Source organism: Ixodes scapularis, unplaced genomic scaffold (assembly GCF_016920785.2).
Source record: "Ixodes scapularis isolate PalLabHiFi unplaced genomic scaffold, ASM1692078v2 PGA_scaffold7__128_contigs__length_106722199, whole genome shotgun sequence".
NCBI classification, from domain to species: domain Eukaryota; kingdom Metazoa; phylum Arthropoda; class Arachnida; order Ixodida; family Ixodidae; genus Ixodes; species Ixodes scapularis.
In genome coordinates this window covers 37,582,722-37,635,882 of record NW_024609882.1, presented here as the reverse complement: position 1 = coordinate 37,635,882, position 53,161 = coordinate 37,582,722, and the positions used below count along the sequence as shown (strand labels likewise).

Below are 53,161 nucleotides of genomic sequence, written 5' to 3'. Positions count from 1 at the left end.
ACGCACCGCGTATGTAAAGACAGCGATAAGGCGCTGCTTCGGATCAGTCGCCCAGCCGACGAAAGTTTCGTGGTGCTTCTCTTTTTCAAGATTGTAGGCACAAGTTCGCCCTAATAAACATTCGTTTTCTGTTTCACATACATTGACCATTCTCCACCAGAGACTATATGCATATATTTTTTTTTTTCTTTTAATTAGTTTAAGTTTTTGAGAAGCTAGACTTGGATAAACAGGAATGGTGGCTTATCGGACTGGCTTTGAGCCCTGTACCCCGGGCACCTTTACATTGTGCTTTCTCGCATAATATGACTGGTTTCAGATTAACATTTCTTTGGAAATGATGGACCCCCAGATATTCTCCGAATTTCATTAGAAATTGACATAATTTCGGTTTCTAAATCTTGCTAATTTAAAAAAAGTAAAAAAGCATATTATGACTGGTTTTGCAGCGTAAAAAGAGAGGGCAGCACAGGGATGCGCGCGCAGCAGTGGAAGGTAGGGGCCTTCCTGCGTCATTATGCCAAAGGGCAACGCTCTGTAATTATCGGGAGCTGCGCTATACGAGCTTTTGTGACCCCGTGCACAGGCACAGTGGCAATTTCACAGCAGACTGCAAACCAGAGCGAGAGCAAGCATCAAATCTGCGTCAAACCCGGGAAACATAAAACATAGACCTTAGAAATGATTCAGCGGGCATGTGTCAAAAAGCAGTGAATTTTGCGAAGGGTTTAAAGTGACCCTTGCGCTTCAGGAACGGCAAGTCGTCGCTGAAAGACCAAAGAGCGATAGGGCGACCTTATCTGACTTCTCCTTGACTTCAGTAACGTTCTGCCATTCTTGAGGCGCGAGTGGCAATCAAAACACCTTGTAGTACACCTCAATGCGTTTTGACATAAGCATTCTAAATCATTTAATAAGAGTTGTCTGTTATAGATTTGCCGAGTTTGACGTAAAATTGATGTTCGCTGCCGCTTTGGTTTGCAGACTACAGAGAGATCGCCATTATGCTCGAGCATGTGGTCAAACAAACTCGTGTAGCGCAGCTCCAAATGTTCATAGAGCGACGCCCTTTGGCATAATGACGCAGGAAGGTCCCTGCTTCGACTGCTGCGCGGACATCGCTGTGTTGCCCTCTCTTTCTATGTTTCGAAATCAGTGTCGGAACGTTTTGATCACACTGTGTATATATATATATATATATATTCCTTTCAAAGCAGGATCAACTTTAAAAAACATTTAAAGCTTTTTTCTACTTAAATGGAACTTCCTTTTTTAGAAACTTTTTTGTTCGTGCATTTCCTTGCTAAATTTAGCGGGGAAATTGACATCCCGTGAGGTCATGGTATAATGTGACATCGCGAATTGAAAGCGTGACGTCGTTCCTCTGCTAAATTAAGCGGGGAAAAAGGATAAACAATACGCTCCTTACTTCCAAAAGCGAGTGTTCAATGTATCATAAACTAATCTAAACTGCTCTTAAAACAGTGCATCAGATGCCTTACAAGGCTTTTAGGATATGGGGCAACTTTTTTACACGGATTCTCCATCTGTATAGTCGCCAGGTGAAAAATAAACTGATTTGATTTGATTTTGACTTGAAGTCAACCTTATCTGCAAAACTTCTCTCGCGACAACCTTACCATTTGTGTATTTTGTCGGAAGATCAGTCTGCCTCGCTGACAACCTGTAGTCAGAAAATATCAAGAAACTTGTCTAAAAGCTGTTCTATGGTTTCTGCTTATACTTCCTGTTAAAAAATATTTCATCTTACTGGCGTTTTGTTTCATTTTGTTCTACGTAAATAACATGTGCCTCACAATTTTGATTGCAGAAATGACACCTAGAAACTTGACATCGTTAAAAAGTACGTAACTTTTTTCTGTAATCTCCTCTGCTTCTACAATTATCTCGACGCGAGTTAAGTAAAACAATAAATAAAATGACATTATTAAAACGTACACTATCCCAGCATCGTCAAGGCTGTACGAATTCCAGATATCGTATTCCACGAATGTATACGCGTTGTATTTATAACTTCGCAAAAAATATAACGATTATATTAGCCTCCAAGTTAGCCCGATTAACTCATTCATTCACCGATTAAAGGTCGCCGATTAATCAGTGAAAAATGCTTCATCGATGCGCAGTCAGAAAAAAAAAAAGAACACTAAATATATCGAGTCATACTCAGAACTCAGTTCTTACATCATAACAGTAGCGAAGCAGGTGAAACAAACGCACAAAACGTGACGAACGAAAGGCGACGCAGTCCTAGACGGTCAGGCACAACGAATGGACAAATACACCCGAGGAAAAATGTGACCACCAGCGATTTGTACACCCACACCCCTGCACACCCCCAGGCTAAGTCCAGTACCTCCCCAGAACTTTTTCGCGCAAAGAACCCAAAACTTTGATTTCCACCCCTTCTCCACCCTCCTCTCCCCCTCTTTCCCGGAGCTAATCCCAGAAATTTGTTAGACCTCACCACTACATTGATAATCAAGGAGGCACATCGAAATGTTGCAGCCGAGCCAATCTCAAAGGAAGCGAAATACTAATTTAAGCTGTACTACATCTTACCCATTTTCTCTAGACGTCTCATGCATGTCTCAATGGCGTCCAACGTGTTGGCTGTCCGGCATTAACCTGCCCGAGCAAAAAGTGCCGAAAAGGGGCCCTTTGGACGTCGGCTCTTCGGCAGTCGGCGTTAGCCGCAGTGCATAATAAATCGCTAAATAACGGAATCACCGAGTGGTTAACGGGTGTCCCGTCGTTTTACAATTTTATGTGCTAGTACTTCAAAAAAAACGTTCAAATACATCTTAAATTAACGATCTATGACAACGCGCTTCCGGTAACGAAATTGGCGAGGAAAATACGCGATCTATCTTCTTTTTTTCTCTGTATATGCATACAAAAACGATGTTTAACGCAAAGTAACCTACACGCACTGAACCGCTAACACCGCAGCCCTGAACTGTCAACCTACGACCGCGCGACAGCGCTTCCAGCGTACAAATCACGCGCGATACATACTGACAAGGGGAGCACAGTGTGAGAGACGTGCTGACACGAACGCAGTGCGCTGATATGCGCGGAACCTGAGCATAATAGCAAGGCAGTTCAGAGATGTGTCGACATGAAGTTGGCCCGAGCAGTAGCGTTCACACTTGCTGCGTATAGCTAAAATGAAGAATTCCGTCGCAGATCACTATAGAACGGACAAGACCGCGTGCGTTCAATACCCATTCCTACAGGTTTCGATTTGGACGGTAGTTGCATCGGCGCGCACACTAATTATCACTATTGCGCCTCGCACTAAGTTTGTAACTGAACTCCACTGGAAACACATCAAACGCCGTTTTAAGATAGTCTAAACTTCCCACTCGGTAAAGTTACATATATCCATTCAAGGTGATTGATCTAATACAGAGCGACCCCGGCAAATTATGGTATACAATTTCGTGCATAAAATATGGGGAAACTACAAGCACACAGGGGCGTCGGCAGTGTTGGAAAGATGGGGGAGGAGGTGGGTGGTGCGGGGTGCTTCTTTTCCAGAATGCAAGAATGTTTAAATTTAAAAAAAAAATGCCTAAAACATCAGAGGAAAAGGGGGAGGGGGGGGGGGGCGTTACGGTACTGAAACTATACCCACATTTAACCTGCATCATTAAAAATTCACACTCCCACAGATTTCAAAATTGGCAGCATATCTTCGCATTACCCCTCTTACCACCAGGCTTCGCAGCTTTCAGAAATCGCGTCCCCATACAGGCGAGCTTTTAAATGATACACCTTACGCGAGGAAAAAAAATAATAATTATGTACCCGTGCTCAGAAGCCTTCAAAGGAGAAAATCAGTGGCCGTCGTTTTCGTGTGAGTGAAGAACTTGATATGGACTGGATCACAGAATAGATATTTGTCGAAGCACAAATGGAGCTCGCATTTAGCACAAGTAGTGCAGGTAAACATTTCAGTCTGCCGTACAAATGACGCCAGGCAAAACGGTTTTGCTGTACTACTTATCTCAGCATAACCAATTAAAAGCGTACCTATCACGTGTACAGACAACCTGTGTGTATGCTCAAATTAATTGCAGTTCTAGCGTTTTTCACGTCGCAATTTACGAGGCTGTTGGACCTCGCGCTTGTAAAACGAACGTCATCATTGCTTCTGCCTTCTCAAAATGAGTCTACTGAAAAGTCAATAGAATGGAAAGCTGGGCTAGATGATGCATTCTGCGAAAATAAAAGTGTGAGAGAACGGGAAAAAAAATATATAAAAAAAACTCCCAAGTTAAGTTTTATCAAAATACCTCTTTGAATTAAAAAAAAAGCAAGCTACAAAAATTTAAAGTTTTTTTTTTTTTTTTTTTAGTTCTTAAACACGGTCGTTTTGCAAAGAAAAGAATTATTCATTCATTCATTCATTCATTCATTTATTTTTCGTGCTCATGAACGGCGAGTAGCATATGTAATGATGCACAGAGTCAAAAGAAACACACATAAGAAATCAACAGCACATGCAACAGCTAATATCTATTATGGGGGAACAGGAAATAGGTAACAGTTAAATATCAGCCAGAGAACACCTAAACGCTTGAACACTTGAGTTGAAAATGTCGATGTCGATGCTGGTTGTACTGAACCTGTTATAAAAATGTTGGATGCGGTTCATGGGACTGGAGAGGTTGATTTTTTGAACTGAGAAAGTGGGATTAACCCTCAAAAGCACTCGCGGTACATATATGCTAATAGCTGATGTAAGGGTCGAACAGTCAATGCAACCATGAACGCATTTATACAAAAAAACTAGATCGCGCTCAAGTCTTCTCGAGCTTAGTGTGGTACAATCACATCGTCGTAAAAGCCTGTTATACTCATAATAAACACTGCGGCCAATATAGCGATCATATACAATACGGAAGAAACGTCTCTGCACGTTTTCGATTTTTGCTTGGTTTGCATTACCAATACAATTCTAAACAACAGAACTAAACTCAAGCTTGCTACGTATTAATGAAAAATACAAAATGAATATGCAAGCTGACGAAGGGAATTCACGTGTTATTCTCGAAATAACACCTAGCGTCCGATAGGCAGCATTTGTGATGTTGGAAACATGTTCATTGAATGACAAAGATGAATCAATATATACTCCTAGATCTCTTGTGCATTCAACCCTACGCAGAGGTAGGTTCTCAAGATAATAACAAAAACTTACAATTTCCAGTTTCTTAGAAAAGGACATAACTACAGTTTTTTTTAGGATTTAGTGTTAACAAATTGCGGCAACACCAATGATGCACAGCATTAACATCCTCCAGTATCATTTCACAGTCGTAGATGGATGAGACCTGCCTAAACAATTTGATGTCGTCAGCATATTGCAAAATATGTGAATGGCGGACACAAGAACCAAGATCATTTATAAAGACATTGAATAAAATTGGTCCTAGTATGGACCCCTGTGGCACACCCGAAAATGACACATAAGGTTTAGAATGATGTCCCATTATACGAACGAAGTTTTTTCTTTCCATCAGATAGTTCAAAAAAAATTTGCAAAGCTGGTTATTGACTCCATATGTCCCCAATTTATGGACAAGAATTGAATGATTAACCAAGTCAAACGCTTTCGATAGATCAAAGTATACGGCGTCTACCTGCCCACGCTGATTGGTAATCGGCGAAACGAAGTTTAAAAATGATACTAGATTGGTCTCCACAGACCTGCCAGAGAAGAAACCGTGTTGTGAAATGCTAATTTTACGTTTAAAAAATTGTGACAAATGTTCAAACATTATGGAAAAAGGAGAACAAGCACGCACTACACGGAATAGCGGCGCGTTTAAAAACAGATCGCTGTTTTTTATTTTATTTTTTTTTTCTGCGGATGTATTTCTGATTAGAAATGGCGACGACACCGCGGTTGCTCTTTTACTAGGGTCACTGGTATTTCGTGTTCCTAGCTCTTCCTATACGTCATGTAGCCGCCATAAATCACGAAAAAAAAATTTACAGCAACTGCGGCACGCATATGCGAGAAAACGACTAAGCTCGCCGAACGCTATTGTCAACCAGCACATAAAACAAAAATCCGAAGCAAAGCAAAAAAAAAGCAAGGCGAAAAATATACTCGATGTCAAACAGAAGAAGCACGCGTGCGAAAAGGCGCAGGATGTCTTCCATCTCGTCGGGTTGCATAGAAGGTCAGAGGTACGAAGAAAACGCGGAGCAAACGGCATTTATCGGACGCGAGTTGAAGCCACCGTTTGGTCCGGTGGCCGCAACAGCTATGGCCACTGACAGGATTAGAACGGCAGGTAAGTCTGTTCGGTTGTCCCGCCGCCTCGAGCGCGAGCTTTCTGTACCTTCGACAACGCCTGGGCGTCTCGCGAGCTTCCAGCGCACGACGAAAAGCACGGCGGAAAGCAAAGCACGTCAAAGCACCACGGAAAGCAACGAGCACGTGCTGGGGGTCGGACACCCGAGGCGGGAGCACTGCCGTTCTTATCCCTTCGATTAATAGAATGGACAGATTCGGAGCTAAGAAAAAAGACGATGGGAATGAGGTACGACAACAGTGTCCGATTAAAATGGTTAATGGGGAATTGTAGTAGACCGTTTCCGCAGCCCGCTAAGCACCCGGATAGCGCTCCGTAATCCGCCACAAGACCTTGAACTATGCAGACAAGGCTGGCGGCGCGCATGCGCAGCAGCGGCGTTTTCTTGACGGGTACCGTAGCGGAGGATAAAAACGGTCCACTACAATCGCCTATTATTTCGCTTAAGAGGAGTCGAATCCCCGAGCGACGCATGTACCCACCCCGCTAAACACAGAGACGACTGGTGGGCATTACATGACGTCTTGGCAAGATGTACGGGAACTCCTGAAGACATCCTGGCAGGACATCATATAGCCCTATGCGTCTTTTGAAAAGTGCCGTCCTTCAATTGAGCTACAAGAGGTCTTGGAAGACGCTTAAAAGACGTCTTCTAGACTTCTAGAAATGGCCCTTGAAAGGGTCAAACTGGGTTGTAAAACGTCTTGTGGCTGTCTCTATCCTCAGCTGACGCACCGCTGCTTCTTGGCTACGGAAGGCCCTCGAAAATTTATATATGACGCTTGACAGAATGCAGACTTATCCATTGGAGAGTCACGCCATTCAATCTCACGGAAAGGGCACGGATAACAATTTGCACACCGCATACGTCATACACTGCAAGCGCACATCTTTTTTCGCTGATAAATCTCTCTCTCTCTCTCTCTCTATATATATATATATATATATATATATATATATATATATATATATATATATATATATATATATATATATATATTCTAAAGAAAAATAACTGAGTGCATGCACATAAGTCTGTACATAGAATCTTTCAAAAAGGCCCACAGTGTAAGGCGGACAATTCAATCTGGTCCGAATTATTAAGAGCAAAAATAAAATTGTATATATTTTTGCGTGGCAGAAGGGCTCTACAGTAAATAAATATTCAAAGATGCTTTATCGTTGGCGGCGGAACGCACAGACACATACAACAAAACAGATCGTGACTTGACGTTGGCATATCGCTTTCCACGGAACCCTTGGGTGTCACAAACCGTCGCAGAATGAACCTAAAATACGCCTCTATACTGAAAAATACAAGTGTTTCAACGATCGTGAACACTCGCCACAACCATGACCACTCCTAAATGTTCATAACGTAACCGAAGTAGAAATAGAAGCAAATGAAACAGGCGACCTCATTGAATCGAGCGCAGACGGATCTCCCGTTAGGCCTAATGCAGCTCCACGATTCCCGACAGCCCGGCCTCAAATTCACCCGTATCGTTTTCGCAAAAATCTCGAAACCGATCTGAAATCACCGACCATACCTCCTCAATTCAGATCACCACAGATTCTCACCACCACATCACCAATACCAAAACCGAAACTCGATTCCGAAACGGTAAAAAGAAGGAAAAAAAAAACTTTCGGGAGCGTTTACGAGACCTCCTCCATCAGAAACTGCGGTTCGCGGAGCGATAGCAGACGACGAGAAGAAGAAAAAACGCGGCCCCCGGTCTCGCACACTCGCGCACGTAACACACGGCCTTAAAACAGCCCTCATAACTCACTCCTAAAGCGAGGAAAATGAGACCTAAGCGAGGCGACGGGCGGCCGCAAGTGGCAAAGGGAGACCCCAGGCCCTAAGCCTAGTCGACCGAGAGACCCACCTGAGTATCTCCTTCTCGCGGTCTTCCTCTTCCTTCTGCCGTGCCATGACTGACTCGATGATCCGGCGTTCCTCTTCGGTCAGATGGCTCAAGTCGGGCTGCGGAGGGGGCCCCGTTGCCACAGGGGGCCCCGGTTTTGGCGCGGTCGTCATCGGCCGACCCGGCAGCACCGACGCGAGGGCCCCCTTCGGGCCTCCGAAGAGCGGGAATGAAAACAGGCTTGTCGCCGTCGGTCGCACGCCGCCGTTGCTTCATTGGGACGCCGCCGAACCGGCTTCTAGAGCCACAGCCGGCCGTGGTCGTCGACACATCGCCCGCTCGCCGCCCGCTTGGCGCTGTCACTTAGGCCTCACGCGCTCCTCACACGCCGCACACGCACATACGAGAGCCAACGAGGGACCGCACCACACCGAACGAGGATTTCTTTTCTTTCTCACTCCCCACCTCCACCGGAGTTGCGAGCCCGAGAAGTCGTGAGGGATCCTCCGTCGTACGCGAAGACGTGGACGCTGAAAGAGGCGTGAAAAGCCGCGCAAAAAACGCACCAGCCCCACAAAACACAGCGGAGAGTAGAGCAGCGAGCGGCTTGGGCTCGCTAGCGTGAAAACCGTACGGGGAGGGTTGGAAAAAAAAAAAAAAAAAAGCGAAGCGGCGGCGGCGCAGGCGGCAGCGAGCGTTCTCGCGTGTGACGTCAACAGCACAGAACGACCAATGGGTGCGCGCCACTTCCGCGACGTCACGGCGCGCGTCACGTCCGGTCGAAATTCGTCACTGGAGCGCAGCTTCAATGGAACCGACGCTGGTGGCGGAGGGAAGGTTGGCTCGGTGGTTTTCTTTTCTTACCGGGTGGGCTACTCGTCCGCAGTAGTGTAGTACGAAATGGAGATGCCATTTTTCGAGTACTGTATCCAGTTTGGGTTTTGGCCAGTCGGCCGCATGTGCGAAGAACCGACTCCCCCCGCGGAAAAGGTTTAGGCCTTTGATGGCTCGTTAGACGCGAGAAGCACCAGGCGATTAGGTTGGAGACTGCCGCTAACACGGTTGAAATCGAGCGTAGCTAAAAATAACGAGCACGTTATGGCAACGACATTCGTTAAAAATGCGGCCTTACTCCGGATGGCGCGAACGCGAACCCAAAGGGCACTTCACCACAACATGCCCCTCGAGGTGGCAAAGCCAACTTCCCAGGAAGTGAGGCGAGCTGGTGCCCACCTTCAGTGGGGCTACAAATTCTTGTAATGTTTTATTTTCTCTCGAATTCGAAAGTGCAGACAAATATTATTTCAGATATGAATATTAGGTATTAATCTCAAGATATCTTAATTAGGTTTGAATTGCACAAAACGCATACTAGTAAACAAAAAAAAGAAAATAGCTTTTTTTTTTTGTATGAAATGATGCAACTAAGCGACAACGCCCGCTCTAACTGTAGAAATACTAGAATACTAGTTTAATAAAAACTACTGCTAATTAAAAAAAAAACGGTGCCACCTCTGAAACCTCGAATAACCGTACACTATCGTGTATCCGTTTTTCGTTTACAACGAGAATCACTAAATGTCCAAAAAGATATTTTGTTTTTAAATAAAACCGACCGAGAAATTTTTTTTTTTTCAATTTTTACATTGCGTTTTAGTTGCCATCAAATTGGTACTTCACCAATTAAATTTCCGTGCGATATTTTAATAACATGCCACCGTGTGTCGAAATTAAACAACAACAAAAACGTTACACAGGATTTTCAAGACATTAGCCAATAAGGGTCTATCGGGCGTAAGCCACCCTGTCCTATGCCTTCAAGAAGTACCGCAACATGCGTATACTTACAAGCTCTTAAGCACTCGAATCTCCTCAAATAACCTACTGGCTCATGATTTTTCATGTTTATACTTCGTTTCACGTTTATAAGCCAAGACGTCCCTCCCCCTCCCAATTTTTATCGTCCCTCCCCCCCTCCCAAATTAAAAAAGCCCATTGCTTTAAAATATTGAAAGCAGGTAGGCGGCTGATTTGGGAGCAATTACATGGTTTTAAATCTCAAGACTGAAAAAAATGTACATAAAAAGAAAACGAACAGCAATCTACAGTCAGTTGACTTGTCAACTTGTATTCGGTCCACAATCAGATTATATGCCGACGACTGTGTGATCTATCGGGAAATAGAGAGTCTGAATGAGCATTCGCTACTGCAGAACGGCCCGACATGTCTCGAAACATGATCTGAAGAGTGGCAGGTGAAAATTAATGTTTCCAAAACAATATTTCTCAACATTATTACCAAACGTGCATCAACATCAGTTCGATTAAACCATATTCAATACGTCTATTGAAAATGTTCCTACGTAGAAATATCTTGGGGCCCACTTCACCTTTAACCTTTTGTGGGAGCCTCACATAAATTACATTTAATGCGAAGGCTAACAAAACTCTCGGTTTCCTGAGGCGGCACCTCTTCCTCGCAACACGGGACACAAAGCTGATCGCATATTCATCTCTCATCCGACCCAAGCTCGAATATGCATCAGTCATCTGGAATCCGCATCAGTCATATCATATCGATAAGCTAGAAGCCATATGAAGCCAAGCTCTTTGCACTTCACAACTACACTCGCACGAGCATTACAGCACTATAACAGCAACTTAAGCTTCCACTTCTCGCAGACCGTCGGAAGATGTCACGGTTGATTGCCCTGCGCCAGCTGTACTATCACTCGCCATCCAAAAAAAGATAAGTATTGCAGAGCCGCCATTTACATCTCGTCACGCACAGGCAACACACGGAAACTTCACGTCGCCACTCCTATGACTAGCATCTACAAATTTTCCCCCTTACAGCTGTCTATTACCGATTGGAATGCACTCCCCGATAACACCGTAACAATAGAAGAGCCCAGCCCGTTCCGAACCGCACTTGTCCCTCTTCACGATGTGACCTAAGCCTTTTTTCATGCGTTTTCTTTGTGAGTTTGGGTATATACTGTAAAACCCTTTATTTTCGCGGCCCCTATTTTTCGCGAATCGGTCACAGATGACATATTCGCGACCACTAAATTTCGCGAATTCCAGACGCCTGCATTGAAAATCTTAAGAACCGAAATTTTCGCGCGCCCTTAAAATTCGCGAATTCTTCAATTCGTGAAATTCGCGAAAATTGAGGGCTCGCGAACATTAAGGGTTTTACAGTATTATTGATATTTGCCCCCCCCCCCCCCCCCCCTTTTATATGAGGGCCCGTGAGGACGATATAAGGGTACAATAAATAAAGTTAAAGTAAATTAAATATTTCATTGTTTTAAGACTTCGTGTAGTCTTGTCGTGCTTTTGTTCTCTATCGCTCTCAAACTTATTTCAATTTGAAGAGTTTAGACGTTGTCGGCTCCCAGCCACTTCACGTTGCTTACGCGAGACCTTTCTCAACGTGAGATGGAAACATCTGTACGCAGGATATACTTCTTTCTTTTTAAAGTAATATTGTTTTTTTTATTTAATATTGTGAAACTGTCTTATCAGAAAGGAGTACGTTTTGCTAGCTGTCAAAAATTGAGTTTCAGAAATAAGAAAAAGAAAAAAAAATTACACAATGCAGTTTTTTTGTTGTTTTTTTGCCGTTAATTCGCTTTTATTATATCATAACCGCTCTCTTAAATTAGTCGAAGGGTCGTACTACAAGAAAAATTGCATTAATACTTTCATATCTCAGATTGGTGAGAATCGAAAAAAAAAATTGTATACTTTTTCTCCCTTCAAAACTTGTAACAAAAAAAAAAAAAACTACTTTTTACAAAGCGTTACGTATCTCTCCCCCCCCCCCCCCCCCCCCCCCCCGGCCCCCTTTTATGTTGAATTAAGATACGTGTCGTGCATTGAAAGAAAGCTTTTATTATTTTATCAAAAAATACCAAAAAAAACATTTTTTTTTGTTTTTTCTTGACAACTAGATATAGCCAGAACGACTCCGTGCAACGTATGCGCTATGCGTTAATGTGACGAGGCCCTAACGAGTCAATACTGAAAACTCCAGCAACCCCGTTTGCCGCGTTTGGCATTCGTAAAATCGGACGGCCCGTTCGCCATTTTGTGCCACTGCGAAGGAGGCTAGAACTACCGGGCAGAACGCACAACTCTCCGCCCATTTCGACCACTATTTCGACCGAGCGAGTATCTAAAGAGATACTTCATTAAAGGGACTCTCCAACCTAAAAATAGCGATAGTTGGTCTTCACGTCTTGTGCAAGTTTACGTACCTTCAATTACGCTCCTAAATTATCAAACCAAAAATAAGCAAGATTTCATCAGGAAATTAATTCGAGAAGCTCAGATTTTGACACAAAGACATTCGTTTCGTCGTTTAACGAAGCGTGTGACGTAGCAAGATACGACAGTCACGAATTGTGACGTCACGCCATTTGGTTCCCCTCCTTACCAACATCCAGCCGTTCTCCCGAGATGTATTTAGGACCAGAGCCTCCTATGCGTAGAGAAAGTCGTCTGCTTTTTGCGCGACAGTTGCGGTGACGTCAGAACAACGCCGAGTTCTGATTGGAAGGATAGTGGGTAGACCTCAATGCTAGATGCCTTCGGGTCTACCCACTATATTTTAGAGCGCAGCTCTTGGCGTTCGTTTCCGGGTTGAGCGGCGTCGCCGTCGGCGTCACCGCACTCATTGCACTATGAGAAGCGGGGAATTTCACCCGCTAAATTTAGCAGGGAAACTTAACCCGCTAAATTTAGCGGAGAAACGTAACCCGCTAAATGAGAGGCGAAGAGGGGGAGAGGCATACCCACCCCTCCTCCTCAAGAGCTGTGCTCTAATTTCGCATTACAGAGATTTGTAAACGTCTTTCATTTTTTTTTTCAATCAGCCAATAAGATCATGGTGTTCTGCCATCATCCCAATCCCTGGGCTAGAAGCAGACGAACCTACGCTCCGCATACACCTTTTCCACAAGGGCGCAGCCATCTTGAATGGGCCGCTGGAAGGTGTTCATGAAAAATGCGTGATTGTCACACATTCTTGTTTTGCCTCACCGTTATTTTCTCGCATATTCCAGGTTGAAATGTTTTGTTTCTTTTTCGTCCCGCATACCAGATACGGAACCCACGTGACTGAGAGCGACAGGAAACAGAAAACGTCTTGTTCCAAGTAACTTTAGCCAAGGTTTAAAAAGTTTGGCGTATTTTAGGAAGACGAAGAAATATGTTTGTTTATTGTCTGGAGTCAGTCAGCCTATAAAAAAAAAACTTAACACGTTGTTTTTGTTTTCTTTTATAGACTTTAAAAAAAGCGAATTATGAAGAAAAAAAAAAACGTGACTTTGCGCTTGTGCGCCTTGTTTTGCAGCGCTCTCAGCCGTGGCTTGGATAAACTAGAACCTCCTGCTGAGTAGAGCACTATTGTCACGGCGGTCTTGACAAATTCGCATTTTTCGTTTTGTTTGTATTTAATTTGCACGTTTTTTTGTGTCTGTGTGTGTGGGTGTGTGTGTGTTTTATGCTTGGGAAAACAAATTGTGCTAGAGGTTTAATGATAAAAAAAAACACTGAATTCGATGTTTCTAAGGACGCTCTACAACCGAAACTTATGCTCTAAATTTGAATATTTGCAAAGTTCACTGTTTAATGAACCAGCTGACCAGCGCGGACCCTAACGACCAAATCAAGCTTGTCGACGGAGCCCGGCGGACGGCGAAGGACCATGGCTTCCTGGCTTAAGGAGGCCGCGCCCACTTGAGGACGATAACAACCTATGTTCTTAAATCAATAAAGTTTATTCCTCCTCCTCATTAATTAATCTTAATTATTTAATTGGGCAAAACACACAAAAAAAGCAATAACCCGACTTACTACAAACATCTTCTTAAAATGAACCAAAATATTTTTAAACCTTGGCTAAAGTTACGTGTTACGTATATAAGCTTATAGAGAAGGCTCCGGCCGGACATACTGGCAATGTCTCAACGATCGGCTGCAACAGTACCATAGCAACACGAACAATGCAGTCCCTGGCTATGTAGGCAGGGTCGGCACTAGGGGGAGGGGGGCGATCAGGGCGGTGGCCCAGGGCGCCATCAGAAGAAAACTTGGCCGCGCCCCCCTTTCATTTTTTTTTTCTTTTTAATTTGCGTTTTCTGTTTGACAAACCGCTCGTGTTGGGCCAATGCTCCAGTGACAAATGCGCCTCGTGCGCGTACGCGATTGGCTCTCTTCTTCCCCTTTTTTTCACTACAACGTTTACAACACTCACATGTTTACTAACAACGTGATGTCGTACGTAGTAGATAGGGGCGTATAAGAAAAGGAGGGAGAGAGGGGGGGGGGGTTGCGCCACGGCCGGAGTTCGCCCAGGGCGTTCTTGATGGTGTAGGGCCGGCCCTGCATGTAGGGATTCATCGCCGAGACTGTGGTTGTGATCCTCAGTTCAGAAAACGCACTGCACTGGCAGCGCGGATGGGCGATCCTCTAATTATATCAATTATTGAGGCAGAGAAGATCGCCCGACTAGATGTCAATTGTACCAGCGCCCCTTCTGTTCCCTCATTCACCAAAGAAATGTACTATACTTGGCAAAGTAGTCAATGTGGTGAGCACAGATCTCCAGGGTGCTTTTTTTTTTTTCGTTTCCTTTGTACCATGGTCCCGTTTCTTACAAAGACGTAAAAGAAACGTGACTGAAAGTCATCATTGTGTTTATCCTTCTGTGTGCCCTCTCCTTTTGTCTTTCGTTCGTAAGGCGCCGTTGCTACTAATATAAACCCGAGATGGCGCTGAGCGACGCGACCAACGAGATGAAAACAGGCGGGACCGAAGGAAGGAGAGCCCCAAGGAGACGGCATCCTGATCCTATTACATCACGGCTCGTTTATAAAGCGAGTTGTAATACGGGAATTTCCACATGCGTTTTATACGTCTCGATTATTCAAATCGCGAGCCGAAATTTTGTGGACACTTACCTACCACCAGTACCTACCACAAAATATTAATAAAAACTAAAAAAACTAACGATTTACATTTTAGGTTGGAGGGGCCCTTTAAGTATGTTTCGAGCATCCGGACCTTACCTAAAGTCAATTTCGGTGGCATTTGCGCGTACTTCGATTGCACTTTCTACTACTTTCCAGTGAAACAAACAACACCCGACTTCCAGTTCTTATGTCCAAACAGTTTCACGAGACTGTTTCAGAAGCTAAGCTACATAATTCTACTTTGTGCAATAAATTACTACAGGGAAAGCTCCTTTCATTCATTCCGTTTTTTTCTTTCTTTTTTTTTTTTTTTTTTTTTTTTGTTTTCGCAAGTATTGCCTGAACCGCAAACACGTACCATAAAACCCGAGTCGTACAACCGTTTCATTTTCTTACTGTTCACGCATATTTTTTTCTATAAGCCTTTTTCTTCTTCTTGACGCAGTATGACATGAATAGTTCTCGTACCATTTAAACCTAAGCAATCAAGCAACTTCTAAATGTTTACATTTTTAATTCATTTTTAAATGCCTTTTAAAAAAAACCGATAAATCGTTGAAACCACCAGATTCATATATTTGCTATTGATCACAAACCTCTAGTTTCTCCGTTTTGTTTTTTACGAGTGATTTAGTTGTTTATTACAAAATGTTTTATTAATATGAGGGATAGGAAAGAGTATCAAACAGAAAACAATTTAACAAGTACCTGTACCTTAGTGTTTCCTGTCTCCGGTAAATATTGAAAAACTCCGACAATTAACCCCCCCATCCCGTTTTATCGAAATCGAGAAAAATTAAAATTTCTCGAATGAGAGCCGCCCTTGAATAACCAAAATCCAGGATTCACTGATAGAAACTGTTCTACTACAACTTTATATTGGTGTTTCCTCGGACACAGTCCACTCCGATTTGTCCTTCTTTGTTCCGGAACACAACTTTAGTTTTAGTAGATCGTTCCGGTACTCCCGATAACGATACGATGCGGTGCGTGCATCGTGTCGTTATCAAAACGATCCACTAAAACTCTCCATTCGAGTTTTACTAGATATCATGCTGCGGAGAGCAGGCACAGCAGGCGCGTGCTCAATCCATGCTTGAAAGCGACAGCACGTGCTCCCGCTAACAAAGGAACTCTAGAATACGGTCTACTAAAAACTTCCGTTTGAGTTTTAGTTAACTGTTCCGATGACTCCGATAACGACACTCCGCCGCCGCCCTTGCGCATGCATCGCATATTAGGTAGTTTTCGTAGACAGTAGGGAGTTTTCGTAGACCGCGCCGCCCCCTCCGCTAAGCCTTCCGCAACGAAGAAGTTGCTACTGCGCCTGCGCGCCGATGGCCTTGGCTGTAGAGTTCCGGGTATCGTAACGGGTTGCGGAGAGCGTTGCGGGACGGCGAAAACGATCTACGAAAACTTTCTGATCTCCGGTATCGTATCGGAGATACCGGTAACGAAACTTTTAATGCGAAAGCATTAACTGTCTCATGTAGCGAGCTGACGTCATCAGTTTGAAGCGCGAAAGCGGCACTTAGATTCCTTCGGTTTCATTAGAGAGTTTTAGTAGATCGTTCCGATACCTCCGATAGCCCCGATAACGATACTACGCATGCACAAGGGAGGCGGTGGCGGAGTATCGGGTATCGTTATCGGAGTCATGGGAACGATCTACTAAAACTCTCTATTGGCTGCCGTGCGTCGACAGGGCTCGCATTGGCCGCTGCGCTCGTCAGTTTCCGCGACCGCTCGCCCCATGGCGCTGCGTGTTCATCAGCGCGCCATTGTTATGGAGCGTCCAAGGTCACCGTGCACAGGGGAACACACGCGCTGACCGGCGACGAAAAGTACGCAGCAGACGAGCGGCTTGCATGCTTTGGCATTCACAATTAATAAAGGATGCTTAAATGTACCTCGATTTTTTTTTTTTGTATTTTGTTTATGCTCATGTTCCCTGGATTTGGGGAATCCCATACTCGTGTCCTACTTTATTCAACATAATCCCCATTTTTCTTCCTACACTAAAAACTCGTACTGAATCTGGAAGTTAGTTTCCGAATTGCGTTTCTGCGAGTTCCGGGAATACCCTGCTGCACTTGTAGCCTAGGGAAGACCTTCGAAAATGTTTGTGTTCAGTGCTTGCATAGGACAGGTTCGTCGCAATATTAGCTCCAGCCTCCAGCCCCCCCCCCCCCCCCCCCCCCAAAAAAAAAAAAAAAAAAATGTAGCGCAATGTTTACGCTGCCAGAAATGTTGAGATGCGATTTTCGAAACCTGCTTCTATTTTAGCGTGTCGTCCCGAAATAGACGTTTTGCTAAATTACCCAGGCATCAAGGAGAATGCAGGGATTGGTGTTCCACGCGCAGCACGTGTTGGCCTCAACAGTACTTAGTAACCTTTTTTTTTTAAGCAAATGCCTAAAACAGGTTGCCATCTTGCACGCGCGTTTATTACGCTTTATTTTGGTTATTTACTTCGAATCATTAATACGGGGAAGGCGTGCGCGTGTGGAACTCCAATCCCTGCATTATCCTTGATGCTTGGGTAATTTAGCAATAGGTATATAGGGAGTATTCACTGGACGCCATATTTGAGGTCAGTTTAGAGCGTATACTCAGAGCGAGCTCACACTAATAGGCTGCTAAGACCGGCAATCATCTTGGTGTGGAATGCACGTTGCAAAAGAACTGTGGAAGCTCGCCGTCAGCACACGCTCAGCATTCGCGCACACAGCTATGGCCACCAGTGAATACTCCCTATAGACGCTTTACACGCGCGCCAAATTACAGCCGCCATTGCTGACCTTCTCTTGTCTTACCGAGATGCCGAGCAACTGAAACGGTAGTTGACGATCCTTTACAAAGGCCGATGCTTTAGAAAAGGACACAGTTGAATCTAATGTGGCAATAACCTGGCCTGCTATGGTAATGATGAATTGAAATAAACGAAATAAGAGGAAACAAAAACTGAAGGTCAGTTATGGCGGCGTCCATGCACAGCTGCTGCAAAGCGTCTATAGAGTATCCACTGGACGCCATATTTGAGGGCGCTGTTTAGACCGCATGCTCAGAACGAGCTCACATTAATAGGCTGCAAAGACCGTTACTCTTGATGGTGCGGAATGCACGTTGCAAAATTACTATGGAAGCTCGCAGTCAGCACGGGCTCAACAGTCGGGCACACAGATATGGCCGCCAGCGCCCGTCGCGATACCCAAAACAAATCTAGCAACGAAAAAAAAAAAAAAAAAAATGGGATTGCGTTTTTTGTTAAATACCTTTTCCACCGAAGCTGTTATTAAAGGGATTGTCCGGTCAAATTTTGTAGTCGAGAAAACAATTGAATATCATTGTAATTGCCTCGAGAAGCATCGTACGTGCAATATCTGAATTTTCTATGCCTTTCTGCGTGAGTAATTGAACTTATACTGCTCCAATCGCATTCTAGCGTAAACGCTGCTTTCGTTGGCAACATTGAAGCTCTGACGTCACAAAACACAAAGTGAGCATTTTTGTCCCGTTGTTTGCCCGCGAGTGAACGCCTCAGCGTGCTTCGTTTTTGTTGTTGTGCTCGACTTGTTTCGTGGTTGGGTGAGATTTTTGTTGCGCGGTTGGGTGCCACAACCACCGGGCAGCACATGCGAGCCAAGACATGGCGTTCCACACTTTTCCGCGAGACGTGCAATGACGCGCAAAGTGGATCGTCGTCGTGCGTAGGGACTGGGTTCCCGTCCAGATCGAGATCCTGCTTATGCAGCAATTATCTCACAGAAGAAAGCTACGAGCTGAGCTCTCAGCGGACAGAAGGCTTGTAAGCTGAGGTGTGATGCTGTGCCAACGATATTAAACTACGTCCACCCACTCCTCGCCCAAATCGGATCAGTCAATTTAGGTCTGTTCGATTCGCCTGAACTGGCTGAACTAGTTCGGCAGTGCAGGAACTGGCACATTCGATTCAACCGGAAGTTGCACGACCGCTGCACTGGCGCGTTCGATTCATCCCAGTTCTGAACGAGTTCAGACCCAGTTCCTCAAAATCTTGCACCGGGATCCGGACTCAGTTCAGCGTCCGTGCAGAAGCAGACGACAAGAGCAGACGGCGATAGCAGAACTCCTCGTCCGTCTCTGCTCGCGGTGCCATTTTTTCGCAGCGCTTGCTCAAATGTCTGCGATGTTTAACAATAACGCCGATACGGAGGTTGCATTTCCTCTCATTTATGATAATAACGTACCCGCGGTAGACGCGGAATTGAGATCATAACCGAGGGTAGGAATTTGCTTGAGTATGATATTCTAAAAGCGTTTTAGGCACCTGCTCGCGTAGGTTTGGCTCCCTGTGGTGAGTGTTGAAATATTGGCTCCCGTAAATTGTTTCTTTTTGATGCTATGTGGGGATCCACAGTGTTGAATTTCTTACTTACAGACACGGGAAAAGTGTTGCCCTCTTGATAGTCTCCGCCTTCAGTTGCTCTTGGGTGCATATTGACGACTCCGATACATTGCAGAGGTCTGGGATTTAGTGCGTTGGCACTCGCATGTCCCCGTAGCTGAGCATAATACTGCATGCTTTGTCCGCTGGTATCTGTGGACGCCCACTAACGGGCCTGGGAAAAACACCGAGAATCGGCATTGTTTTTGCCGATTCTCGCTACAACTTGACGCCAAAGTTACGGTCGATAACTGTCTTGGCCAAGACGCTATCGTCAGGCCTTCGTCTTCGAGGTGACCGGTATACCGACCGCGCGCTGCCGCCAGTGACTCCCGACGCAAAATCATCCTGATGCCGCGAACCTATCGTCAAAATGCAAAGATTCCCTTTGAGGGGCATTTGCCGCTACCTTCTTGACTTGTAACCGACTATAGTTCAGAGCTTCCTGGCCGAATCGAACAGACCTTGATTATGCAGCGAAACCGAAACCAACAGCTTGGCAATCTCGAAATGATACCAGAAGTTGTATTTAGCACGCGTGCAGCCCGATATCTGTTTGACCCGCGTGTGAAAATGGAGCGTAGCTACAATTCACCAAGCTCGTCCAAGTCAAGTGACGAGTCCGACATGCATTTGAACGGTTCGCCGTTTGCCTTCCACCCGCGGACGTCGCCTCTGAGGGAATGACCCGCAGCCTCCTCACCGATCCAGTGGATCCGCCGAAATGTGTACCCAGATGCCGCTTCGTGTACCTAAGTGCCGCTTCAGAGGCGAAATCTGCATCCTTTGCTTTGCAAGCGCCCCTAGTTCGATCGGCGTCTGTCGCAGTTGTGTTTGCGCGAAACGGCATACGTTTGCTCGAAGCTTATGGTATGGTTGTCTGCGAGTAATATCCTTCTAAAAGGCGTGACTTTTTTTGCGCGTGCCTGGGAACTGTATTAAAAGAACCGTATTTCAGTAGGGTACTGTTTAGGAGACAATATAATTCGAAACAAAATACAAGACATCCATCAACCAACGCTTGTTATCCCGACCATCCGACAAACCTTTGCGTTTTGTGACGTCACGCAGCACCTACGGATGTCAGCCATTGACACTGGCGAAATTCGGGGTGCAGTTTCGTACATAGGATCATGAAAGGTTTAATTAATAACGGGAGATCATATATCAAAATAAAAATGACGTTTGTCTATATGAAGGCTCCCTCGACGTAACGAGCGCAGGAACTTAAGTACTTCCGGTTTCGACCGGACAATCCCTTTAAATACATACATATGGTGCCGATGTTTTTTTTTTTTTCTTTTAATTCCGCGGTAGAGGTTTGTATTTGGCTTTAAACTTGGTTAAAAAAAACAAAAAAAACTCAATAGGCCATATGCAAAATCCTTGCCAGCTATCATCATCATGCCATTAGGAGCCGCCATATTGGGGTTTTTATCACATCTTCCAGTTGTGGACGACGCGCATCTGCATTTAACTCGGGTTTCATGATATTAGGGCAGTTTATTTGTACACTCAACAGGTTGTTGGTTAGTTTCGGTTTAAAGAAAAGAAAGCCTCAAAATTCTGGAAAAGGAATTGTCAGCAACGCGGTCGCAAGACTCGTCACTCAAGCAGTGAACTGGGGGCTATGTGGCACGTTTTGGACTCCCAGGAGACTAGGGAGAAGAAAGTGACGTCAACAATGCTCTTTGGTTGTTGATTGGTGGCTGATGACGCAATGCGTGGTGCTGCTAAGATACGTTCATTCACACCTGCGTCACTTCCTTCTCCCAGTCTCCTGGGAGTTCAAAACGTGCAACATAGCCCCCCTGAGCCATCCAGGTCTATGAACGGTATTTCTCGAAGATGTTCTGTGAAGGGTCCTGAAGGGCCGTACCGGACTTGCAGCAGGTGACCATATTTTAGTTCTACGACTTCCACTTTGCCGGGACTATTGTTTCTCGGGCGAAATCATCGGTACGGGAACCCCCTAACATGAAGGAAATCTTACGATTGATCATGAATACACTAGATGGCGCTTCTTGTCGCATATGGTCTTTTGTGAGACGAATTAAGGTCTTCGATTTGAAGCCTCATATAGACTGGTCTAGTTACCAGTCGGAAGTTTCAGGTTGCCCGCGGCGGGTTTTCCACAGTTCCGATGAGCCGGATTGATATGAGCATCAATTGGAACTGCAGATGCTATGGTGCAACAATGTAGCAAAACTCACAGTTCCGAAATATCGGGTTATTCGTCATCACTGCACCAACAAAGCATTCAAGGCAGACTTCAAACACAAACATAGCATGTAAAAAAAAAATCTCTTAATGGTTGCAGATTCCACATACACCAGGGATCATATTAATTCCTCCAGGTCACCCTGCATTTATGAGATCGCACACTGAAATCATGAACATGGTGTACATGTTTGTGGCCTGACATACCTACACACCCACAAATGAAAGAAAGATGTTCGAGTTAAAATAAACAAAAGCTCCGAAGCACAGGACAATACATAAAAGGTTTGTCCCCTCCAAAGGTAGAATTAACCTTCAACAGCTCGCTTGCACCTGTACATTTTGTTCATGTCCGAGTTGTTTTGTAAATAGAAGTAGAGCTAGATACATCCAAACAGGCATATCTCTCCAAGATAAGCATGCAACCATAGAGTTATTATAATGTACGCTAGAGGTTCAAGTGGCGCTAGTGTGCTGACGCAAATTGAAGCAGACAGCAACCAGTCGAAAATTGACTTCCGGTAATGCATTTCTATGGGAAAAAGTGAGTGCATTTTCTCTCTGCGCTCGATCATGAGAGCAAATATCCCGAATAATTCATACGTACTAGGTAGCTTGGAACATTTCTCAGTCAGGCCGACGAAATAATTGGTCAGTTACGGTGTTTTTCTTTCAAATTCATCGCATTAAAAACGGTGCTAAAACAGCTTCGTACGTGTATTTATGTGCACTGTCGGACACTGTTAGCGCGAACACGACGTCGGCGCTTTTCGGCGTGGGGGATATACGTGCCAAACGAACGAAGAACATCTGGAAATTAAGAAAGACGGCAAGAACTACGCAGTAACACCGGATCAGTAACTACACGTGCATATACGATCAAAATTAATTGAAGGCCACGTAATCTATTCCTATTTTAATTAAGTAAGTACCGTTTTATTCTTTCTGCTCTGAGCGGAGCTGCTTGTTCTACGTTCAAAATATCAGTCGCACGCTCGAAATCTCCGAGAACCAGTGCGCGATAAAAGCTGCCCGGCAGAGAAAACAATACGAAGAGACAACTTTTATAGCTCACGGACTTCATTCTCTACGTTTTGCATGTTTTTATCCGCTCATGCACGACGGGGTCATTTTTATATAGTGACAGGACTGGCATTTTGTCAATATATAAGCGTCACCGGATTGCTGGCGAGCCTTGAACACACTCTAAATTCCTTTCGATTGTAATTTTGCTTCGAATCGTCGCTTGTTTCTACACACCTGCTGCGTAACACACGCTTGGGACTGAAATGTAGCGAAGTTAAACATCGGTCACTGATAAAGAAAAATGCGCTAACTAAAGCAATTACACTTTTACAGTGTTAATCAAGGTACATACGATTCGGTACGACCCAAATAACCAAAGTGCTCCGTGTTATTTTCCGGCGAAGAGACAAAATGCACGCGCGCTTTCCCATAGGAATACACAGGAAGACTGGAAAAGTAGACTGGTTGCTGTCTGCTTCAATTTGCGTCACGGAAGTCGCATAGACACTAGCGCCAGTTGAACCTCTAGCGTACATTATAATAACTCTATGCATGCAACACTGCTGCACATATCAATAAACTAAAACTTGATGAAATCTGCATCTTATACATCCAGAGGTGTACATAAAGGTTTTAATGTAATCGGTACCTTCCTTAATAAAATCTTTCATCCACGGTAAATCAGGCGAAAGAATGGCGTAACGGGCGGCAGGCGGTCTTGGTTATTTGGTGCAAAACGTCATACTCATGTGCATTTTAAAGTGTTTGCTGAACCCTGAGAGTCCCCACTGTCAAAAAGTGTGGTATTTGATTTTCTTTAAATGCGAACAGCACAGTACCCAAACCAAAAATGAAGAACAACCTGCAATAACATGACACAATACAATTTAAACATTGAAGGAAGTCGTCGCTGGTAGGAAGAACCTAAAAGAAGAGCCTCCTGGAAGCCCAAGAGTGGCGGAAGCCAATACATGTCTCACTACGGTCGCTGCCAGGACGAGAATGTCAGAGAGGCCCTTCAGTTGTCTTGCCTCCAATGTGAGCTTCTGACCTTCATTAAGTCATCAAAGCGCATGATGTTCAAGCTTGCTTCGAGCATGCACGGGCAGCCAAACTTTGGCCGCATGTGCATGCTCCAAGCGTGCACAAGATACTGAATAACTGTATAGGATGTGTCGCTTTAAGTCTTTGAGTCGACCGTATACAAGATACTAAGCAAAAGTATCCAAGTTATGTTACTGAATATCAGGCTAAAAAGTAACTGAGTACTAAATACCAAAATTTGAAAAGTATCTGAGTAGTAGATACTCATAAAAGTAACTCTACTTCAAGGTACTCTCAAGTTACAAACTGTTAAAAAAAAAAGCAAAAGAAACAAAAAAAAAGAATAAAAAGCTTCATACAACAGGTTTTCCTCTCCCTCCAATTGTGCGAGAGAAAAGATGTCCTCTCGGCTCGCCTCGCCGTTACTTTGGATCAGACTTGTACGTAGCTTAAATACTCTACCTTGAGTAGAGTTTTTAAGCTACATATAAGTGTGAGACAAAGCACAACGCAAGGCAACAAGCCTCCGCGGAGGCTGAACATACGAAAGAGATGCCCTGCCATTCACATCCTGTAGCATAGTCCCTTGGCAAAACATCAGCTGTAATTATGAAGCTTCCAGCAGGTTCCTTTGCAAGTAATACAATTCCACATTTCCAAGCACCACCTTGCAACTCATGCCATGCACACTTTAAGTCTTGCTCGATGGCGGGTGAAAGGTTTTAAACACCTGCATTTGATTCGTGCTCGAAAACAATTTCGCTACTAGCACGCGACGAAACATCCGTCACGCCAAACGAGACGACAAAAAAGAAATGTGCCCCGTTTACGCCAAAGTTATACGAAACGGACTCCTCCATGACCTCTCTGCTTCTCGCGTAGTGATCCTACGAAGTAAGCTGAATTCATCTTAGATGGTTGATACCAAAGACACGAGTGAACATTGTGGTTAAGAGGCACACTTCAATGCCCCACTCAATGAGAACTGCACATCAGTACAGAATTCTAGAAAGTTAGGCATTCCAAAAGCACCCACTCAGTGATAAAATTATCTAAAAGGCAGAAAGACTCTGCAAAAATTCCAAGGACACCTAAGCACTTCTTATGAGTTGTGAATGCGAAAGCATTCTTGGCGTTGAGAGGAGCAGAAGCGGCCGCAGCACCGGCAGAGAGTGCGGCGGTGCACCGCGCAAACTGCCCTGGCTCGCTGGTGACTGCTGCACCGCTGGGTGAGGCAGAGGTGGGAGTGCGAAGCTCAGTGCAGCGCGTGCTGAAATCACGTGCCCTCTCACCATCGTCGCCCTAGCTGAGGGTACCGGTTGACGACGTTACTCGAAGCGTAACATTAGGCGTAAAATTAGGCCTAACGTCAGGCCAGCGCATACCTGCGTCCCCTCCTCACGTCAAACAACTGCGCATACTGGATGACAACATTAGACCTAAAACGTAATGATAGAACTAACGTTAGACGTAATGTCAGATCAGCGCAAGCCCGCGTCCCACCCGCCCGCTGCGCCGCCAGCAGTTTGGCTGGCTCCTCAGCAACGATGACGCCGTCGCTATGGAGCCGCAGCCAATGGGAATTTAAGTGCCATTTTTCGCTGCTACAGGCAACGCCGGCTTCGCTCCATGGGACCAGTTAATGCTTTCGGATTCAAATTGTTCCTCGCTGTCAACTATCTGCCAACTTCCTCAGTTCAGCAGACACCGCTGAAGGAGAGATTGCACCTAAATCCTAGCTGAACATCTTGAACGATTAAATACCCTTGGACAGAGATCATTGTGTCGAGACGGAATGCAGTACACAGGCGTTGTGCTCACACAAAATCAAAGTCCAAACCGACGAAATGAAAATGTGCTGCACCGCTGAAGTGCCCCCTGATCGTCAATAGCTGTGTTACGACAACGCGCATCATTCCGTTATTGGGGCTAAACGTGCCCCTAAGCTGCTGCTGTGGTAAGATACAAGTTGCTCGTATATATGTTGAACCGTAAAGCATAAAGGGTGTGTTACAGTCTCGAGCAGCGAGCACGATATGAAAGAGGAAGAAGCAAGAATGCCAAGTATATGCATGCACGCATTTGTCGATATGGAAGTGGCACCCAAGCAAAAGCGTCTTTAGGCTGGCTCAGCTAGGCCGTTGCTACGAGAACCTAAAAGACCCACAAGACGAGACTCATTTGGGTTACTGGCGGGCTACACATTTTGCACCGATTGAGAGCGATTACCCTCGCAGCCTTCTGCCAAAAAATGTATAATAGCTAAGTCTCACAATTTAGACTTGTGGTGTAATACAAGATAAGTTAGGACCAAAACTGGAAAGGCTTCTCCGAATTAAAAAACCATACATTCATTCATTTTATTTTTGTTTCTTTTGTCAGATTGACTAAAACAAGAACCAGGTAGCAAAGAACACAACTCCACCAGAACACTTACCGAAACGCAATCTCAAAGATCATAAGGCAAAACAAGCTCGTTGAAAAAAAAAAATACACGTGACACCTGGGACAGCTAGCTAGAAACAGCCTTAGCTGCGTGAAAAAAGGCATTCCCAAAGTTAACACGCGAGCGAGGCGGCACGTGACGTCGAGTCCCAAGCGCTCGCGCGCACAGGCTTGGCAGACTTTCTTTCAGTCTTAGCCGAGACGCCGTTTCAAGCGAGCTTGCTTTAGTAGCGCTAACAAAAAATAACTTAATAAAAAAAAAAAAAAAGAGTGCATTGTTTGCGTGGATACAGTAACACACAATGTTCCAAATGCATTTCCAATTACCACCATCCTACCTTCCCAACAGGAGAGGCCCGAAACGAGCTATTAGGAACATAAATAAATAGGCGCCAGGGGATGCGCGACAGCAGCCTTCCCCCGAAACTCCGCCCGCGCGACATCGCTTATCACAGGAAGAAGCTGGCGTTGCCCAGCCGAGGCAGTGGGAACGGCGGGACAGCCGCATCGTCAGAGCAGCCGCAGCCCTCCGGTGACCTTGTCCACCACGTCCAGCCGTCCCATGATGCCTAGCACTGTGTTTGAACCTGCCGGAACCTGAAGCAAGCGGAAGAAAATAAATGGCCAGTGTTAAGATGACGTGTGTTGCTCGAAGATGAAGCCCGATTTTAAATGCCACAGGCTGGTCCACACATCTGCATTTGATCGCGATCCATTGCGTCACGATGGCTTGTGACCACTAACGACGAGAACGCTAGAAATCTGACAGGCACCATCGATTGGGTAGTCCTAAGAACACTGCATATTTTATAACTACCGTAATATCCCAAGAGATGAATCACCCTTGGAAGGTAACCCATCGTTTTTGGCATGATTTTCTCCCGTTTCAGAAACACTGAAACATAACCCACTCTAGTGATTGCAGGGCCCGGGCCAACAGTGATTTCGGCGAAAATGATGCTACTTGCCTACGACTTGGTACAAGCGAACCTTGCCAATTTGGAAGGACGGTAATATTTGCTTCATCGCTCTAAGCTGTGATCACAAGTTTCACAGGACAAAGAAATCTAAAGCTAGCATTTTTTTAAAAATCTTTTTTGGATTGCAGTATGAAAGTCAGCCCACTCCTTATTTTTGCCCTATTCCGATCCTGGGTGGTCTATCTCTCGAGATATCGCGGTAGGCTGGAGGTTTCGCATTATTTGCGAGATCAAGTCTACGAAAAATGGTCTCTTATAACATTGTCAAAATTATTTCGAGTCCACGGTCAGAAGAATGACACGTAAGAAATTGGGAAGCGTACGCAGACCGGAAGGGTTCCGGGGCTCCCGACATAATGGCGTGAGTGTGTCCTCTCGTCGTGAGCACTTAGAAGCAGTTGCAATGCAGTCGATCACGCTCGGGCACCAACTTGTGAACCAGTCTCGTGCACACCCCAGGGTTACGTCGAACCCCGACCGAACCACGGAACCTCCGCTTCCGGGAACGATCGCACACGCAAACCAGTTGGGGCCAACGCGTGACTTCGTTTTTCGGCCGGGCCGAGAATCCCGTCCCAGTTTCTTCCGCGCCTGAACTGCGGTGCCCGAAGCGCATTTCCGGCCGGTGTGCTTGACGTCCAGTCCCGCCCGCGCGCGTGCCAAAGGCAGTCTCGAAGTGGCAACAGACGACGTCGCTGCGTCGGAGCGTCCTCCGTCGGATGTCGCGATCCCAACGGTTGGTCGTAGAAATGCCGACGAAAAACGTGAGCGTCGCCTTTGCCGTGGCGTCCCGACTTCTGGCTGCCGAAAATTCCGTTGACTGCCATGGTGGAGAGCAACCTGCAGCGGAATGGGCGTCTGCCACATCCAGCGCTGCCGCTGGGACGCCGCCAGGATCGCAACCGGCGACAGCATGACACTTTGATCACGTCATCAAATAGAAATCGAAAAACCACTTTTTTTCCCGACGCGGAAAACACGCCAGTTTGAGATGCGTCCACACCAGTTTGAGACACGTTGCAGACGCCATACCAAAACAGCACAGAGGCAGCAGCTAATCCCTGCTTGAAGATGGAAAATGTTTTCTCCTTCCTGCTGGGAACTACCGTAGAATACCGTGCATCCGCCCATTCCACATTATGCGCCCATTCCCAAATTTGTAAGATCTGAGAAACTACGCACAGTACATTTACATGTAAAATTGATGACCGGATAAGTGCCCCTCCCCCATTTTTTTGCGATTATCTCCAAAGTTTGAGTGGGCGCTTGCCCGGTATTTTACGGTACTCTGGGAGGGCGGAGACATACTCGGGTAAAAAAACCAGCCGATGCTGCGAGCAAACTTCCTTTCTGCCACTTGACCTCGCGTGTGCTGAAAAGAGTGCTTGGAGGCACGCCAAAGCCCCCGTTGAAATCGGCCGTCCCTCCGAGAAGGGAAGCACCTTGCGTCCCTCAACTTCGATAGGAAGGTCGTCGGAAACGTGTTTGCGCTGTAGGAAGCTTCGACCACGTGTCCTACGACCTTGGAAGTGATAGACAACAAAATCTAAGACAAGGAGCAGAAAAGTTTATTCCAGCAGCACAGCACTTACCATTGAGCCAAACGAGGTAGCTATCGAGCTACGAGCAATTCACTAATAATATTCACTCTAACGTAAAGCAACTGTCCATGTCGTTATGAGTTTTTTCCGGCTACGAGTCCCTTTCTAGAACTGGCAATGTTCTTAAATAAAGAAATAGGGCCACTCTAAGAATGCTCCACTAATAGCCCCATAGTGACATGCTACCAATTTCAGTGTTTATGCATATGGCACATGGTATGTCCATACCATAAGCACAAAGGAGAAGAAGGAAGAAAAGAAAAGGCCAAGAAGATGGGACGGCTGAGTGAATTGTGTCTGCAAGCAGCGGAGCTTGAAGCGGTATGCTGGCTCAGCTGGGGGCTCTCAGGGCCCAGTAAGGAATACCACCTTCCTCGTGCGTATCACGAAAGGACGGGAAATTCCCTTCTTCTAGCATTCGGCCTTCGCTAGCGAGCAGAGTGAGCCTTGCAATCGGCACACTGCAAACCAAGTTGTCTGCCGACAGCACCTCCGCTGCTCTCGCCACTGATGGTCCCAAGGTTGTTGCCGAGCGCTTGCAATCGTTTCTAACACAGTCTCAAGAGCACCCTTAGAAACTACAGGACGGACCGCTCAATTGCAACACGTTAGCTGGCGAGATGACCCTTTGCTCTAGGATACATACGAGCCACACTCTTACAAGTACAATTTTCGGAACTTGGGCTGCTTGGCAGGAATGTCATTACCATACAGTTCCAACTGCCTTTCCTCCATCAAGGTTTAAAAAGCTTGTTCCAACTGCGCTTTCTTCTCCCTACTATCGTTGCCTTTTTTTATGAAGTACAGCTGGCGGAATCGGCATGACCACTGTTGCAGATGCAACAGAAACAGAAACAGGAGAGTCGAGCCGGCTGCCAGGAGGCAATTTCTCCTATTGTTTGGCCTGTCCAACATGAGTAACTGGTGGACTCAAAACAATGACCACGGTGATGTGGCATTCCCTGGCTAGCAGTTCCTTACCAACACCACGGAGAAACCTATTAGACTATGTGAGGAGACTTCTGGGTGTCCACATTCTGCCTCAAAATTTCGCAAAGCATTTACCAGCTTTTCCAGCGTTGCAAGGTAGATTCCCAATAGCTGTCTTCAATGCAAGTAATGGTAGCTGCCACTTATGAAAGTTTTGCCCCGAACGTAACAGCCACAGCTGCAAGATACTGTCACATGAAGGAAACCTCACCAGACAGTCTGCTGCTCTGGTTTCTCATCAGTTTCTTATTCTCCAGCGCCCCTTGGAGACAAGCGAAAAACCTATCACAGAAACAAATGATGAGAGCACAAATGCGGAAAAGTTTTCAGACAAGGGTGATCAAAAGACTGTGGCCAGACTTCTTCAATAACTCGCATTGACGAATCCCTCTAAAGCCCGTGACCTCCAGTAACTGGCGGAAAATTTAATTTGGACTTGCATGTTCCTCGAATGTGATGCTCTGTCGACACCTCAACAACTCAGTTTAGCATGGATATTCTAAAAACATAGCAATATAAAAAATGCATCTATCAAAGGTGCACCTTGACTTTTTGATTGACCTCAAGGTAGGAGGGGAACGAATGGAACACTAAAGAAGACAGAGAAAGGAATCACTCACCTGTGTTCTTCCCGCATCTTGAACAAGGTAGGTCGGCAAATTCAGTGCCTTAGCCTCCTTCTCCAGCTCCAGAAGTCGCTCTGTGGTGTCTGCCCGCAATGCTATTTTCGTCTCCCTGCAGGTACATGTTAATTAGTTGCAGGATGACCTTAACACTTAACCATTTGGAAACATGCCACGCAACAAATGATCCACTCAGCTTGACACACATGCAGGATACTAGATGAGGGAGCCAATGTCATGCTTTTCACCCATGTGTTTTAATGTGTTTCCCCCATTTGTAGAGTTCTAAAAAATTAGTTTTAAGGCATTCATTGGTATAAAGCAGGAGTCTCACTCATCTGAGTGCAGGAGCCAGATAGCCCACCCCCAAAATGTTCATAGGCCGGAGGGAAAATTATATATATATATATATATATATATATATATATATATATATATATATATATATATATATATATATATATATATATATATATATATATATATATATATATATATATATATAAAACTGAGAAGAAAAAAACCCTTAGTGAAAAACAGCAACAACGGATGATTTAATCTTCGACGTTTCGGCCGGAGTCCGGCCTTCGTCAGGAAGGATATATATATATATATATATAAAACTGAGAAGAAAAAAACCCTTAGTGTAAAACAGCAAAAACGGACGATTTAATCTTCGACGTTTCGGCCGGAGTCCGGCCTTCGTCAGGAAGGCCGGAGATATATATATATATATATATATATATATATATATATATATAAAAAAAGACAATGGTGTTCTATGTTGCAAAGCAGCCGAGTCTTTCACCGACACCCAGAGATTTTCTACGGAACAGATCTCGTGCTATTTGCTTTTTGTACAATAGCCGTTTTGCCAGTGTCGTCTTTAGCTTTGATCTGTTCATATAACTATATTGGGTTCGTAGCTACTGTAAAGTTGCGAGAAAATGCCCGCCCCCGAGAGATCGCCCATCCCGTTTTTCCGGCTAAATATCTAACATAAAAATTCCGAAACATAGCCCACCCCCCTTTCCCGTCGACCTTCACGTAATGTCCAACGGGAATTGCATCTGCTGCGCGATCTGCTGCACCGGTACGTCTGATAAGCGAGTTCCCGCATTTTTGTTTGCGATCTGCGCTAGCGATGTCAGCTCCCGTAACATGTGAGTTGTTCCCGTGAGTATATTGCATCGTGAAATATGATTCTGCTGCGTCCGTAATCTGTAGCATTCGTTCCCGTGACATATAAGTTTGTAGCGGATTCCCGCGTTTTTGTCTGTGGTCTGTGCGCATGATATTGGTTCTGGTGACAGGCAAGCTTCTAGTGGGTTCCCGTGTGTTTATTGCACCATAAAACTTTAATCTGCTGTGTCTGCGATTGTCGGTATTCGTTCCCGCGAAATGTGAGTTCTCGGAGGGTTTCAGCAGGTCTTTCGTACGGTAAAACGCGAAGTTGCTGCAACCTGCGGTATCATTTTCTGTGACACAGGAGTTCATAGCGAATTCCCGCGTGTTTATCGCATCGTGAAACGCGAATTTGCGGTGTCTGCAATCTGGAGTATCAGTTCCTACGTCAAATGGTTTGAGGCGGGTGCTCCGGTGGTTAACATAAATTTTTTATAAAGTTTTGCTGTGATATTCTCAAAGATAGCTTACCCCATGTTTTTCACCATTTATCTCTTCATTTTGGCTGGGCGTTCTTTCGGAACTTTACGTAGTGTGATCCAAAGATATAAAATACTACCATGCAGCCAACACGTTGAAATTTTTCAATAGAACTACACAATCGTTACTCTGTCACTCAACTCAAAAAGTATCCAAGTTCAATATGTCTGGAAAAAAATTATTTTTGGACGTTAGTTTTTGTTTTTATGACAATTTTTATAGCAGTATTATAAGAAAATACTTATGACATAACGGTGTGTAAGAAAAAATCCTCGATCTGAATGAAAACAGATTAGTGCCAAATATCTAAAAATGTCATAAGAGCAGAGCTGCATTTCCAATGGAAATGCGGCCTGCGGGCCACATGTTCGAGACCTGTGGTATAAAGGAAGGGTGGTTCAGACATTTACACTTTGAGTATGACCTATGGCATTACGACCGCTTATGAAGAGGTGCTATGACAACTGAGGCCTGTACAATGCGTTGCAGTGCAATGCAATGCAACACAGCACAATGCAATGTAAATGTTTAAACCAGCCTTAACACACTGACAACGGGGTACAGCATGACAAGCTCTCTGTCATTCACCTTCATTTCAATCTGCGACTAAACAATGTCTACCCTATGCAATGCATGTCTATTAAGACATAACTGGTACCTCAAAAGTAAGAAAGGCAGCGTAATGTTTTGCCTCCATTATAGTATTTCTACCTAAATCTTTAGTAGTGGCAACATTACTCCCAATCATCACTCGCTTCTGTCCAATGTGAAGTTGGTACCTTAGGAGAAACCAATCACAGCACTGCTGCTGGATGCCAAGGGCCAATCAGAGAGCTACATGTGGCTATGCGCTCTTTCGCAGGAAAGCATGTGTACGAAGCAGTGTTAGGACAATTATGACAGCAAAAAGAGTACGTTGGGAGCAGCATGTGACCTAAACTTTTAGGTGCTCCAGGGATTTTTAATTCACATCCCAAACAGTGGTTAAGTGGAGCCTACACCAACAGATAATGGACAGCTCCGCTATAAGTTTAAAATATTAACTCCAAAATACATAGACCCTTCTCCTGTTTGCGAACACAAGCTGTCTCTCGCAACCTAAGATACTTCCGGTTGCTCTGTTTCAGCATGCCTTCAGAGTTTGTTGATGTCAAATTTCCCAGGACGACAAAGTTCTACAGAGATCACGAAGTCGGGGATTTAGAAAAGTCCTCCTGCTGCGCTATTCAACACATAAGAAAGGATCGGTCATCTTACAGGAGTATAAAAAAAATTTCCGACAAATATCTTGCTAACGGGTCCTTTAGCTAACCACCCGGAGAACTGGTCATAAAATGTTTCATGAATGTTACAAGACGTGGTACTACGGTGGGGATTGTTTGTCCTCTCATTTGACTGAATGTTTGCAGGGACGTAAATTGCCCACAGCGCCTGCACAGGCTACCTGGGAGCCACTGAGACACCCGTAGGCAGAGCCTCCACCAAAGAGAAGAGAGTTTTGTCAAGGAAAAGTGCACATCACAAAGCTCATCTACACAGATTTCAAAGGACTATTTCATTTATACCTATTTTTTTCCTCAGAGTAAAGCAATGTCGTGTCCATTTTGCTCAAGTCGAACTCAGACAAAAGATGGGGCCACTGTCAAGCTGCAATTACCAGCTCCGTTTCTCTACCTCTCACTCTATTTTGAAATTTCAAGAAGGCTGAATTCAAATCTGCCGTTCCATCTTTGTTGATCCCCTGCTCTTTACTGTACTGAAACATGACCGACTTAATTCTCGCTGCACATACAAAAGTAAATACAATCTGAAACATGCCAGGTGATGCATGCTAAGGAGCCCAGGTGAGCAGTTGCACTGCACTGGCCAAGTTGCCCATCCGTGGCAGAGGCACCAGACGCCACTGCAAAGGCCGACCCAGAAAACTGTCCACTGCCAGGCTGAAAACTCTCCCCCCTCCCCACTCGCCCCCCTAAAAGTAAAGAATCTTTGAGCAAGACCTTTTGAATGGCAAAGCCAAAGCACTGCATTTTCTATGTCAAACACGAGGTATGCAGCCCCGATTGGACACAAGTGCTATGGTAGCACCTAGCTGGGATCAGGCTTGGGCAGAAATACTCAAAAATGTATTTGGAAATACAAATACTGGGATACTTTAAAATAGTACCTAAAATACTGATACTGAAATATATCTGTAAAAGTGTATTGCGATATGTATCGAAAATACATTTTAAATAGAGGCAAAAAGTATTTGGAAATACAAATACAGGAATACATTTTAAAGAGGGCAGAAATACAAATACAGAAATACTGATACTGCAATACATTTTTCAAATTTATTTGAGACCAAATTGGATGAAGCTTGGAGTTGGAAGTAGAAGTTTTTGATCCTGAAATTACTTTCCCATAGGCATGGCACCTTGCTTTGAAGGTAGTGATTTCGGACGACGAGGAGTCTTCAATGGGCTCAGAAAAATGTTCCATCAAGGACTGACCGTGGTCCCTTCCCTGCCATCATGTCTGCCTGACAAGGGATGCGAAAAGACTTCGACCTCTAAATAAATTTTCTGTCATCCTAAATACCATCAAAACGTCACCACGCACCTGTCAAATAGGGACGCCCCTGTCAACATTTATCACATGACGTCACCGTGGAATGAACTGGTAGTCTTGATCTGTAGGTGTGGCCTTGAACATGAAACTTTAACACGCTGCTGTATGAAAGGACAATACGTACTTTCGTCGTAGGTTACCTCGTTGAAGATCATGCAGGATTTTCGAGAATGGTGGACCACCTGAAACATCCTGGAACACATGTCTTATCTTTTGTTACGGTTGGAAAAACAATACGGTGGCATTCCTGTTGTGAAGGTGCTTCCTGCTGATTCTCCGCCACCGACACATGGATTGCAGTCATCAAGTTTCGCCTTGCATACTCCGAAAAGAGACCTCGTGGATTGCGATCTGATATTGCCAGCAGAGGTGCGAGCTCTCCGAGAAACAGCGCGCTCAAGACAAGTCGCAGGTGTACGAAATCTGGGTCGGCACAGCGAGGACACGTCTGACCTCCTTCCTGGGTTTCGGATCACCAGAGCAGCGAGTCACTTTCCCGTCGGCTGATGACATACCCTTGAGCCGTGCAATATTACGGGCGCAGCCGCAGACGCCTTCAAATATCTGTTGAACCTCACTGCGCGAGTTATCCTACTATTCAAGTCAACCACCGCCAGGCTCGTGCTGCAACAAACTGTGACTCAGCTTTGGTGGATGGGTGTACTGTGTACGTTAAGGCAAGAGAGTAGGTTAGCAGCGGGCTTTGGATGCCCGCAAACAATGACTCAAGAAATCCCTACCTAAGGACCTGCGGCACAAGATGCTCTGACTCCACTCCTGGCATGCCACTTAGTTCGAGTTCCCGATTGCGCAACAGTTTTCAGAAGAGAGAAGAGGACGCATAGAAAAATAGTTTGGAGAATCGGAAGGAACCTCGGTCACCATGGTAACAATGCCCCAGCATCTCCTTGACCCTGTGCCCTCAGAAGTAAAAAAAAAAAAGCGTTCAGACTTTTTTTTTTTGGGGGGGGGGGGGGGGGGGGGGGAGTATTTTTTAGGAAATGTAACGAAATACATTTCACCCTGATTGTATCGCGATACAAAGGAACATTCAAAATGTATTTTGATACAGAAATACAGATACTAGTGAAAAAAATGTATCGCAATACAGAAATACAGATACGAAATGTATTCCTGCGGTACTGCCCAACCCTGGTTGGGATGTACATCCCAGTTAGACGCCGACACAGCATTCTCACCGATGCAGTGAGAGCCCCTGCCGAATGCAGACATAGCGCCGAAAAGAATACTACGTCAACATTGAAAGTCGTATTTGCCGTTTGGGGATCATTGAGGCTCCCAAACAGTAAATTCGACTTTTGACCGTCAGAGGACTGACAATCGAAAGTGCCGCACGCCCCCTGCACCCAAACAAAATCGGGGTTCCGGCAGCGCATTCTACGGCCGTTTCATATCGAAAGACGCGACTCACCCATAGTCTTCCCAGAGGAGCAGCATGTTGGCATACTTGGGCTCGTCCTGCAGCAGAAACCGGTAGAGGCCTACCGCCGCGTGCCCCACCTGGGCCGCAATCTTGCCCATGCCCATCTCCAGCTCCATGTTCACCACAAACACCATCTTGAACACCTCCGGGGCGTCGTCCTCCTCAGTGTCGCTCTCGTCCAGCGATCCGATGTCCTGGTGTGCGAAAGGAGGGTGTCAAACATTGGACACCACACTTGAATAGGTACCGTTGTGGTCGAGGTGAGAGCTAGAGCGTTCTCGGCCTTCGATTGGATGTGGCGCCGCAGCTCGCGCGTCATCAACCAACAAGACACTTTTGACCCGTTCACGAGTCCAAAATCGGGCAAAGTTTTGTTGAGACTGTCTCACCGACTCCCAAATAGCGAGAAAAGTCTCGCGGCCTCCGACGTGCCCGTCCTTAGTACTACTCCATCTACCAGTCGATGTCGGCTTGTGTACGGCAGCGGAGAAACTTGAGGTTTGCGAAAGGAGCGCGGGTTGTCAATGGCTTCCAACGCGAAATAGCAGACAATCCCAATTTCAGCCCCCATCCAAGCTCGCTCTGCCGCGGCGCTCGGTTCGTAGCAGATGATCAACCTTTTTCGGTTCGTTAGCAGACAACATACGGCGTTTTCTTGTTTCATTTCTGTCTGCGAACGGCGCTTTGTAGGAGATGAACCGCATTCTTTGCTCGGATTAGCAGACGAAGCATCTACGAATGCCACCTTCTCTCGCTCCATGAGAGGCAAATTAGATCTCGCGGTACCATAATTGGACCCCCGAAACGTGCCTTCCACTGGTGTGTTTACTGTCCTATCCCATACCCAGAGAACAAAGGTTGTCTCAAAGTGCCAACACATGACCTCGCAGGAGCCGGCGTGCCTTGCCATCGGATGTCGTGTTCCCGGATGTTCCAACTAGATAAGACGATCAGACGCTAGAGTCGTCGCCGTTGCATGGCTTAACTTCTGGCTGCAGAGGCTTTCGTAAACTGTCGAGGTGGAGAACGACCTGCAGGCATTGTGCCGTCTGCCACGTCCACGTCTGCTGCCGAGCCACTGCCAAGATCACAGCGCGGTCAACAGCGCAACACTTTTACGACATGTCGGGGGGAAATCAAGGGACCACTTTTGAGGACATGATAGAGGCGCCAATCGAAGACTTGCTTCGGGCACCGTAGCTACGACTAGTGTCACCAGAAAGTTATGCTCAGAGTCTCACTCCGTCTTTTCCCCCATTGCCCAATGCCACCAAGATGGTCTTGGTCCGAGACGGTCGTTAGCCCATTTGTGTGTCGCGGCATTTGTTTGTGCGCCAGCAGCTCGCTGAAGTCACCACCTTGATGCCATTTGCGACAGTTATGGTTCTGCAATGTGACCTTTTTAGTAGTGGATACTCGAGTTAAGAGGTTGCAGCAATATTGTTTATGTGCTGGAGTAAGCCGTCTCGGCAAGCAAAACGACGGAAAGCACCTTATGTACCTTTCGTCAGGCACGTCGGCAAAAACTGGCGAAGGCGGGCAATGGTGATTCTATGCATCAGTATAGCTGAAGTGGCATTACTCTAAGGCGCAGCTCAATCAGTGGCTCAAGTTTGGACCAAGCTATCCGTCCGGTACCGTTTACAGGTGCAACTACAGCTGTATCCTCGTTATCGAAACACTCCACCCTGGGGAGTCTTTACAAGCACTTTGCTTGGGGTGGTGACATCAAATGTGGCACATTTTTTATCTTTTCTTGCTCTGGAGAATATAAAAGAGTGCCTCCCAACACATAAGGAATACAGCGCCTAAGGAATCTACAGACCCGAGAAATCGTCATGGGTAAACAGTGCCTAACATTAGAGACACAGACAGTGGCCCAACCCTCCCAAGGGGACGCAGATCTGTAGGGCTCACGACGCGGAACCACAGAGTGTGCCGAAGGATCTTGAGACTGAGCCGGAAGGACAGCATAAAGGACAAAACGCTGAGAAACCCCAACTCGATGGAACAACCATCGAAAGTGGAGATGAGCTTTCAAAGCGTGAAAGCGAGTTTAGCCATGCCACCCAAAAACGCACGGATGAGCATCCCAAAGAAAATGAAGCCCAAGGTGAATGAAGCTCTCCACAGTACACTGGGAGGTGCACTATGCAAAAGAGAGGTGCCCCAAGGTTGTAGATATGAGAGAATAAATCTCTTTTATAAAGGGACAGGGAAGAAAGATTCAAGTTGGTCCATCCCTGTGGCCTTTCGTGTGCATAAGGATGGCATGCAGGCGATAAAATATAAACTGCAAGGCAGACCAGAGTAGAAAAGCATGCTGGGTGAGCTCCAGAATGGCTTTTAAGAAACGGCCAGAGAAAACTTCATATGTGCCGACCAAAGCAATTAAGACTCTGCAGCACAGGGAAAGCACCAGCGGACTGCTTTCTTGAACAGTAAGAAGGTGTGTCGATCGATCCTGTTGCAGGATGAAGAACAGGGAAACGAGAAAGAAAGATAAGAGGAGCACAGTTGAGACGAGTCAGGGTTCTGCAAGTTGGAGCGAGTGGGAGCGAGTTGGAGCTAGTTGGAGCTAGGGACAGCCAGAACATGACTAGGCATCGAGAGGCCTGACCCAGAGTCTGCTTCTCACATGGTCTGGGCTCCGACCTTTACGAGATCGACAAGTCCATGTGGGACGTGGTGAATAACATCGGCTGCATAGTTCGGGGACCTCTGCCCTTCAATGTCAAAGCCAAAGACAAAATCAAAGTGTTTATTGGCATTAAAGGGATACTACAACGAAATTTCGGCGCTCATTTTTTGGTCTATATGTGTTCAAAGGAGCAGTATCACATCGAACATACCAATATCTTGTTAAAAAAGCCTAGAAAAGGAATTTTAAAACAAATTAAACGATTAGCAAAGAGCACCTAGTGGATGTCGCTAACGCCTCGTTTGTAATGCTCATCTAGGAACCTTGACAGCTAGTGAAGGAGGTTGTCTCGCCTCCGGCCACGACGAAAGAAGAGGGGAAGGAGGAACTCTTCCCGAGAATGCCTTTTGTGTGTCGCAGAAGTTGCTATTATCCCCCTACAAGATTATAGAAGGTTAACCCATCACTCAAAATTCGTACAAAAGCAGCTGCTTCGGTGGCTGGAACGACTAGGCCATCCTCTCGACGTCAGCCTCGCCATAGCTTTCCTTGTCCCGAGACGACCTATGTCACGATTGCGGTGGATGTCACGTGGTCTCCACTGGGCCTTCTCCGAACGCTTGCCAGAGTGGGCCGTTTATAACGAAAAATACAGCCACCGGGCTCAAAATACAAATGTGCGATTGTCTTTTACGGATATTGTAGATCATATTCAACCTATTTTTGAACACAACGGGAATATTTCAAATTTCGTTGAAGTATCCCTTTAACATCCATCGGGCCGAGAGCCTGAGGCAGCCAAAAGTGCTGGCTGCCTTCTCGGTCCTAGGTTAACAAGTAACGTAGGGCTTTGTTAACAAGTTAAAGTCCGACTTACAGAATCGTCTTCTACCGGGGAAAAAAACGGTTCCCAGTTTCCTTCTCTCCATTCTTACTTGCCCACTTTTCCCCTCCTCTCCACACAGCAGCGGATCTCTGAACTACTCCCAGTAGAGAGGAGGAGGATCTCCCTCTTTCTCAAATGGAACGGAGGAATTGAGAGAGAGTTTCCTTCTTTCTGCTTGTTTGTCGGCCTTTAAGAAGGTCCCGGAAGTGTCCTGGAACCCTAGTATGACAGAAGGATGACCCAACTAGCATGTCAGAACTACAACTATTTGGTCAACCCAAGGATCCACGCAAGCTCCCTGTATGCAAGATCCATGGCTACATGTTCTGTTGGCACAGCCAGAACTTCACTTAACCATGACCGAAGGGACATTGGGGCCCCCTAGAAACACTTGAACGTTTTGCCATACGAAGTAAATGGTATTATAAATATTTTTGCTGCCTCAATCGTGCGAAGTGGATACAAAGTAGCGCATCCCTTGTGTGTCTCTGATTTTCCTAACGTCCATAATTGCGGACAACAGCACAGAAGGCCTATGACTGGGGTTCTGTGTTTTTTAATAAATCCAAAAACACTCGCCCCGAAATTTTCAGTCGATTTAGATTTCTCAACAAAAAGCCTAAAAATTTTAAGATCATGACAATAAAAAAAAAAACAAGAAAAAAAATGGTGTTTTACAAATTTTTTTAAGAGCACAGGGTCAGCGGTCCTAAAAAGATACCACGTCCCTTTCCTTTGGAGTCTCAAACTACCGACAAAAAGGGTTTGCTTTGTCAAGCTCCTCAAGGTTCCCACAGGACAATGAGTCGTGTTACCCTACTTTTAATGATTTTGTTTTCAAATTTTAAAAAATGGGAACATAGTAAAATAAACTTTGAATTTCAGACACATGGGAACCTAACAAAAATAAACTCCAATAAGCTCAGATAAACCCCAAGAAACACCCTTTGAATTTCACGAGAAATAAACTCGGAAAACATGGAATCGCACCTGTGACTTCATAATCCCCAGTTCAAGGCTCTCACAAGAACTGCCACAAAGCGGAGTAATGGGGGCTTGAACTGCTCCAGTAAGTGTACAGAAGCACAAGGATAGTGAAGGAGTGAAAGCACGAGCACAACCAATCCCAGTGACCAGGGGACTGCAATCTCAAAGAGCATTTACTGCAAGTGGTGATGAAAAGGTGGATGCAGGTAACCACACACAAACCGACAATGGACCTGTACACGTCATCTAAGCTGAACGTTGAATTGGAGTAACTTTACCAAGACTCTCAGAACGGAGGCCCGCTTTTCAAGGAACAGACTGGAATCTTGAAGACCAGGATGTAGAGATTGAAGTTCGACACAAGTATCCAACTCCCCATGTTGTCTGCGGAGGAGCAGAGGAGAATCCTGATGCTGGACTGTGAGGCTGTCGGCCCGAGCTTGCAGGTAGACAAGCTGCCGATTGCGGTGGGTTTTCAGCTGGCAGAGGACGGCAGTGACGACTGGGAACAAGTTGTGGTCGAGACTACCAGACGCAGGCTGAATCGGTGGTGGGAGTGTTCCTCGCCACTCCGGATATGTCAGGGGTGCACTGGCTTATCTGTGCCAAGGGAGCAGGCCTGGCCCAGATAACTTACCCCGACAGAAGACAAACTCGGCTGGTCTCGACTGGGCACTTCGCTCAACAGGCCCGACTAAGCTGACGTATGTCTGCTCGTCATGTGGCTGACTGAATGGTTGGCCACATGATGAGTGGCCGACCGTTACAAATGAGACGCCAGTGTTCTACCAACTACACATCAAAACAGTTTGAGAGAGTTTGAGATCAGATATCACTTTACACCCAAGCATGCTGTCGAAGTAAATACAGCCCGATGAATTCCTCCCCAAGAATGAGCCCAGAACTGGAGCTCGAAGCATTCATGAAGAAGCATGCGAGTAGGGGCGGATTTATGGGTCACGCTTGGGAGTATGCGGTAGGCATTTGGCTGGGGGGGGAGGTCCGCAGAGAGATCAGATGTCATGGGCAATGCATTCCCCAGATCCATATGGTTCACCTAATATTCGTCTGTTAAAAAAAACTAAACATGTCTTACAAAAAAAAAAAAAAAAAAAAGCTGGTGCATGTTGTTTATTACTTCAAAAATGTTGCCCTTAGGGCTTTTGGGGAACGGTCATGCCCCCATCACTTCTTAAATCCACCCATGCACAAGAGTCATCGCCACGACAAGCTCAGATTATTTTGGTGCTTGCTTCAAAGAGGCACTGACACTCCAAAGGCAATATTTTTTTTTTGTTGTCTTAAACAATGCTAGTAGAAGTCGTAGACATGCAAAAAAATACCACAACGCGAAAAAAAATTTCCCCACATGTTTGGCCAGGGGTGAAAGTACCGTTTTCTAATTTTTTCCTTTTATTTTTTTTTTAATTTTATTTTTCTTAAATTCTTTACACAAGCGCCTTTTAATTTTTGGCGCCCTTCTCTCCCGCTCCTCACCTCCTTGCTTCTTTTGATTTGTGATGTTGAATATTATGAAATTCAGAAGTGTAGTGGCTCAATGCCACACAGCTTGCCGCACGCGAGAACGACCATGCGCACTTCTTCATTGGAGATGATTGATTTTCACTCCCGCTAGGGGAGACAAAAAAAGGAGATCGACGAGGAAGAATAATAAAGCAGTTGAGATCTGGTACGCAAGCTTTCAGCTCGTTCTTTCTCGGACCTCGCTCGCCACCTCAACAGAAGCTTTGCAAACAACATTTTTATAACATTTAATAACGGCATTCGTAAAACATGTTTTTAACTCAATTGCAAATCCACTACAGCCCTTCCTTTTGAAATACCAAAGATCGGAGTCCGGTGTGATGTAGCCTCCTGACTTTTTATCCTCCCTCAGAAAACATGGCGGCGCTTGACGCATTTAACAGAATCGGTGAGTCGGGGAATCGGACGAAGTGGTCTCTTTTACGCGCCCGACGACCTCTCATACTTCGTAAAGGAAATCGTCAAATAATCAAACCAACTGGGTTTGGCGTCTGTGTATCATAGTTTCGGTTGTCACTCCACCGAAGCAGCCTTTCAAGCACAAATGGTGCGACATGGCCCCTCATGTCGCTCACAGAAGTCTACTGCGCGTTCTCTTCGACCTTACACCGTTCCAAAGAATTTGAGATCGCTGAAAAGGTCCAAAGAGAACTTTAAGCTCGAAAGTCAAGCATTGCCTGCTAGCAGTGATAGGCGGTACGCACGGAGGAAATTGATTGTTCGCAGGACGCCAGCAAACACAACATTTCGGGTGGCGGCGGTTCAAAGGCGTCAGAGAAACTCTACTCGCAGGGCAGCTCAATATTTGACGTCACTGCGCTGGAGCGGATCACACGGGAACTTCAAATTCGGAATCCGGAAATTGTTTTTTTACTTCACAAATTCTTAATTCCCAAGCTTCAAATTTTGAGGGCAATGTCCAGGCACCGTTTTCAATCGTTTCGGATAATAAAAAAAATATGATTTTGGCGTGTCAGTGCCCCTTTAGCGACAGAGTGGCAGTATTGTGCAGTAGTCTGTATGGGAACATATGAAGTGGTCTAGTGGAAACATCCACCCAAAAAAAGCTCACCTCAAGAGGAGTGTCAAGATCAGCATCACTGTTCTCGAAAATCCAAGCAGCCGCAAAGTCAGGGCCCTGGTTGCCGGTGTAGTAAAGAGCCTGCAAAGAGCGTTTTTTCTAGTTTTAGAGATGTATAAAAATGTTTAAAAACAAAAAGGACAGTGTTGGTTGCAAATAAAGTTCCGGCATTAATAGGTTCACCCTCAATAGCCCTATTCGAGAATCGATGGCACAGCTTAACTTTAAATCTTAATCGTATTGACCCAATTCCTTATCTTCTTTCACACTTTTCCAACCTACTTTTTGTTCCCAATACCCCCCTCACATTTTTTTTTTTATATTCTTTTTAATGTTGCAAGTGTGCATCACGTTTTCTACATGTCTTCACTAGAGCACTGCACGGGCCAGAGCTTCTAGACCCAGCCCGGTAGAGGTACGGCCTGGGCCTGGCCCGAGCCCGACAGAATATTCAATTTCTAGACCCGGCCCGACCCGGCCCGGCAGAATTTTTAGACAGAAGCTTGAGCCCGGCCCGAGCCCGACACATTATATACATCAGCCCAAAAAAGTCTGCAGGCTTTAACCTAAAAAAACTTTCTAAGCATAAAGCGAGCATATTTGATTTAAATTTCTTTTAAGCTTGGACCAAGTTTCTTTGACAATAAACTGACATGATAAAATAGACTATGTATTTTCAAGAATATGGGCGAAATATGCACTGCATAAATGATTCTGAGAAAAAAAAGGGCAATATCTTATTTACTGTATGCATTTCTTGAAGAGATATTGGACTTTTCGTTGTTTAATTCGTTTCAAAGAGAACTTTCGTCGCTACATGTTTTTGTGAAGAAACAATCACAATCACGCTAGTGCATCTTCAAAAGGCTGTATAAGTGCAAAATTAAGATGAAGCTTTTTTCTTCTTTTTTTCTTTTCTAGTCTGAGAAGCAGGGGAAAAAGACACTCATGTTGAACACTGCGATTGGAGTGCCGTCGTTTTCTTGATCGCACTTTCCCACTATGGTGGTGGAATCCTATACATTTCCTTTTATCCATGTAAAAACTTTCCAAATGCAAGACATTTTTTTTTTTTTTTAACGGCGCCGTTGTGATTTTGTTTTTTGCTTGTTTGTTTTCATTGAACTTTAAAGGGATGGTGAACCCAAATTTGGATATCAAAAAACAATGCAGGAGCTGTAGGCGGGACGCTACAATCCCTACAACTCTACTCGTAAGGCGATACCTCGAATGGACGACCATATTTTTGGAAAAAGAGGTCGAGATTGAACAAGGTCGACGAGGCGCGTGACGTCCTAAGATATCTTGTTTCCTCCTCCCTTTGTCTTCCCACCTCAAGGCGGTGAGGTGGAGAAGAGGTGAGGCCGTTCCCTCTACTTCTCGGAAAAACAGGCCGTTCTGTCTCCTTCTTAGAAAAACAAGAAGTGAATATAGTTGTCAAATGCGCCTCCTTTTTTTTAAAAAAGTATGATCATCTGTTCGATATATCGTTGTGCGAGTTATGTTTTGATGTTTGTAGCATCGCGTTGCACGCTTTTGCCGCCGTGCTTTGTGGAACACAGATTTTGGTTCAGCATCCCTTTAAAGCGATCAATGAGCACATTTTTTGTTACCAACAATTTAGAATTTGCGGCACACGAAGGCCCGGGCCAGCACAGCCCAAAAACGTTTTTGTTCAATCCCAGGCCCGACCCGGGCCCGAGAAAATGTGTGCTACGCAGCCCGAGCACCTTAAGCTCTCCTCTCTACGATCGGCGGCTTTCTTCTCTCCACTGTCCTCCTCTCCAGCATGCACTCTGCTGAAGTAGAAAGGGTGGATGGCATTGTGGAAGGAGTGCATGTCCTGCTATTCGTAACCTGCAACAGACTATAGTCCATGAGAACATTTTACCAACACATAGTAATAATTGCGATGTCTGTGTGTATAGACGGTAGGATAGTTAGTCAGCCCCAGAGCCGTGTATAGAGAGAGTTAGGTGAATGGGAGGCGCGGGCGGAGCCAGGGCGTGCGCCAGGCTCGGAAAGAGGGCTTGGCATGCTCTCTTGACCAACCAGAAGCCGAAAAGAATCCCCTAGCGGTGGTAGCGAGAAACACATCTGATCAAAGGTCTATGTTCGTATATGGTTTTAATAAGCACGTAAGAGTAAAATGTAGTAAGTCTTTGTAGTTGAAAATAGGGTGCACGTGTTGCTTTGATCATGATCATGCAGAAAGATGTAAGAAACGAATGCATCGCTCAACTCTGTTTTGCTCAGTCAAAGTGTGACCACTCGGAGGGCAGATTCTCGATCGTTCCGCTAGTCACACTCTTCCACTATCATTTTGGATGAGCGCGATTGAAACATCACGTGTACCATATTTTCAGTCACCGAGACTTACTCCGATGCAGTTATCAGGTTTGTTTCTCGCGACCACTGCCAGGGTATTATTTCCGGCTTCTACTTGGTCACATTCGAATTTGTGAAGACGCCCTGGAACACGCCCAGCCCGCTTTCAGCCAATGGCGCCTCCTCATTTGTCTTCTATACTTCCCAACGAATGGCCAAACTCTCTACATATACGGCTCTGGTCAGCCCTAGTGAGCGTCTGGAGTATCGACTGCAGATGAGAAATTTAGCCCGTGTAGTACCACTGCTAGCACAAGATCTTTGACGTGCATCACGTAGTAGTGATACAAGATCGCAAGCTGGTATGAATGTCATCCAGATCGGAACGGGCAAGGCTGGGGCTTGAACCCAGGACCCCCGGGATCTGCAGCGCGGGGTTTTTGCTCCCCATGCTGCGAGCTGCAGTGCACCAACACACTAGTCCACCAATCTCCGATATAACGGACGATGTCGGGCCTACCTTGACAGCCGCATTTCGACTGATTCCCATGTTGAGCAGCACCTCCAGGTAGTGCTGGTTCGGGAGCCATTTCGTCGGTCGGCCCTTGGGCGACTTCGGTGTCTCTTCGCCGTCCCCGGCCTGCCTTTCCTCGTCCATGGCTCGGCCTGCTCTCGGCAAAGAATTCGATGGTCCCGTTAGGGCTGGCTCGTATACTTGTATTTGAATGCGACTGACTGCGCAGCAACCGTTTTTAACCGCTTTCATTAAGAGAACATCGGCATGCATAAATTCCAGTGTTTCTAACTGGCCAATTGGGGTGGTTTATGGGCCACGTTTGATTACAAGGAGCAAGGAGGAGGTGAAAACGTCGATTGTCTGCAAGCGTCTCAACCTTTGCTCCGTCTCTCCACCCACTGTTCCTCCTCGCAACGTGACAACAGACGCTTAGGCACATGCACCCTATTTGCACAGGACACGTCCATCATTCAATTGCAAGACCTCTCCGTGACTCGAGTTGCTCCCCCCCCTTGTATTTAGGCTCCCTCGAGAACACACTGCCATAATCCATCAGGTTGTCGAGGAACACCTTCAATTCACACATTACTCGACAGAAGATTTCACAGTATTTATGGGACAGAATCTATGCACTAGCTATGACTTCGCTCAACTAAATGGTATGGGACTCCCTTTCCAGAGGTGCATGGGGGACAGCGGGGCTTGGGTTGCCGGCTGGACGCTGCGAAGCTGCGTGTACGGGGGGGGAGGGGTATTGGGTTAATAGTGTTGTATGGGGGGGTACCAGCCTTCAGTGATACACGCGCTGTCCGGCATGAACTCTCCGCGTCGTGCGTAAAGTTATTTCCAGGGGGAGCACACGACGTCGTGCGTATAGACTCAGTCATAATATAATTTGCGAGCAAAGCAGTCACTGAAAGTCTCTACCGATATTTACGGTAATATTATTCAAATGAAGTATAGGTAGCAACCAAGATTTAGATTTGTTGTTTTTTCGTTGTCACACCTGTTTTAAAACGACCAAACTCTGTGTTAACAAACAAGTGTTCACACTTAACGTGAGAACTGCCTGACGACTGAAGAAACCGAACAGTTTTTTTTTTTTTTTTTTATCAGTGTAAGTAACGAAATCTTCACAGAGTTGACGAGTGAAGGTCGTTGCAACGGCATCGTCGAAAACATCTGCCTGACGTCGCAACAGCATTATTAGCATGGTCGCTGTCAGAAATGTAAGCGCAGCGTGGCTCGGCAGATGTCCGCAAAAGCGCCAAGTTGCAGGAAAATAAAAAGTTATACCGTGGTTAACGACCGACATACAGACTCTGTGAAGCTTACCTGGCGCGATGTGAAAAATAGTTGACAAAAGCCGTCAAGAAGACCACTCCTTCGGACTGCACAGACGTTTGCGCCGTTCACAAACACAGCAATGGCGGCACGCGGCGCTAATTAAATGCAGACCAGGGTTACCAGTTTAACATCATTTCCGTCTAAACCTGGTGGCCGCATTAGGAAAACCTAGTTTCGGTTTTGTTTCGATCAGCGCTATTTGGTTTTGGTTTTTATATCTTTCTTAGACCGTGACCGTCCCCAAGGTCATATGGACGTAGAACCTGTCCCCCTCTTCTCCCTCACTGATTCAATTAGCCAAAGGCACAGTACACTTTTTTTTAGTTTTGGTAAAGATTGCTGCAAGGACACATTTATAGAGACTGGTGAGTACTGATTTCTCATGGTATGCGTATTTTAGAGAGGCAAAATCTTGCTTTCAGAATAGTTTAAGTGACCACATCTATACTCTTCGCTTCATATATTACGGATGCTTTTGTTTTCCTTCACTTCATATAAACGATTGGGAGCGACCACACGGTGAGAAACTGAGGGAGTGTACGAGACAAGAGCGCGCGGGGACTGATTGTAATGGTTAGTGGATAGGCGCAAAGGCTGGCTTCCTTTGTTTCTACTCGCTCTTCGAACGCGTTTGAACGCATTCGGACGTCAAATATTATTTACGACGCAAGTACAAGTCGATTGGAAATCACACTCTTCACGAATAAAATTATAAATGGGTTACTGACGCAAGTAAAGTACATGAATTGCGATTCTACCACTTTGATGGCAGCGGCGGATGCGCGCAAACACAGCAAGATGTCGTAGCGTATATTAAACGTTTTTTTTTACCCATTTAAAATACCTGGTAACAGATGAGCGGTGGCGTTATTAATGTCCCGTTCGGTTTTTTTTTTTTTTTATTGGAACTTGACCCAGTGTTGCGATCAGGCTGTACATGCCTTGTCATTAACTTCATTCGGATGAATTAGAATAAGCGCGGCATGCTTCCGGCAACCGGTAACTTCAAGTTTCTAAGAGCACTGACCTCAGTTCAAGTGGTGTATGCGACAGTGCAGCTGTGTGCGAAAAGACAATTTAAACAATATTGCATCCTCATCTTAGTCCGAATAGCTCTAACTTTGAAAGAGCGAGCGAAACCTTATATCTTGAGGCTGATACTACAGTCGTCGACAAATGTTCTTATGCCTGGATTATTTCATCTACCCGGAGACCTGACACACAGGCAACATTTCTTTGCGGAGGTTCGCCTCCCTAAAAAATAAAGCCTCAACGTGGTGCTCGCCATTCAAACTTGCCGTGTGATGGGACAGCAGTGACACAGGTCACTGCAATAACAACAGAACTCTTCCACATTGACGATAATATCCCAGTTTCCAGAGATGTGCTAAAAATGTGAAGCAAAACGAGACAAATACCTATCGCACGTCCTTTCACTGTAAACCTTGGGATTCCATTTATACCCACAGATAATTTCGGCTTTGACTATCGAATAGCCTCCATGGCTTCACACTCAGTTATCGGATTACAAGAGAAAAGAGTCAAAGCCGTTTACAGCTCCCTATAACGCCGAATTGGAGCGCAGCTCTTGAGGAGGAGGAGGGTAGGGTATTGAGGAGAGGGTAGACCCCTCCTCCTCCTTTTCCTCCTCCTCCCCCATTCTTCAATCTCGTCCGGGGGGGGGGGGGGGGTCACATGACTTCGCGGTTACGCCGACGCCGCTCAAGCCGGAAACGGCCCCTAAGAGCTGCGCTCTAAAAAGCTCGTGGTGCACCTAAGCACTTCTTAAGAGTTGTGAATGCGAAAGCATGCACGTCATTCTTGCGCTTCCTTATTTCGTCTGCAGCGTATTTGCGTCGACGGCAGAGCGCGCCCTCTCCTCGCCGCTCTGACCTTGGACTTCCGTGTTAGCGGCGCGGATGGATGGATGGATGATGGATGGATGAATACGGCTGAGCCCTTTGGATCGGGCGGTAGCTTACGCCACCTAGCCATTTTGTTTTACCATTTAAGCTTAGAATATTTAAATGTGAAATCTATATTCACTCCGCAGTGCAAAGAAAGTGAGGCTATGAAACCCCCTTGCCATCAGTGAATAAGAAAATACCTAGTTTTCTCTCGATTTCTGCCACCATTCACTTAATCTTTGCTTGGTAATCTCTACAGTCTTGAAATCCACTCTCCCTTCGCTGTCTCTAAAACCCAATGACTTTATTAAATCTATGTTGTCTTCGGTAGGCATAGGGTGAAGCCCTTTACAGTAGAGTATCAAGTGCTCAGCCGTCTCGTCCTCCTCTCCACAAGCAGTGCACACTGTATCAATTTCCTGGTACTTCACTTTGTATGTTCTGGTTCGCAGAACACCCGTCCTCGCCTCAAACAGCAATGAGCTTCCCCTAGAATTGTCATAAATGCTTTCTTTGGCAATAACTCTTTTGTTTAATCTATAGCTTTCCAGAGCCGTCTTTGTCTGCATTCCCTCTAGCCACCGATCTCTTTCTGTGGCCTTAACTTTCTTCTTAACTGAGACTTGCTCTTCCGTATCTTCGCTATAGCCCAAAAATCTTTCCTCTTAATTTCCTAGTGCGTTGTCTCCACTTTGTGTCTACACTCCTCATGTATAAATAGCTGAAAACCTTTCGTGCCCATTGCTCCCCATCCATTTGCCTCAACCTATCCTCAAATTCTATCTTGCTCACCGCTTCCCTGCTCTCAAATGACGCCCATACCATGTCTCCTTGTACTCCCTGGTTTGGCGTTTTGCAATGTGCCCCCAAAGCCAGTCTACTATACTCCACGCTGTTTTATTTCTAGTCTCGCATGCACTTCGGATTTCATGCATAGCACTGCGTTTCCAGAAGTCAAGCCGGGCACCATGACCCCTTTCCAAATCTCTCTCACCACCTCGTACCTGTTTTAATTCCAAAGTGCTATATTTTTCATTACAGCTGCATTTCTGTTGCCCTTACCTATTATATACTTTTCATGCTCTCTGAGATATTCTGCACCATCACATATCCATACTCCTAGATACTTGTATTTACTAGCTCTCTCAACTGTAATATTCTGTATCTTCAGCCTCTCAACCTCATCCTCGTTAAAAATCATGACTGCTGATTTTTCGCTACTGAATTCTAAACCTAATTCCTCTCCTTCCCTACCACAGATGCTCATTAATTCCTGCAACTCTGTCCTGTTGTTAGCCATTAGTACAATATCATCCGCATACATCAATCCCGGTAAGGATTGCTGAATTTTTTGACCTAGCTTACTGTAAGAAAGGTCGAATCCAAGCCCACTCTTCTCTAGTCTAGCCTCCAATCCTCTCAGATACAACATAAACAGCAAAGGCGATAACGGGCACCCTTGCCTAAGGCCTCGTCTTATCTCTATTTTCCCTGTCGCCTTTCCTTCCCATGTTATAATCACCTTGTTATCTTTGTAAATGTTCCTTAATAGTGCTGTTAGTCCTTCATCTAGGTTTAAGTTCTCCATTATGTCCCACAGGTTTCTTTGGTTCACATTGTCATAGGCACCCTTGATATCCAGAAATGCCAGCCAGAGCTGTCTCTTTTTTTCTTTTTTTTTTGCGCTATTTCTATACATTGTGTTAGAGAAAATAAATTGTCCTCCAACCTTCTTTGTTTCCGAAACCCGTTCTGTAACTCGCCCAGTATGCCCTCGCAATCTACCCATTCCTCCAGTCTGTTCTTTATAATCTGCATTACCAACCTGTAAATAACCGGTGTCACGGTTATAGGACGATAATTCCTAATATCAGACTTATCTCCCTTTCCCTTATATATCATACTCATCCTACTAAGCCTCCATTCATCTGGAATATTTCCTTTTGTTATCATGGTACTCACTACCTCCCATAGTTTTGCCTTCGATTTAGGACCCAAATTCTTCACCAGCTTGATAGGGATACCATCTGTGCCTGTCGACGTGCCACTAGAACTCTTCGTTCCGCCTTTTCCCATTCTCTTTGTCCAAAATCCGCGATGTCACAAACTGGACTGCTACTTCCTTCGGTTCTCCTATCTTCCACATGTACCCGTTCCCGAAATTTCTCCTCCATCACTGCTCCTATATATTGTATCGCATCATCTCCCTCTAATTGATCTCCCTGATGCGAGAGTATGAACCTCTGTCTAGCTTGCGTTGTTTCACCGAGCGAGTTCAAGTGCTCCCAAAACTTCTTGGCAGCGTTTCTATCTTTCTTACTTACATTACTCATCCATTCCTCACCCTTTCTCTGAATTTTCGCATTGATCAAACTGGATGCCTCTCGGCGACATGTTATAAAATTGTCCCATTTTCTTTTTACTTCCGTTTCGGACTCCCCACTACGCTTGGAATACCTGTGTTCTCTAGAGGCGTCCTGACGTTTTTGTATCGCTTGCTTCACTTCTTTGTCCCACCAGCTTTTTGGTCTATGTCCTTGCTTCCCATTTCGTTTACTCTTAACTTTGTCTAGTTCTAGAGCAAAAAGCCTAGTTAGGCTCTCATAGGTCCAATCTGTATACCGTTGCCCTGAAACTGCTGCCTCTATTCTTTCAACAACTATTTCCAACTCTTTGTCGCTGCAGAAAGTTTGCTTTGAATTATGTTCTCTAGTTTCAGCATTTACTTCTCTGGCAAAATTCAGCTTAATACGTTTGTGATCACTACCAAGACTTTGACGGACACGCAGCGCCATGGGGTGGCAGTCGTTGAAACTGACGCACAGCGGCCAATGGGCGCCTCTTCGACTCGCGCCAGCCAATGGGACCGAAGCCGAAATCCATCAGCTTTACTCCGCTTCTTTGGGATCGAGGAAACTAGGTGCCGTTTGACTAGACTTTGCGCGTGGTTTCATAGGAGTTTCACTTGGAGAAAGGATTTAAGGTGCCGTTTGGCGTGGCTTCAGAGCTGATGACGTCGGCTCGCTCCATGGGACAGCTAATGCTTTCGCATTAAAAGTCGCCGCCTCCGATGCCCGGGCTTCAGGGCTCGGCGCTCTGACCTCCTCGCGTGCTCTCACCTCATCGGCTCTTTTCCACATCTTACGCAAATGGATCCGAGTTACTCCGGCGGGTCGTGTCACGTGATAACACAGATTGAAAAACGCTGGACGCGGGTAGGTTTCAGAGCGCCAAGGTACAAGACCCTTACTCCGGAGTAAGATCGAGTAAATTTTGGAACACGGCCACCCTCTCACTCTGCTTCTCACCGTGTAGTTGGACTTCAGAAGGTGACCGTAGAAAGGATTGGTTTTGGTCGGACTAAAGCCGGTTATTTTCAGACGAAGCAATGAAATCGACAAGGCCTACATGCCTGCCTAGTATGCCGTGCAGCACAAATCGACACACTTGGCCCAGCCAGCTACGTGCAGACTTGTTACATAATTTAAATACTCTACTCAGGTTACTGTAGTTTAACTATTTTTTGAGCAGTTTCGTAACTTTAAATTACATCTTTATTTCTGTAATTAGTAGTTTACTATAGATATATTTTCCGAGTAACTTCTACTCAAATTACAAATTACTTTTGAAATTTAATT

The 53,161-nt window shown here is 45.5% G+C and overlaps 2 protein-coding genes across 2 annotated transcripts in view; both read right to left on the bottom strand.

Annotated features, from left to right (window-relative positions):
- Positions 1-8,484, bottom strand: part of LOC8024180 (regulating synaptic membrane exocytosis protein 2) — a 96,528-nt gene extending 88,044 nt beyond the window's left edge. The window contains exon 1 of the mRNA XM_029966753.4: positions 8,246-8,484. Coding sequence (XP_029822613.2) covers positions 8,246-8,397 — 152 coding nt within the window. The 5' untranslated portion in view covers positions 8,398-8,484. The remainder of the gene's footprint in view (positions 1-8,245) is intronic.
- A 14,955-nt stretch (positions 8,485-23,439) lies between these two features.
- Positions 23,440-47,723, bottom strand: LOC115314780 (probable peptidyl-tRNA hydrolase 2). Its single transcript, XM_029973876.4, has 6 exons — positions 47,605-47,723; positions 46,273-46,418; positions 43,416-43,505; positions 36,273-36,478; positions 30,560-30,674; positions 23,440-26,965 (listed from the first exon to the last, which is right to left on the bottom strand). The coding sequence occupies exons 2-6, from the start codon at positions 46,408-46,410 to the stop codon at positions 26,879-26,881; spliced, it is 636 nt and encodes a 211-aa protein (XP_029829736.1). The 5' UTR covers positions 46,411-46,418; positions 47,605-47,723; the 3' UTR covers positions 23,440-26,878.
- Positions 47,724-53,161: the final 5,438 nt, after the last annotated feature.

Coding starts and splice junctions, on each gene's coding strand:
- LOC115314780 (XM_029973876.4), bottom strand. CDS start 46,410: ATGGACGAGGAAAGGCAGGCCGGGGACGGCGAAGAGACACCGAAGTCG. Junction 43,506..46,272: donor GTCGAAATGCGGCTGTCAAG/GTAGGCCCGACA, acceptor CGCTCTTTGCAG/GCTCTTTACTACACCGGCAA. Junction 26,966..30,559: donor AAGATGCGGGAAGAACACAG/GTGAGTGATTCC, acceptor CGCTTGCTTCAG/GTTCCGGCAGGTTCAAACAC.